Here is a 71463-nt window from a genome sequence, read left to right as displayed (position 1 = left end):
AAAGTGGTAAAAAAGGCCATCTTCAAAGCCTTAAGGGATTTGAAGTCTATTTCCAAAAAGGGAAACATCAAAGCCCAGCAAAGTGTGGCCTTGGTTATCCTTTTAAAAGATGTTGAAGTAGCCACTCTTTCCACATTTGAGTCATTGTTGAATTTTATCTCTGGATCATCAACACAAGCTAAACCAAGAAGCTGGTCTTTGGTTTCCAAGTTAATCCACACCAAAAGAATAGGCTGCGAACAAGTTGCAGATGAAAATGAATTTTCACAAGTGGATGCAGCATTGCAGTCCTCTGTACTTGAAATGACCAACAAATCAGACAGCACCAATAATCTGCAAAACCACTTGGAGAAGCTAGAGTTACGCATTCAAGACCTTGAAGAAGGGCTTGAGTTTCTATTCAGACGTTTGATTAAAATCAGAGTTTCCCTTCTCAACATCCTTACAAACTAGTTGAGTAGATCAATGGCAACAAATTTTTGTAGTGGCATAGATAGTCTTTTATCGAGAAATCATAATGTAAACATCTCGCAATAGTAAATTGAAACATTTTACTCAAATGTCTTATTGCAATATTGCCATTGAGTTTTTATCATTTCCTGGCTTACATGACAATAATTTGAGCACAAATCCATTAGAAAATGGACTTAATTATACCTCAAGTATCAATCCTTATGCATGGCTAAGTTGATGAACTCAAATGATAATATTTGTTTTCAGGTATATCCTTTAAGCAGTCTTGTATTAAGTGTGAGGGCTTACATGATGATATGCCATGGAGACTCACAAAGGTTGAGCACAAGTAGATTAATCAATGGACAACACTTGCACATTTTTAATGATATGAGACCTTCCTTCACGTTTTCAAAGTTCTGGAGCTGATTAATTATTTGTTGGACTCAGACCTCACATGCTTTTAGCAAAGAAAGAGATCTGTTGTTCCTTCTGTAGAAGCAGTCCAACTCAACACACGGTTAACCTCTGTCGCTTTGATCAGGTTCCGTGGCAATTGAACAACTGGGAAGCTTTTAAGCATCTGTTTCTGACCGCTTAGTTTTGATGTCATACCAAAGTGAGGATCTCATGCAACTTAAATGTTAAATTTGTCAATATTTCTTCTATTTGATGTTAATTTAAACTTTTTTCCGGTAAAATCATCATACTTTTCCTGGTTGAATTCAAATGTTAGACATAAAATAATATGCAATGGCCGGAGACACATAGATTGGTGATCATGCAGCTTTGGAAATTGTGTTGGCTATTTTCATATTCCACTCACACGTTTTCAGCTTTATTTTAATGCACAGGACACCAAGTGATGCGGTTCTTGTTTCTTCAAGAGAGGCATTTCCAGCAGTATTGCAGCATTGTTTTATCTAACAGGGCAGTCCACACGTGAAGATCATGAATTAGCTAGTTTTTCATGGTAAATGATTTGCATAGAAAATGCCATTATTATGGAAGAAAGAGAGAAGAATGAAAACTGAGTATTAGTTGGAGAGTCTCCTTATGGGAGACACTGCTCAAACATTTTTGTGACAATGTTTAGATCCAAATCTCGATTAGTTGGCACTTAATGGTGTTTGTTTAAGTTGAGATTGTTAGAATTTTGGGTCACAAATGTAACTTTTAATTGTGTTAGGGCCATTATTTAATTAGCCAAAACTAAAGTGGTCTATTTAATATTGATCTTATGGCTAAGGGCATATGTGTTATGAAAATGTATTGTGCGGATACCATAAGGCAATATTCTAATTTGATGAGGGGCCAAATTAGAAATATTGAAAACAGAATTGTAACTGATGCAGTTACTTATAGGGTTATGGTCCCCAATTGTAGACAACACAGTAACGTGAAAAGTTTCTCCTCATCCCCATCAGAGGAAAACATCAGGAAACCCTAAGGGTGATCTACAATTGGAAGATCACAACCCCAGATCCTTCAGCGATTCCCATGGCTCATTCAGGTACGCTTCCGCTCTAGATCTTCATCATGTTTTTCGGGTATGGGTTAATCAAGTGTGGTTTAGGATTATGCTCCTATTTTCTATATGGGTAGAAAAGCATGTGGTTAGGAATAAATCCTTATTTGTTAGAAACTTACAAGTGGTATCAGAGCCACCCATACCTAATTCATGTATGAATTTGGTAATTCTTGAAATTAGGTTTTCAATTTTGTGTTATTTGAAATTATACTCATTCAGTTTCATGAGAATTGGTGTTTGGGTTATAGTTTCGTGATTGCTGCTTCGGTGAGTTATCTTGGTGAATTATTTATTGGTTATCCATGTGTGTCAAAATTTTGACATTAACGTATCATATATATGTTAAACGAAACTGTTGGATGCATGTTTTTTTTTCTAAAACAGTTCGTTGTTGAATTTAGATATTGATATTCACATATTGATATCAATAACCGTTTTTGATATTCACGTAATATATATATGCTGCAGTGATAACTTTCATTGATGCTTGTTGAATGAATTTTGGAAATGCTTGTTGATTTATATGCTATAGAATGCAACATGAAAATTCATTGCTGTAGAAAGCCAATGATCTAAATTCAGTTTCGGTTCCTGCAATTTGTTCATACTGTTCATGCAGTATATGATTTAAGCTGCAACTTTTGTTTGCAATTCAGAAACCATATTCTAGATTGTCGTTTTGTTTTGTTTTATGGTTTGATTAAAATCAAAATCAACAAGAAAAGGAAAACTGTATGTCTGCTGCTCTCTGATGATATTAAATTGATACTAAATTCTTAGTATTTGTTAGTATAATCTTGGGCAAGAGAAATTTGTTTCCAATATGGTTATATCGAAAGATTCTGGAAAATTATTAGTGTGCGTTCAAATTTTGGCTATGGTTTGTATTTTTTATACAATTGTTTAATATTTTAAATGAGTCAATTAAAATAAGAAAGTCACAAAAGTGACCTCTTTTTATGGAGATTGCTCATAAGAAATATTAAAAGTTTGTGCGTGTGTATGTTTATCCATGCGAGTATTAATGGACCCCAAAGGAAAAGTTAATGCTTGGCCGGATTTCATACACACCTGTGATGATAAACATGTGATAATTTTAAGGGTTTACATGTGAATGATAAATCAATCCAAAGAAGGGTTTGTTATTTGACATGATTTATTATCAATGTTTGATCATTACAACAAGAGTACCACTAGCAATTAGTATTACTGTCAAAAGACATGATATTGATGGTGCACTAGGTATCTTGAGATGGGTTATGCCATTATTTGAACATATTGATGATTCTATATTTTATGATATGAGCATATTTATAGTATCTATTTTGTTCTACATTCAGCTACTATTGGTTCGAAATCTGCTAATCTAAATTTCGGTTCCGATCCTTAATGGAACAAATTTTAAGGACTGGAAAGAGAACATGGAAATTGTTCTTGGCTGCATGGATCTTGACCTTGCACTAAGGGTGGAGAAACCTGCTTCTCCTACGGAATCTAGTACCTCTGAACAGAGGAAAGATTATGAGAAGTGGAATCGCTCCAATTGCATGAGTCTTATGATCATTAGGCGCGGCATTCCTGAGGTCTTTAGCAGTACTATCTCGGAAGAGATAAAAGGTGCAAAAGATTTCCTTGCTGAAATTGAAAAGCGCTTTGCAAAAAGCGATAAGGCGGAAACAAGTACTCTTCTTCAGAACTTGATTTCCATGAAATATCAGGGCAAAGGAAATATAAGGGAATACATTATGGGCATGGCAAATATTGCTTCAAAACTTAAGGCGCTTAAGCTTGAGCTGTCGGATGACTTGCTCATTCATTTAGTATTGTTTTCTCTTCCTGCACAATTCAGTCAGTTTAAGATATCCTATAACTGTCAAAATGAGAAATGATCTCTTAACGAGCTCATTTCATTTTGTGTGCAAGAAGAGGAAATGTTGAAGCAAGATAGGAAAGAAAGTGCTCATTTTGTTAGCACCTCTAAAGACAAGGGCAAAAGAAAGAAAAATGTTGAGCCCAAGAATGAAGCTGCTAATGCTCCAGCACAAAAGAAACAGGAACATGATGATAATTATTTCTTTTCCAATGTGTCTGGACATGTGAAAAAGAAATGTCCTAAATATCACGCTTGGCGTGCAAGGAAAGGGTTGCCTGAACTACCGAAAGCCAAATGATGTTGAAAGATACATTTATGTTGGAGATGGAAAGTCGGTGGAGGTGGCATCTACAGGTCATTTTAGATTATTATTGTGTACTGGATCTTATTTGGATTTGAAAGACACTTTTGTGGTACCGTCATTTAAACGGAATTTGGTTTCAGTTTCTTATATGGACAAATCTAGTTATTTATGTTCATTTGGAAACAATAAATTCAAGTTGTCTTTTAACTCAAATATTGTTGGAACCGGTCCACTTATGGGATATGATAATCTATATTTGCTGACACTGTAGCTACCTATAGTGAATCTCTGAATGTGGAATCGTCCCACAATACACCATGCCAGGGTCACCTAGCATGAATGGTGTGGGTGAAAGACGAAATCGGACTCTTAAGAATATGGTAAGGAGTATGATTTGTCATTCTACTTTGCCAGAGTCACTCTGGGAGAGGCACTAAAGACTGTAGCTTACATTCTAAATAGAGTGCCAACTAAGGCAGCTGCCAAAACACCTTATGAGCTTTGACTGGGCGAAAGCCTAGTTTGAAACATTTTCATGTATGAGGATGTCCAGCTGAGGCAAGGCCTTATAGGCCAAATGAAAAGAAATTGGACTCCCGAACAGTGAGCAGCTACTTTATTGGTTATTCTGAAAGATTCAGGGGCTATAAATTTTATGATCCCAAATTAAAGACAATTTTTTTATAGACGGGAACAGCCATGTTCTTTGAGGAAATTGAGTTTGGAGGGGAGAATGAGATTAGGGACTTTGTTTTAGAGGAAGAGTCGGTAACAATTCCAAAACCGATTCATACAGTTGCTTCTGATGAAGCAAGTACGGAACCTCTACAAGACATTGTTGTTGAACCTCCTCCTACTCAAGATGATATGGTGGTTCATGAAGAACAAACTCAAGATCCTCAAGAACAAGTGTTACAAGAACCAATACCTTTGCGGAGATCCACTAGAGAAAAGAGAAATGCTATTCCAGATGATTACATAGTCTTTCTCCAAGAACATGAGGAAAATAATGGTATGATGGAAGCTGATCCAATCAACTTCCAGCAAGCCATGCAGGATTCCAACTCTGAAAAGTGGATTGAAGCAATGAAGAAAGAGTATAAGTCCATGCAAGACAATAAGGTTTGGGAACTTGTCCCATTACCGGAAGGTGTGAAACCCATTGGTTGCAAATGGATATTTAAGACCAAGCGGGATTCTAATGGTAATGTGGAGAGGTATAAGGCTCGTCATGTGGCTAAGGGTTATACTCAAAAGGAAGGGATTGACTTTAAATAGACTTTCTCTCTGGTTTCATCGAAAGACTCTTTTAGGACAATCATGGCTCTTGTTGCACATTATGATTTGGAACTCCATCAAATGGATGTCAAGACAACGTTTCTCAATGGAAACATTGATGAGACAATCTATATGGTGCAACCAGAAAACTTTGTGTCAGGAGACCCAAAGAATACGGTTTGCAAATTGACAAAATCCATTTATGGACTAAAGCAGGCATCTCGTCAGTGGTACCACAAATTTCATGAAGTAATTCTCTCATTCGGTTTTGAGGTGAATGTTGTTGAAGATTGTGTGTATCACAAATTCAGTGGGAGCAAATATATTTTCCTGGTTCTGTATAATAATGACATACTGCTTGCCACTAATGATATAGGCATGTTGCACGAAACCAAGAGATTTCTATCAAGAAAATTTGAAATGAAAGATCTTGGTGACGCTTCCTTTGTATTAGGAATTCAGATACACCGAGACCGATCTCGGGGTATTCTGGGATTGTCACAAAGGAGCTATATCGAAAAGGTACTTAAAAGGTTTGGCATGCAGAATTGTACATCAGGGGATACTCCAGTTGCTAAGGGAGATAAATTTAGTCTCAGTCAATGCCCAAAAGGAAACTTAGAAATTCAGGAAATGCAAAAGATTCCTTATGCATCAGCTGTAGGGAGTCTTATGTATGCCCAAGTTTGTACGCGTCCAGATATAGCGTTCATAGTTGGGATGTTAGGCAGATATTTGAGCAATCCAGGAATGGATCATTGGAAAGCAGCCAAAAGGGTTATGAGGTATTTACAGAGAACAAAAGATTATATGCTCACATATAGGAGGTCAGACCAATTGGAGATCATTGGATATTCTGACTCTGATTTTGCTGGATGCCAAGATAGTAAGAGATCCACTTCAGGCTATATCTACATGTTGGCTGGTGGTGCAGTTTCTTGGCATAGTGCCAAGAAAACTCTCATAGCTTCATCCACCATGGCAGCAGAATTTGTAGCATGTTTTGAGGCATCTAACCATGGGATTTAGCTGAGGAATCTTGTCACTGGGCTGCGAATTGTGGAAGGAATTGAAAGACCGCTTAAGTTATACTGTGACAATAAATCAGCCGTCTTATTTTCCAACAATAATAGGAGCTCGACCAAGTCAAAACATATTGACATCAAGTTCCTAGTTGTTAAGGAAAGGGTACAAAGTGGACAGATTTCTATAGAACACATAGGGACAAACTCCATGATAGCGGATCCTCTTATAAAAGGTCTTCCGCCTAAGGTCTTTCATGAGCACACTGCTCACATGGGTGTTTTGCAGTGTGAGGAATGCTTAGTTTAGTGGGAGTTACTCATATATAAATTATGTGTTCTATGTTTGGTATTATGCATGCATACTCTAGTATTTGGATATTTTTTTGGTTAATTATAAAGTTTGATATTCTGTTATTTATGCTTTGTACAATAAGGTTATTGAATGATCTCACTAAAGTAAAGTAGGACCAGTTGAAAATTGACAAGTACAGGCCACCTTCTTGTGATTTTCATGCTGCACATTTCATAATGAATCTATGTCATTTAGTTATGTCAGTACTAGTAATCATTGATGGGTTTAGTTATGATTGATATAACGAAAATCACTTTGGTTCTATGTACTGGCATGGCTAATGGACGAGATTATTTGGATATGCTTAAGGTATATAATGGCATTTTTGAGCTCATAAAGTCTAACACATGTGTAGAGTTACATATGTGACCAGTGGGAGATTGTTAGAATTTTGGGTCACAAATGTAACTTTTAATTGTGTTAGGGCCATTATTTAATTAGCCAAAACTAAAGTGGTCTATTTAATATTGATCTTATGGCTAAGGGCATATGTGTTATGAAAATGTATTGTGCGGATACCATAAGGCAATATTCTAATTTGATGAGGGGCCAAATTAGAAATATTGAAAACAGAATTGTAACTGATGCAGTTACTTATAGGGTTATGGTCCCCAATTATAGACAACACAGTAACGTGAAAAGTTTCTCCTCATCCCCATCAGAGGAAAACATCAGGAAACCCTAAGGGTGATCTACAATTGGAAGATCACAACCCCAGATCCTTCAGCGATTCTCATGGCTCATTCAGGTACGCTTCCGCTCTAGATCTTCATCATGTTTTTCGGGTATGGGTTAATCAAGTGTGGTTTAGGATTATGCTCCTATTTTCTATATGGGTAGAAAAGCATGTGGTTAGGAATAAATCCTTATTTGTTAGAAACTTACAGAGATTCCTTGTGTCTCCACCACTCTTAATATAAATTGAGCAAATGGCATTGGAAGGAAGATAAATCCATAGCCTGAATTCTAAGTCAACATCAAGGTTTCTCTTCTCCTTAGGAAAAAAATGGCAAAATCCTCTTTCCATGCTCGCTCAAACAGCTTTCCCTCAAGGCCTCACCCTCTCATTCTACAATGCAATGAACACTTGGATAGGCTAAGAGCTTCCCAAGAAACTTCTTCATCTTCCTTGCTCAGCCATAAATTAGGAGGGTTGCGCGATCTGCATGATTGTGTTGAAAACTTGATCCAACTTCCCCTCACTCAAGAAGCAGTTCTCCATGAGAAGAACTGTGTGAATGAGCTTTTGGATGGATCCTTGAGACTCTTAGACATGTGCACAACCGCGAAAGACTCTCTACTGCATACAAAAGAGTGCACACGCGAGCTTCAATCGATTATGAGAAGAAGAAAGGGTGGTGAAGTGGAGCTTAGGGCAGAGGTTAAAAAATTCTTGGCATCTAGGAAGGTGGTGAGAAAGGCTATCTCAAAAGCCTTGTCAAATTTGAAGGATACTACTACAAAAGACAATCAAAATGTAGCTTTGGTTAGCTTATTACAAGACATGGAAGTGGTGACTCTATCAACATTCCAGGAACTTCTGCAATTTATCTCAGGAACAACACAATCAAAGTCAAGGAACTGGCTTTTGATTTCCAAGCTAATGCAGACCAAGAAAGTAGCATGTTCACAATTGGCAGATGAAAGTGAATTTGCACAACTTGATGAAGCATTGCAGTCCTGCATATTTGGTCAAACAAGCAAATTTGAAGACATGAATAAGCTGCAAAATCACTTGGAGAAAGTGGAGTTGCTTATTCAGGATCTTGAAGAGGGTCTTGAGTTTGTGTTGAGGCGTTTGATTAAGATTAGAGTAGCCCTTCTTAACATCCTTAATCACTAGTTAAGATTATCTTGGGCATCAAAATTTTGTAATGGTGTAGATATATACTTTTACATGGAAATTTTCAATGTAAATATCTAGTTATGGTAAATTAAAAGTTCTTACTCAAATTTTTGTTGCAATATCTTCATTGAGCATTTGATCATTTACTGGTTTCAATTATTTCAGATTAAAAAAATACTTTTTTGGGCTGATATTTCACATGCTATTAGCAATAAAAGAGATCTTGTAACCCAAAAAAGAGATCTTTTGTTCCTCTCGTTGAAGCAGCCCAACTCAGTTGATTCTAATATGAAAACTAGTTTTTTAAAATAATAGTAAACACGTTTGTACAGATCTTGCTGCCCCAATTTATTTCAACATTTAGATATTTTATAAATTGATCAACTTTGATATAAAGAGCATTTCAAAAAAAAAAAAACTTTGATATTAAGAGAAGCTAGCTGTCCATTAACAATGATCTAGATGCACACATGATCATATATGATTACCGCTTAATGAGGGGGGAAAAGAAGCTTTTTGATCATATTTCTATTTATCATGGTTAGTAGGGGTGGAAATAGGTCAGCCGGCTCATCAGGGGTCTATGGCTTGGCTCGTTAGAGGCTCGGCTCGACTCGGCTCGTTTATTAACAAGGTCAGGCTTAGGCTTTTTTAAAAGCTTGATTAATTAAAAAGGCCAGGCCCAAACTATTAAAAAAGCCTATTTGGCCTAACAGGCCGGCCTATTTATACATTATTTTTATTAATAATATAAATAAATATAATATAATAATATATTATTTGATTTTTTTAAACTTATGTATACTTTAGTATAAAAGAAAACCCTAAGTTCCTACCCTAACCTAGATTAGAAAGGTTCAAGACATATTCAGCATAGCACATCTTCAGCCGCACAGGACGCAGGCTGCAGCCAGCCACCACTGCCGGTCTGCCGCTGCCAAGTCCACCTCTCCTCCAAACCGCAAGTCACCACTCACCACCACCGTTTTACAAGAATTGCAGGTGTCTATTTTTACTTAAAACGAAAGTGCAATGATATATAAAAGGTTTATTAGCCCGCTAGCCTAATGACATTCTTTTGATATAATTGTCTGTTAAATAGGCTTTTAAGCAGGCTTGTAGGCCAGGCCAGGCCTTAGAAAAGGCCAGGCCAAGCCGTAAAATTTGGCCTATTGATAGGCCACAGGCCAGGCTTGGGCCACGAAAAGAGAATGCAGGCCAGGCCTAGGCCACGCAAAGCTCGGCTCGGCCCGGCCTATTTCCACCCCTAATGGTTAGCCCACTTTTTTTAACTGGACCCTTCTTTTTAGTTTTTTAAAGATAAACAATAGTGAAGTTGTAAAAATGAATATTATAAAATAAGGGATTAATAGCAAGAAGCCTTAGGGCTGGTAAGTAAATTAGACCACATAACAATGAAAGCATAAATTCAGTAAATTATACTACATAATGATGAAAGGACAAATTCAACTTTCGAGAAAGACGAACATGCAACTATTTTTCGAACGGATAGCGATACTCGCTAACGAAAATAAAATAAAATAAGGGATTAATTGATTCTTTGAATAATCTATTTTATTATCTAAGAATTGACGTATATTAATTTGATGTATATTTAAAAAAATTGTATATTGTAAACTCATACTTATAAGAAGTTTTAATATTCATAATATAAATTAAAATTGATAAAAATTAAGTAATAATGTCTAACAAAATTATAAAAGGATTGTTTCCGAATGATAGCTCAAGTGGTAAAAGTTAGGGGACATATGGGTTGGGTGGGAGAGGTCCAGGGTTCAATCCCTGGAGGGCGTAATTTATCTTTCCGATGTACAAAAAAAAATTATAGAAGGATCGGAAAAATAAATTTTCAAATGATCATATCCTTAAACTTAAATAGAATAAAATAAAAATCTCTTGAAAAACTTTAAATTTAAAAAATGGTTGTCTTATCATTATGGAAGGCTTCATCTCTTGTCATTTGCCATCTGAGGCTGAGTGGGTTGATAAATGGACGTTTTAATTTCAACCAATTCCACTCACCATTGGAGGAAGAAATAATCCTCCAAATGAGTTTGGAAGACAAGGACAATCAAAAAAAGGTACCATTGCTCATCAAATTTGGTGGACACGTGTACGGTGTAGGTAAAGAGGCCAAATAAAATAAGGTAGTGGGTGGGAGGGAAGGAACCATGATTGGCAATATAGGCATATAGCACATTATGAATCAAAGAAGTTAAGAAGCCATTAACATCATGTGCTTGTTTTTTTCTTGCAAAATGCTACTCTCCACTCCCTCACTCATATGAGCACAAGTTGCACCACCTCATCAATATCTCCAAGTACTCAATGTATCTGTAATCCTTATATGCTAATAATGTATATCTCAACGTGCTTATCTGTTCTGTACTAGGGCAAGCTTACGTAAGAGAAAGACAAAAAGTAAACCCTAGCAGAGCACTAAAATAGCAAAACTACCATAAAAGGAATATTCTCATTAATGCTGAAAAGTTGGTTTCGTACAAGTGGATGACCTCCCCTTTTATAGAGGGGGTGGTCATGATATGGATCTTTCCTATATTTGGGCCTGACAATCAGGGCCCAAATCCCTGTACATATAAGACAAATCCAAAAGAATCTTCCAGCTGGCTTGTGGGTCCATCATCTAAGGGAGGGCAATGAAGCTCGTTGTGTCGCACTTCCCGCCATGGCTATCTTCAATGGTTTATTGTTCATTTTGGGCGGGACATAATCTTCTTTATGTCCCGCCCAGTCCACATGCCCCCAAGACATGAGACTCGAGTAATGAGTCGAAATGTCTTCATCATGTTACCTAGTAGTTCGCCTCTATTGTTTATTCGTTCATCGCCATTTTACTTTCGTTGTTGTAAGATCAAGTTTTGATCTAGTAGTACAACTCTATGTTTTGATGATTACAAGTTAACCTTTTGATATGAACAATTGTGGTACTCTAACGTGTTTTTCTGAGTGTGCTATTTACAGGCTCTGACCTCAACTCAATCTCACACAAATCAGAAGCACTGTGTATAAAGGGTAACCCAAGCAACGCTTTCGCATTCACCATGTTCAGTATGAACAGTGGAAAAGCTTCAGAAGTTCTGAAGCTATACAAACTCTGATGAGGACTCAGTCGCTAGAAGCTCTGAAGATCCAGAAGTTCTGATAACCAAGAAACACTGAAGGTTCAGATGTTCTGATGGTGTAGAAGACTCTGAAGATCCAGAAGCTGAATAGTGGAAACTCTGAAGTCCAGAAGCAAGAAACTCTGAAGGCCATGTTCTTCCCTCTGAGTTCAGAATCAGAAGATACAATGGTCAGAGGATCTGTGCTTTCCCTCTGACTCTGATCAACCGGCTTCACAAGTTCCAATATGAAGTATTCCCCTGATCAGAAGTCTCCTAGGTTAAAAGGTCAAGTCGCTATCCAAGTACAAAAGCAAGTGTACCTTCCTGACGACCTACCTAACGTTCTCAGCCACAGCAGAAGCTGGATTTTCCAGAACTGCCCTCCAACGGTAGCATTTCCCATGCAACGCTCAACCCTAATCCTTGGAGTATATATAGAGGCTGAAGATTGAAAGAAGCAGCTAGAAAAACCTAAGAAGAAGCAATACATACGCGCAAGACATATTCAAAATATTCTAAGCTTTCTTTCATCTGAAATTCATTGTGTTTACTATCAGCTTTTTAGAAGCAAATCTCTTGTAAACATTTCTTTGATAAACAGTTTGTTTAGTTCCTTTAGGAGATCAAGGTTGATCGGATCCTAGAGAAGACTAAGAGAGTGAATCTTAGTGTGAGCTAAGTCAGTGTAATTGTTAGTCACTTGTATGTTTCAAGTGCAGTTGTAACTCTTACCTGATTAGTGGATTGCCTTCATTCTAAGAAGGAAGAAATCACCTTAACGGGTGGACTGGAGTAGCTTGAGTGATTTATCAAGTGAACCAGGATAAAATCCTTGTGTGCTTTTCTATCTCTTATCTTTAGCACTTAAGTTCTCGAAAGATTTGTCAAAATCTTTAAGGTGGTAGTTTTGTTCTGAAAACGTTATTCAAACCCCCCCTTTCTACCGTTTTTCATACCTTCAATTGGTATCAGAGCGCAAGTTCTGATTACCACACCTAACAGTGTTCAGTGATCCGGGCCGGTGTGAAAAACAATGGCTGCCACCACCAGTGAAACTCAAAGAGATGGTTACAACGCAAAGCCTCCTATGTTCGATGGTCAAAGGTTCGAATATTGGAAAGATAGACTGGAAAGTTTCTTTCTGGGTTTCGATGCAGATCTCTGGGATATTATTGTGGATGGCTATGAGCGTCCAGTTGATGCAGATGGCAAGAAGATCCCAAGGTCAGAGATGACTGCAGATCAAAAGAAGCTGTACTCACAACATCACAAAGCAAGAGCAATTCTTCTAAGTGCTATTTCCTATGAGGAGTACCAGAAGATTACAGATCGTGAGTTTGCTAAAGGCATTTTTTATTCTCTTAAGATGTCTCATGAAGGAAACAAGAAAGTCAAAGAATCAAAGGCATTGTCTTTGATCCAAAAGTATGAATCCTTCATCATGGAGCCAAATGAGTCCATTGAAGAAATGTTCTCCAGATTTCAACTGCTTGTAGCTGGCATACGACCTCTCAACAAGAGCTACACAACAAAAGATCATGTCATAAGGGTCATCAGGTGTCTTCCTGAAAGTTGGATGCCTTTGGTGACTTCAATAGAGCTCACGAGAGACGTTGAGAATATGAGTTTAGAAGAACTCATCAGCATTTTGAAATGCCATGAGCTGAAACGCTCAGAGATGCAAGATCTGAGGAAAAAGTCCATAGCCTTGAAATCTAAATCTGAAAAGGCTAAGGTTGAGAAGTCAAAGGCTCTTCAAGCTGAAGAAGAAGAATCTGAAGAAGCATCAGAAGATTCTGATGAAGATGAGCTGACTCTGATCTCCAAGAGACTCAACCGCATCTGGAAGCACAGGCAGAGCAAATACAAAGGCTCTGGAAAGGCAAGAGGAAAGTCTGAATCCTCAGGTCAGAAGAAGTCTTCAATCAAGGAAGTCACATGTTTTGAGTGCAAAGAATCTGGGCACTACAAAAGTGATTGTCCAAAGTTGAAGAAGGACAAGAAGCCAAAGAAGCACTTCAAGACCAAGAAGAGTCTGATGGTGACATTTGATGAATTAGAGTCAGAGGATGTTGACTCTGATGGTGAAGTCCAAGGACTCATGGCAATTGTCAAAGACAAGGAAGCAGAGTCAAAGGAAGCTGTTGACTCTGACTCAGAATCAGAAGGAGATCCTAACTCAGACGATGAAAATGAGGTATTTGCTTCTTTCTCTACCTCTGAACTGAAACATGCTTTGTCTGATATCATGGATAAGTATAACTCTTTATTGTCTAAGCATAAAAAGTTGAAAAAGAACTTATCTGCTGTCTCCAAGACTCCTTCTGAACATGAGAAAATTATTTCTGATTTGAAAAATGAAAATCATGCTTTGGTAAATTCTAACTCTGTGCTTAAGAACCAGATTGCTAAGTTAGAAGAAATTGTTGCCTGTGATGCCTCTGATTGTAGAAATGAATCTAAGTATGAAAAGTCTTTTCAAAGATTCCTAGCTAAAAGCGTGGATAGAAGCTTAATGGCTTCAATGATCTATGGCGTAAGCAGAAATGGAATGCATGGCATTGGCTATTCTAAACCAATTAGAAATGAGCCTTCTGTGTCTAAAGCTAAATCTTTATATGAATGCTTTGTTCCCTCTGGTACCATATTGCCTGATCCTGTACCTGCTAAAGTTGCTAAAAACCCTCTTAAAAAGGGATCTTTCTCTATGACCAAATATCATGCAAATATTCCTTTAAAATATTATGTTGAGACACCCAAGGTGATCAGAACCTCTGGGGTAACTAACAAAAGAGGACCCAGAAAGTGGGTACCTAAGGACAAGATTATCTATGTTGCAGATATCCTTGATAGCTCCACTGAAACACCAATCATGGTATCTGGACAGTGGATGCTCGCGTCACATGACGGGAGAAAAGCGTATGTTCCGAGAGCTGAAACTTAAGCCTGGAGGCGAAGTTGGCTTCGGAGGAAATGAAAAGGTCAAAGCTAGTTGAAAAGTTTGCAGATTTAAGCATTAATGTTTCTGACAAAGGCAAAGCTCCAGAGGAAGTTGAGCCAGAGGAAGATGAACCAGAGGAAGAAGCTGGTCCCTCTAACTCACAAACTCTGAAGAAGAGCAGAATCACTGCAGCTCACCCTAAGGAATTGATTCTGGGCAACAAAGATGAACCAGTCAGAACCAGATCTGCCTTCAGACCCTCTGAAGAGACCTTGCTGAGTCTGAAAGGATTGGTGTCCTTAATTGAATCCAAGTCCATAGATGAAGCTCTTCAGGACAAGGAGTGGATTCTGGCCATGGAAGAAGAATTGAATCAATTTTCCAAGAACGATGTTTGGAGCTTAGTGAAGAAGCCTGAGAATGTTCATGTCATTGGAACGAAATGGGTATTCAGAAACAAGCTGAATGAGAAAGGAGATGTAGTCAGAAACAAGGCAAGGCTAGTTGCTCAAGGCTACAGCCAGCAAGAAGGAATAGACTACACTGAAACATTTGCTCCGGTAGCAAGACTGGAGGCAATCAGACTGTTGATCTCCTTCTCAGTAAATCACAACATAGTTCTACATCAGATGGACGTAAAGAGTGTCTTCCTAAATGGTTATATCTCAGAGGAAGTCTATGTTCATCAACCCCCAGGTTTTGAAGATGAAAAGAAACCAGACCATGTGTTCAAATTGAAGAAATCACTCTACGGTCTGAAGCAAGCTCCCAGAGCATGGTATGAGAGACTTAGCTCATTCCTTCTGGAGAATGAGTTTGTAAGGGGTAAAGTAGATACAACTCTCTTTTGCAAGACTTATAAAGATGATATCTTAATTGTGCAAATTTATGTTGATGATATTATATTTGGTTCTGCTAATCAATCTCTATGCAAAGAATTTTCTGAGATGATGCAGGCTGAATTTGAGATGAGTATGATGGGAGAATTAAAGTACTTTCTGGGAATACAAGTTGATCAAACACCAGAAGGAACATATATCCATCAGAGCAAGTACACTAAAGAACTTCTGAAGAAGTTCAATATGCTGGAATCTACAGTGGCCAAGACTCCAATGCATCCAACATGCATTCTGGAGAAAGAAGATAAAAGTGGTAAAGTATGTCAGAAGCTCTATCGTGGAATGATAGGTTCACTTCTATACTTAACTGCATCTAGGCCAGACATACTATTTAGTGTTCATTTATGTGCTCGTTTCCAATCAGATCCAAGGGAAACCCACTTAACTGCTGTTAAGAGGATCCTAAGGTATCTGAAAGGCACCACTAACCTTGGCTTGATGTATAAGAAAACATCAGAGTATAAGCTTTCAGGTTATTGTGATGCTGATTATGCTGGAGATAGAACAGAGAGAAAAAGTACTTCTGGAAATTCTCAATTTCTGGGAAGCAATCTAGTCTCATGGGCAAGCAAGAGGCAATCAACCATTGCACTATCAACTGCAGAGGCAGAATATATCTCAGCAGCAATATGCAGCACTCAGATGCTCTGGATGAAACATCAGCTGGAGGATTATCAGATCCTTGAGAGCAATATCCCAATCTATTGTGATAACACTGCTGCAATCTCATTGAGTAAGAATCCTATCTTGCATTCAAGGGCAAAGCACATTGAGGTAAAGTATCACTTTATTAGAGATTATGTACAGAAGGGCGTACTTCTTCTGAAGTTTGTTGATACTGACCATCAATGGGCAGATATCTTTACAAAGCCCTTAGCTGAAGATAGATTTAATTTTATTCTGAAAAATCTAAACATGGACTTTTGTCCAGAGTGAAGATGGATCAGAACCTCTGACTATGATACTTCTTGATCAGAAGATGTCTAGTCCAGAAGGTAACTCAATCAGAGTGTGTGTGCCCACTGGTACTGACTCTGAAGCTGAGACAACAACACGTGCGTCAGAATTTCTGATGCATAGTTCCTTGTGCCCGTGTGACAGTCTGTTATGATTGCGTGTAGATATGCTTATCTCCTGTGTGTGATTGTGTATTTTACTGTTACTATCTATCTTTAATTTTCAACCGTTGATCTTAAAGTGCTTTTTGAATCAACAACGGTTATTTGATAAAACCCACTATACACACACGTTCTCTCTCACTTCCGGTTTTCACTCTCGCACTCTCTGCTTTTCAAAACCGCCTCTTTCTTGATTTCTCTCTCGATCTCTCTTCATCCTTCAAACTTCATCTTCTACCTCAAACCTTCAACCTCTTCAAAATGGTGAGACAAACCAGAAGATCTACTGCAGACGCACCTCAGTTCCCTCACATGGTAGTCGGTTTGGCAACGGGTCAACGGGGCTCTGAGAACCCGGCACAAGAACAAGTTCAAGCTCAAGAGCAGATTGTTCCTATTGCAGAACGGGGCTGTGCCGTTCACTGTGTATTTCCTCCTGAGGAACTCCAAGTCCTGGCAGAATGGAGATTCAACCTCGATAACTTGGCTGCAAATGGGTTTGATCTTCGTCCTGAAGTCCAAGCTCAAGGTTGGGGAAACTACTTCAATCGACTTCGAGGACCGGTGTATGAGAAGTTGGTCAAGGAATTCTGGAAGCACGCCGACTGCGATGATACTCAAGTGGTATCTCATATTCTTGGAAGGAAGATCATCATCACGGAGAAGTCATTCGTGAATCTGCTAGGTGCAGAAACTGCTTATGGGTATCGGTTCCAACTGACGGAATCAAAGCTGAAACCCAGCACCAAGGACATAGTCAATCAGGCTCTGTATACCACCTTCAAACCGGGCAAGACGAGTTACAAGGTGATGGATCTTCACCCCAAACTCAGGATCTGGCACAAGATCCTGCTCAACTGCATCAATCAGAGACCGAAGGGCAGTTCTCCAGACTACATCAACTTCAACCAGAAGGCGATGTTGTTCTTCATCCAAAATCAGGAGAAGATCTGCCTTCCCTACTTCCTGTTCTCCTACTTGAAGGAATGCATCCGGAAGTCTCGCACCACCGCCTCCATCAAGTCTGCAATCAAATATATCCCTTTTGGGAGGCTGCTCTCAGACTTTCTCATTGAAAGCAACTTAGTGCAAGATTTGATCAATGCTGGTTGCACAGAGGATTTGAGCACAATTGTCAGTGATGTCTTCACTGCAAACTCCTTGAAGAAAATGGGCTCAATCCAGAAGAAGATTGCTCCTGCTCATGAAGACACATCTTCTAGATCAGAGGAAGAAGAATGCCTCTGAATGACTACCCTCTGTGGACTCAAGCAGACCATCCTGACGCCATCAGATGCTATGTTGAAGACCTCAGGGCTCAAGGATTCGAGATTGACCTTGATGATTTTGTCAGCAGACTTCCACCAGCTCCAGAGTTTCCTTCTCCTCCCAAGAAGAAAACCAAGAGGAAGATGATTCTGGAAGAATCCTCAGAGGAATCTGATGTCCCTCTGGTCAAGAAGTCGAAGAGCAAGCCTGATGATGATGATGGTGATGATAGTGAGGATGGTCCTCCTAAGAAGAAGCAGAAGAAGGTCAGAATCGTGGTGAAGCCTACTCGGGTGGAACCAGCTGCTGCAGTGGTCAGAAGGACTGAAGCTCCTGCCAGAGTGACTCGATCATCAGCACATTCAAGTAAGCCTGCACTTGCTTCTGATGATGATTTGAATTTATTTGATGCACTCCCTATTTCTGCTATGCTCAAACACTCCTCAAATCCCCTCACTCCTATTCCTGAATCCCAACCAGCCGCACAAACCACCACTCCACCACATTCCCCAAGATCTTCCTTCTTTCAACCTTCTCCTACTGAAGCACCTCTCTGGAATTTGCTTCAGACCCAAACCTCTAGGTCAGAAGATCCAACCTCTCTCATTACCATTCCATACGACCCATTATCTTCTGAACCCATCATCCATGACCAACCCGAGCCCAACCAAACAGAACCACAACCCAGAACGTCTGATCACTCTGCTCCCAGAGCATCAGCACGTCCTGCTGCCATAACCACGGATACAGACTCTTCAACAGCCTTCACACCTGTATCCTTCCCAATCAATGTCATTGACTCTCCTCCCTCCAATACCTCTGAATCAATTAGAAAATTCATGGAGGTTAGAAAAGAGAAGGTATCTGCCTTGGAAGAGTATTACCTTACCTGTCCAAGCCCTAGGCGATATCCTGGCCCTAGACCTGAACGTCTAGTTGACCCAGATGAACCTATCTTGGCCAATCCTATCCAAGAGGCAGACCCCTTAGTTCAAACAGCTCACCCTGTCCCTGACCAACAAGAGCCCATTCAACCAGACCCTGAACCCGAACAATCAGTGTCTAACCAATCCTCGGTTAGATCACCTCACCCTCTGGTTGAAACTTCAGACCCTCACCGTGGAACCTCTGAACCCAATGCTCCCATGATTAACATTGGTTCTCCACAAGGTGCCTCTGAAGCTCATAGCAGCAATCACCCAGCCTCTCCTGAAACCAACCTCTCCATCATTCCCTATACTCACCTCCAACCCACATCTCTCTCTGAGTGCATCAATATTTTCTATCATGAAGCCTCCTTGAGGCTCCGCAATGTGCACGGTCAGACTGATCTCAGTGAGAATGCTGAACATGTGGCTGATGAGTGGAACAATCTGAGCACTTGGCTAGTGGCTCAGTTTCCAATTATGATGCAGCTCCTGCATGCAGAGGGAAGTCAGAGGATTGAGGCTGCAAAGCAAAGGTTTGCTAGAAGGGTGGCTCTTCATGAACTAGAACAGAGAAATAAGCTTCTTGAAGCTATTGAAGAAGCCAAGAGACAGAAAGAACAAGCAGAAGAAGCTGCACGTCAAGCAGCAGCTCAGGCTGAACAAGCCAGACTTGAGGCAGAGCGTCTTGAAGCTGAGGCTGAGGCAGAGCGACTTGCACCAGTTGTGTTTACTCCTGCTGCTTCTGCTTCCATTCCAGAACCTCAAGCTGCTCAGAATGTTCCTTCCAGCTCTACTCAGACAAGCTCATCCAGACTCGACATCATGGAACAACGTCTTGACACTCATGAATCCATGCTGATTGAGATGAAGCAAATGATGATGGAACTTCTGCGCCGCACTGACAAACCTTAGTTTTTAGGATCTCTTCTTTTTCTTTCTTTTTATCTAACGTTGTTTTATTTAAACTCTGTTTCTTTTTTATTTTTTTTATTCTCTTTTGTTCGTTTGTGATTATATATGCATAACTATATACTTATGTCACATATGTTTGCCAACCTTGTTTTATTCATAATTGTTCTATGTTTACATCATATTTCTTTACATCATATAAATCTAGAATGGAGGATCCCTCCTCATTCTTCTGCACTCCTGGCGCTGCTCTGACCTATTCTTCTCCAGACGCTCCAGTACATGCTGGATGTTGTTGAGTCTGACCTTTAGCTCATCTTTCTCCAGAATCTCTTCTGAAGTCCTGAGCTTCTCTTCCAAGATTTCTTTCTCTTCCAGCAGCTTGAGTTCAAGCCGGCTGAGTTCTTGCACCTCCTCCACGAAGGCAAGAAATTCCTTCAGGTCTCTCTCCAACTCTGGACGCAGGTCCTCTTCCAGCAGTGTCCGTGTCAGCTCCGCGATGGTAGTTTCACCCTCTGGATGCCTGATGTTCAGGAACAAGTCCTCTTCAAAGGCCTTCTTCCTCAGCTCTTCTAGTGCTACGTTGTATGATGCCATTTTTTTTACTGAAAATTATTCGAGGTGTGAAGCTTACCTTTCTCTCCAACGCTTTTTATAGGCTTCACTTTCTCTCTGACAGTTAATGCTCTTACAGTTTCTCGAGGTTAAGTTCTTGGTAACTGACCCTTCTATTTACTCACTTGACCGGTGGTAAACGTTCATCCCTTGCATTAACTCTTCTATTTATTTTCGCCTAACTCTGATTCTTCCATCGTTTTCATTTTCTTTTAAACTTAGACCTTCTCTAAGGGGGAGTACCTTGTACTTCAAGCTAAGTTTTTCACACCCCAAGCTTTTTGCTTATGACAAAAAGGGGGAGTAAACCCAGTTTTTGATGTGTAAGATGTGTTAGTGTGACTTATTTTTCTTTTGGAGATTTTAAGAGTTCCACCTTCATGACCATAGATGTGTCACTGGGCAAATACAAGGAATACATTTCACTTCTTCTGAAGTGATTCTAAGTTGACTCTGATACCCAAGACTCTGATACCTTGTCCATGACTCTGATCACTTATGCGCTCTGATTATTCGTTTTTCATCTATGTCATAAGCTTTTCACTCTGAACTCTTATATTTTTTAGCTCAGAATCTAGACTTTACTAACGTTTTCATCAAGTATTAGATTCAGGGGGAGCTAAGCTCAGAATCAAGCAGTGACTTGAATTCAGAATGAGCAAGATAAACTATTCACATCAGGATAAGTCTTATTCTATATCTCTAAACTCTGAGTGAATTCAGTTTAATATTTAAGAATTGTTCATCAAAAATCTTAGTTTTGTCATCATCAAAAAGGGGGAGATTATAAGATCAAGTTTTGATCTAGTAGTACAACTCTATGTTTTGATGATTACAAGTTAACCTTTTGATATGAACAATTGTGGTACTCTAACGTGTTTTTCTGAGTGTGCTATTTACAGGCTCTGACCTCAACTCAATCTCACACAAATCAGAAGCACTGTGTATAAAGGGTAACCCAAGCAACGCTTTCGCATTCACCATGTTCAGTATGAACAGTGGAAAAGCTTCAGAAGTTCTGAAGCTATACAAACTCTGATGAGGACTAAGTCGCTAGAAGCTCTGAAGATCCAGAAGTTCTGATAACCAAGAAACACTGAAGGTTCAGATGTTCTGATGGTGTAGAAGACTCTGAAGATCCAGAAGCTGAATAGTGGAAACTCTGAAGTCCAGAAGCAAGAAACTCTGAAGGTCATGTTCTTCCCTCTGAGTTCAGAATCAGAAGATACAATGGTCAGAGGATCTGTGCTTTCCCTCTGACTCTGATCAACCGGCTTCACAAGTTCCAATATGAAGTATTCCCCTGATCAGAAGTCTCCTAGGTTAAAAGGTCAAGTCGCTATCCAAGTACAAAAGCAAGTGTACCTTCCTGACGACCTACCTAACGTTCTCAGCCACAGCAGAAGCTGGATTTTCCAGAACTGCCCTCCAACGGTAGCATTTCCCATGCAACGCTCAACCCTAATCCTTGGAGTATATATAGAGGCTGAAGATTGAAAGAAGCAGCTAGAAAAAACTAAGAAGAAGCAATACATACGCGCAAGACATATTCAAAATATTCTAAGCTTTCTTTCATCTGAAATTCATTGTGTTTACTATCAGCTTTTTAGAAGCAAATCTCTTGTAAACATTTCTTTGATAAACAGTTTGTTTAGTTCCTTTAGGAGATCAAGGTTGATCGGATCCTAGAGAAGACTAAGAGAGTGAATCTTAGTGTGAGCTAAGTCAGTGTAATTGTTAGTCACTTGTAGGTTTCAAGTGCAGTTGTAACTCTTACCTGATTAGTGGATTGCCTTCATTCTAAGAAGGAAGAAATCACCTTAACGGGTGGACTGGAGTAGCTTGAGTGATTTATCAAGTGAACCAGGATAAAATCCTTGTGTGCTTTTCTATCTCTTATCTTTAGCACTTAAGTTCTCGAAAGATTTGTCAAAATCTTTAAGGTGGTAGTTTTGTTCTGAAAACGTTATTCAAACCCCCCCTTTCTACCGTTTTTCATACCTTCAGTTGTTACATCGCCATTTTCACGCTTCGCCACCTTTGTTGCCGTTTCAAAGATATGTCGCCATTAATCATAACCGTCAATCACGTCTTTTTAACTGACGCACGTATCCTTGTTTTCCGGGATTTCGTCATCATTTGTTATAAATGTAATTTTCAGTTGTGCGTCTCGAGGAGTAATGTCTTTTCGCTTCCTACCTTTTCGAATTTCAAATCCCACAATCCCACGATCTTCCCCCACTCATTCTCTCTCCTCCTTTCTCTCTATAAAAACCCCTTTTCACTTTTCATTTTTCACTTTCTTAAAACTTTTGTTCTGAAAACCTTTTCACCGCAGCTTTCATTCTCTTCTTTGAACTCCGGTGAACCTTTTCTTCCTCCGGCCGTCGTCATTGCGCGGTGCTCCCCTATCGCCGACATTCTCCTTTCTCAAATCCACAGTTCTTCCCCTGGTTAGTTTTTCTCTTTCTTGAGATTCTTCGTTTACTTCTTTTTTCTCTGACTCTGTTCATCTTCTTTCTTCTTTTGACTCTGTTCATCTTCTTTTTACTTTTAGTTTGTTCATCTTCTTTCTTCTTTTTATGAAACTGCCTCGCATGTCTTTACCAAACGCTAGCCTTTCTTCCCTAGAACTTTCTTCACCCTCCACGGAGGAGGAAGTTGTCGCCCCCTCTATAATTGAAATTCACTCCTCGCCTTCTACCCATGATGATTCCGGTCCCGCCGGCTCTGTAGACTCAATTCTCTCCTCTAATGGAGATTTGTCTTCACCTGAATGGCGCTCTGACGCGCATTTAGTTGAAGATAAATGTCTGTTGCGTTCTATCTGGAGCAGCGTTGGGAGCATTAATTCGCTTCGAATATCTGCTCAAGGGTTCACGAAGATAAATCCCGCCACCTCAAATAATGAAGATCATCTGTTGAATGTCCTCCCATGTGGCGAAGATGACTGTGTTCTGTTGCGTAAAGAACCAGCCGATGAATCGCCCGATTTCTTCTTTGTTTATGGCTATTTCTTCTTAGACTTGAACATCAAACTTCCTTTCTCGCCGTTTATATGTCACGTTCTTTCTTTTCTGAATGTGGCGCCTTGCCAACTCCAGCCCAACGCCTGGGGTTTTCTCCGCTGCTTTGAAATTCTTTGTGAACACTTGAGTTTCACTCCAACCTATCCTTTGTTCTTCCTTTTCTATAAATCAGTCACCACTAAACCTACTTCTGTGAAATGGGTTCCACTTTTAGCCCGTAAGAACATGAGTCGGTTCACCGCCCTTAAAAGCCATTACAAAGTATGGCAGAAAAAATACTTTAAAGTTATGGAGTCGCCCGAAATAAAGAACTTGTTCCGAGATTCCGACAATAACCCTCTCTTCCCTTTTTACTGGACAAAGAACCCTCGCCGAAAAATATCCGTTTCATACGACGCCTTGGATGAATCTGAACAAGGCGTCGCCGATTACCTCCGCACACTACCAGTAATTTCCGGTCACGACTTGATTGAGGCGTCGAAATCCGGCACTTTAAATCAATTTTTTAGTAAGTTTATAATCTTTGCACGTAACTTGTTTTTCTTTTTGTTCATGTATCTCGTCTAATTGGTGTTTTCCATACAGCTACGATGGGAAAAAGCAAGGTTGACGCGAACCCAATCAAGATGAAGGAGTACCTCGCCCAGTCTGCTGCGGCGGCGAAGAAGAGGGCCGCCGAAACTGAGCAAAAGAAGAAGAATGAAGGTACTTCGGGTTCTGACAACGTCAGGGACCCTAAACGTCAAAAAACTTCAAGTGCTGCTGGTGGTAAGCCTCTCCACCAATCGACTCTCGATCCAAGAAGTCATCCGGCTGAGAAAAAGAAGGGACATGACAATGTCCCGCCCCCTTAACAAGATTCAAGCGCGCTAATCAACCGCCCACCAACTCCATTTAACCAAGCTGGCCCTAGCTCAGCCATTGGTGGCGAGGCTCCTCCCTCTTTGCTGAACTTGTCGGATCCTCACTTCAATGGGCTGGAATTCATGACCCGTACTTTTGACAACCGGATTCACAAGGACATTTCCGGTCAAGGCCCCCCCAACATTGCTTCCGTGGCGATCCATCACGCGCTTTCTGCTGCCAGTACTGTGGCGGGAATGGCTCAGTGCGTGAAGGAGTTGATATCGGCCAAGAACCGTTATGAAAAGAAGGCGGCTGATTATAAGACTGCATATGAGCGAGCGAAGGCCGATGCTGAAACCGCCAACAAGAAGCTGAAGGCCGCCGAGGAGAAGTGTGCTAAGTTAGCTGATGACTTGGCTGCTTCTGACTTGCTCCTTCAGAAGACCAAGTCCCTAAAGGAAACCATCAACGACAAACACACTGCTGTTCAGGCCAAGTGTCAAAAACTGGAAAAGAAGTACGAACGCATAAGTGCTTCCATCTTGGGGCGTGCTTCTCTCCAGTTTGCACAAGGCTTTCTGGCGGCCAAAGAGCAAATTAGTGTGGTTGAGCCGGGCTTTGATCTTTCCCGTATTGGGTGGCTGAAGGAGATCAAGGATGGTCAAGTAGTTGGTGATGATGACATTAGCCTCGACCTCCTTCCCCAATTCGATGATGAAAGTGAGCCTGAAGAAGATGGCGAGGATGGGAATGAGCAGCACAAGAACGAGGATCACGAGAAGGAAGACCCTCAAGCTGGGACAAGTCAGGGCAACAACGCCAACAATGAGAATCTGGCTTGAATTTGTAATTTGTTTTTATTTTGTTGAGTCATCTTTTATCTTTGGGGCCTTGCCCCTTTTGTCTTTTTTCATTCCAAATTATGTACGGGCGTCGCCCCTTTTTCTTGCTTTTAATGAAGACCGTTTTAAATTTTGTTGTTACCTTGAGTTGTTATCAATTATTGTTGTTACTTAGGTCTATATACCTTAGTCGATTTTTCGACGAGGCTTGGTTTCTAGTGGCCACTAGAATTGCCAAGGCTTGCAATATTGGATGGCGATACTTTCTTATTCCGAAAGGTTTATTCGCGGTATTATATACCTTGATACGATTTACTTTGCATAAACTCGTAATATAAATTAAAAAGTAACTTCTGTTGAAATAATCTTCATTTCTTTTTCATACTCATACATGGGAACAATTGTCTCCATTCTTTATACATGCCGCCTCATTAAAAACCTCTACAAAGAAAGGGAAAAAGAGTGTGGCTTCATTCACCTTTGTTGTTTCTTTTAACTAAAATACTGCTTTAGATGAGAGGCGTTCCATGTTCGTGGAACCTTTTGACCGCTTAGTTGTTCCAACTTATAAGCTCCTCCTCCAACGTCGCCTATAATCCTGTAAGGCCCACCCCAATTGGGCGAAAGCTTGTTGTGCTTATCAGGTATTGTGTTTTTTCGGAGCACCAAATCTCCCACCCTCATTTTTCTTGGCACGACTTTTGTTGAGAATTTTCTTGCGACCTTCACTTTCCCCGCCTCGTTTCTTATGTGTGCCTCCCGTTGTTCTTCTGGCAACATAATCAGATTTGCTATCAGATTTTCCCCGTTGTCATTCTCATTAAACCGAGCCACTCGCCAACTTTGGTTTTCTATTTCCACTGGGAGCATGGCGTCAGTTCCATAAGTTAAACGATACGGGGTTTCCTTTGTGCTTGACTGTTCCGTGGTGTTGTATGCCCAAAGAACGCCTGGTAGTTCCTCCGCCCAAAGCCCTTTTGCTTCATCCAGTTTCTTTTTTAAACCTTTCAGGATAACCTTGTTAGCCGACTCAGCCTGCCCATTGGTTTGTGGATGTTCTACAGAGGCAAATCGCATCTCGATTCCCATTTCTGCACAAAATTCCCAGGTAACACTACTTGTGAATTGGGTTTCATTATCCATTACTAACACCATGGGGACCCCAAATCTACAAACAATCCTTCGCCACAGGAAGTTCCTGACCTTGGCGGCTGTGATAGTCGCCACCGCCTCGGCTTCTATCCACTTAGTGAAGTAATCAACCGCCACGATGATGTACTTCATTTGTGCCTTCGCTACAGGGAATGGTCCTAAGATATCAGTCCCCCACATGGCGAACGGCCAAGGCGCCATCATAGTTGTTAATTCTTCTGGTGGAGCCTTGTGCAAGTCAGAAAAGACTTGACATTTTTCACATTTCTTAATATACTCCAAACAATCCTTCTTCATGGTTGGCCAATAGAATCCTGCTCTTATCACTTTTATTGCCAAGGATCGCCCGCCGATATGACTAGAACACACACCTTCGTGGACTTCCGCCATTATTCCGAGGGCGTCCTTGGTATCGACACATTTGAGCATAGGAGACATGATTCCCCGCCGATACAACTCACCATCCACCAGTGTGTAGAAACTGGCTTCTCTGCGTTTTGTTCTCGTGTTCAAATCATTCTCCTTTGGTGGGTTCTCTAAGAAGGTCTTAATCGATTCCATCCAAGGTAGCTCGCCATCACTGACTGACTTTACAGCTTTCAACTTTATTTCTACCAAATCAATGCTCGGGCGAGGCAGGGTTTCTTGAATGACTGTTTGGTAGTTGCCCAATCTCCCTGTGCTTGCCAACTTCGCCAACACATCAGCCCTCTCATTTTGTCCCCTCGGGACATGTTCTATTTTGATTTCTTTGACCTCCATCATCAATCTGCGCACCACTTCCAAATATTTGGACAGTTGCGGATCCTTCACCTGGTACTCGCCTTTCACTTGTTTAACCACTAACTGCGAATCTCCTTTGATAAATAAATTATGGACTCCCAACTCAATGGCCAACCTTAAGCCGGCAATCAGAGCCTCGTACTCAGATTGATTATTGCTCGCCTTGAACTCGAACTTGAGAGACTGTTCAATGATCATTTTATCTGGACTTTCAATTGTTATTCCCGCCCCACTTCCAGTGTTATTAGAGGACCCATCCACAGACAGGACCCATTCTCCTTGAGTCTTCTCACCTTCAGTGGGTGTTAATTCCGCCACGAAGTCAATTAAACTTTGGACAGTGACTTGGCCCCTTGGCTCATATTGTATGTCATATTCTGATAACTCAACTGACCAGCTAACCAATCGCCCTGATAAATCAGGCTTCTGAAGTACTTGCCTTAAGGGAACATCAGTTTTGACTTTGACTTGGAAACTTTGGAAGTAAGGCCTGAGGCGCCTTGCAGTTTTCAAAATCGCCAAAGCCGCCTTTTCAATTTTTTGGTACCGCAACTCTGCCCCCTGTAAAGTATGGCTCACGAAATATATAACTTTCTGCTTTTTTCCTTCTTCCTGGAGCAACACCGTACTTACTGCCTTGTCAGTAACCGCTAAATAGAGCACTAATGGAACGCCTGGTGTTGGCTTGGAGAGTACCGGTAATGTGGCCAATGTTTCTTTCAATTTGGTAAAAGCTTGTTCGCATTCCTCTGTCCACTGAAACTTTGAATTCTTTTTTAAACATGTGAAGAACAGGGCCGCTTTGTCACCCGCCATTGGCAAGAAACGTGACAAGGCGGCCATTCGCCCTGTCAAACGCTGAACCTCCTTTACACTTGTTGGGCTTTTCATCTCCAAGATCGCCCTTCCCTTATCAGGGTTCACTTCTATTCCTCTTGATGTTAACATAAATCCCAAGAACTTTCCTCCCTGGATCCCAAAAGAACACTTCTCAGGATTCAACTTCATTTGATATGTTCTTAACTGATCAAACGCTTCTTTGAGGTCGCCACCATGATCACTAGCCCTGGCGGACTTTACAATCATGTCGTCCACATACACCTCCATATTCCTGCCTACTTGTTTTGAAAAAATTTTGTCCATGAGCCGTTGGTACGTAGCTCCTGCATTTTTCAAACCAAAAGGCATTGTCTTGTAACAATAGTTCGCCTGATTGGTCATAAATGCTGTACTTTCCTCATCCGAGGGATGCATCATAATCTGATTATAGCCCGAATAAGCGTCCATGAGACTTAAAAGTTCATTCCCTGAAGCTCCATCCACAAGCTTATCAACATTGGGAAGTGGGTACGAATCTTTGGGACACACTTTGTTCAAGCTTGTGTAGTCCGTGCACATTCGCCATTTCCCATTGGCCTTCTTGACCATCACAACATTGGCGAGCCACGTTGGGTACTGTACCTCACGGATGAAGCGGGCCTTGATTAATTTTTCAGTCTCTAATTGTACAGCCTTGTGCTTTTCTTCACTCATTCTTCGCCTTGGTTGGATGACTGGGGTCGCCCCTGGTCGTATGGCTAGTTTATGAGTGATCACCTTGGGGTCAATCCCTGGTACATCATTGATGGTCCATGCGAAGAGATCTAGATTATCACCCAGAAGGGTGATTAGTCTGTCCTCTTGTTCTGTTGTCAAACCACTGCCAAACTTTAGAAACTTGTCCTTGACTTGCACCTGCTTGGTTTCTTCCAGAGGTTGTGGGCGAAAATCATCAGCCTCGTCCCTTGGGTCCAAGCTAAATCCTTCTTGTGGGAAGATTTCTGTAATTCGATGGCTCTCCTTGGCGGCCTTTCGCCCATAGAGCGCCACGCTTCTTAAATAGCATTCCCTTGCTGTATTCTGGTCTACACGCAATATCCCGACCTTCCCGTTGCAGGCGGGATATTTAACAGTTAAATGAGCAGTTGAGATGACCGCGCAGACCTTGTTGAGGGTGTCTCGCCCCAAGAGTACATTGTAATTGGCTCTACACGCCAATACTAAGTACTTTACTTGAAATTTCTTGACAAACTCTCCTTCTCCAAAGGCAGTCGGAATTTCCACGTATCCCCGCACACTGACACGGTCCCCTGTGAATCCCACCAAGGTTCCCTTGTATGGTTTCAAATCTGATTCCTTTAGTCCCAGGCGATCAAAGGCGTCTCCATAGATGATATCCGCCGAAGATCCCTGGTCTAAGAATACTTTCTTTGTCACATAATTGTTAACCCTAATTGTTACCACAATTGGATCGTTGTCATGGGGAATTACATGCGCGAAATCCTGAGGGGTAAATATAATAGGGGAATGATTCACCCAACACTCGCCTTCGTTCGACTCCTGTACAGAATGTACTGTCGCCACGTAGCGTTTTCTAGCCCTACTTGAAATTGCACCCCCGCCAAATCCTCCTGCAATAGATGAGCATTCCCCAACAGGATCGCCCAACTCTTCAACTATCTCTTTACCTTTACCTTTGTCCTCCTGAGTGATCTTAGCTACCTCCGGCGTTGCTGTGTCTTTAACAAAGTTTGCCAAATGGCCAGCTTTAATCAAACGATCAATTTCCCGCCTTAAATTCCAACAATTATCTGTCGTATGCCCCAACGCCCTGTGGTACTCGCACCACCTATTGGTGTCCACGTTAGCTGGCGGCCGCCGTGGGGGTGGTGGGTACTGCACAACGCTGGTCTGCCCAACTGCCCTTAAAATGGTACTTAAGGGTGCATTCAACTTAGTAAGTGGGACTGGCGTTGGCGAAGCACCAGGCTGACCAGCTGTGGCAGCAGTGGGACCTTGTGAATTTCTGTGCCATGTATTTTGAAAGCCAGGTTTAGAGTTTTGGTATGGTCCCGGTCTTGGTACACGGGGGGTTTGCGCTACCCTGGTTTCCTTCCCCGCCTTGGATTTGTCCTGTGAAACACCGCCAGATTGAGACTGCTTGCGTCCTTCCTCTCTTTCTTGTTTCTTCTGATCATCTTGCTCGATCAATATGAACTCTTGAACACGAGCGCGAAGATCCATCATATCCTTCGCCGGTCGCCTTGTTAAGTCTCTATTCAAATCTCCCGCCCGAAGGCCATTTTTGAATGACGCCAAACAGACATCTGGATTTTCCTCCTCCAACTGCACCGCCATCTTGCTGAAGCGTGCCATGTAGGTTTTTAATTTCTCGCCTGGTTGCTGATGTATGCTGATAAGATCAAACATTGTTGCTTTTGTGGTTTTATTGGCGGAAAATTGAGTCAGAAACTTAGTGGACAGATCAGTGAAATTATCAATGGAGAAGGGCGGTTGTCGAATGAACCACTGCATCGCCATGCCTTTGAACGTGGAAGGCAATAATCGACATTTTACCGCATCTGTCGCCCCGCCGATCACCATTTTGGTATTGAAATATCTAAGGTGCTCCATAGGATCAGATTCGCCCGAAAAGGCGTCTAATGCCATGGTTTGCAGGTGCTTTGGAATGTCCACCCTAGTGATGGCTGGAACAAAAGGTTGAAATTCAACTACGTCCTCCGCCTCCAGGCGTTGTTCTTGCTTAAAATCCTGCCGCTGAGTGAGATACTCAACTTGGGCTTGCAACTACTCGTTTTGGGACTGCACCTTCTGTAAGGTATCTAACATTTGTTGCAAAGCCGCAGGCGTGATACCTGTCACTGCCTCTTGTGCTCTCCGTGGAGCAGTGGTTTTAAGATCTTCCAAGTTCACATATTCAGGCGGCGTTGAACGCCGCCGAACACCTAGATCTGATTTAGCGATCAGATCTGAAGGTCTTCCCGGAGCTGCATTCACCAATGACGCTGGCGACGGCGCCACTGAGTGGACCCCCTCCGAGGAAGCTTCCTGCTCTTGCTCGTCCAGTACGGGACGGTTGTTGTTTCGTCCGCCGCCGCGACCGCCGTGTCGACCACCACCGCGCCGGCGATGATCGCGTCGACCCACGCCGCATGAACGAGTCTCCATGGCTCGCAATTCCTCCTTCTGTCACCGGAAGAGCTAAGTCAGAGCCACAGACGGCGCCAATGTTCTGTACTAGGGCAAGCTTACGTAAGAGAAAGACAAAAAGTAAACCCTAGCAGAGCACTAAAATAGCAAAACTACCATAAAAGGAATATTCTCATTAATGTTGAAAAGTTGGTTTCGTACAAGTGGATGACCTCCCCTTTTATAGAGGGGGTGGTCATGATATGGACCTTTCCTATATTTGGGCCTGACAATCAGGGCCCAAATCCCTGTACATATAAGACAAATCCAAATGAATCTTCCAGCTGGCTTGTGGGTCCATCATCTAAGGGAGGGCAATGAAGCTCGTTGTGTCGCACTTCCCGCCATGGCTATCTTCAATGGTTTATTGTTCATTTTGGGCGGGACATAATCTTCTTTATGTCCCGCCCAGTCCATTATCCATGCTGTGAGAAGCCAAACCTGATGTTGATACTCATGGATCATGATCCTAAATTCCTGGCTGATCTAAATGTTGTCTCAGCTCATTAGCTAGGCCATAGCTAAATGTATTTGCTTTGATCGGCAAGCCACATGATAGTTAACATGGAGAACAGTGAAAAGCGTCGTTGGACTTTTGTTTTTTTGTCAAAATGAGAAGGGCCAGCACCTTGCTATTACTAATGGATGATTAGTTTAATTGATAAATGTTTGTTTTCCTTAGAGTAATGTATCTGATTCAAATTTTGAGAATGAAAAAAAAACCTATGCTAAGAAGGCTAACTTCTCTAAAATGTGAATATTTTTCGATTCGAGTATGATTGTTTTTTTTTTTAAACTAGTATGATTGTCTCTCATAAAATATATTAGTGATATAAAAAAAGGGAAATCCTCAGCCACAAAAAAAGAAATTAATGGTGGGCCATTAATGGCCCATTGGTAAGGTATGAGAAATTCATAAACGTGTTTGCGGGTTGTTGGGCTCTATGCGCAAAATCTGGAGCAGAACTCTTTGGCCCACCTTTGAACAACTAAGATGACTTTTGACCCCCAAAAAAGGTGATCTTTTGTGAAAAAAACATGAAACGAAATAAAAGAAAATACGAGTAAAGGCTATTAGTCAGTCGGGGAGTGAGCTCCAGCTGCTCCTGCTGAAGGACTCTCTTGTTGTGCCATAGTTTTCCTTTATTCTTTTGTTAATTTTCCGATTTATCAAAGAAAAAATATGAATTTAGACATGACATGTTAATTTTTTTTTATAAGCCTAGCTCGTTACCCGTCATAAGTTTTTTTTTTTCTGGTCTAACTTGATCTTCATAAAAGTCTGGTCTAACTTGACAATCTATTTAAACGTCTGTGTCATGATAAGATTTTATATTTTTCAATAAATTTATTTGTAAAGAGACTAGCATACTTTTTTTTACGGGAAAGAGGCTAGCAGACTTTTACGCTAACGAGTTAAATTATATTAAAAAAATCTTTAGTTCAATTTTATTGGTGGTTCTCAATGAAGAAAAAAAAAACAAAAACTCAATCAAGCTGAACATTAATCATTGAGGTGAAGATTAGCTAAGTTATAGAGCCTACTTTGTTACTGGAAAATAACACATTTGAAACATTTTTCCTTCATATAAAAATTAACTTGAACACATTTAATAAAAAATAAAACTGATAACCAAATTGGGTCATAATCAACAAATGCTGCAACATGTCAAGTGGCTTGCCATGTTCAACCCCCATTGCTCGATGACAGCCGTAGAAATTTGCGTTAATTTTTGTTGCTTATTTCTATATCTCCCTTTTTCCAAACTTATTATTTGACATTTTTTCTTTATTTCATGCCGGCTAGCTAGTGCCTGAAATTGACAGGTGTTTGTTCCTCAATTCCCATCTAAAAGAGGAACCTAGATGGAGCTAACTCTTTAGTTTTTTTACATTCACAACACTCAAATTCAAGGCTTTATTTTATTAAGAAAAATCAGACATATACAACTAAATCAACCACTTGTTGCTTATGGTCGTGTGGAGTATAAGTAGCAAATTAACATTATTAACTTATATTTTATGTTCTTAGCTATAGTTAATATTTTGGAAATTTTTATATATACTAAGGCCATAAGACTTTTCCCATATTTCTCGTGACTTCGTGAGAAGGCTCTGGCTCACTAGCCAATAAAGGCAACCACACTAGTAGATCACATTTCAGTCTTAGTAATCGGCCTTTAGTTCCCAATTCCAACAATCTAAATCTCATGATCACCTCTCTGGATTCCCATTTTCATCAATCTTCATAGCTTAAAATATTAGTATTGTTCTATAAGAGCATAGAATTTGATTCTCTTCATCTTCCTTGGTGTCATTGCTTTCATATTCTTACACCATTTTAAAGTAAGATTTTATTTCCCTTCATTAATATTTTATTGTCACTTTGAATTTGATGACAACTATATGTCTCTTGCTTTGTAATATTTTTTTTAAGTAGTGCATGCTTTACTTGATTTCTTTGCAGTTTGAACTTTGAAGTTCAAAATCAAAACTTGTGAGTTTGCTCTTTGCAAGGACTTGAACTGTTGATCCATTACCATCACAAATTCACAATGGTGTCTGCTGCTTGTGTGGCCTGGACAACCAGTTCACAGTTAGCAAAATCTAAAAAAGACAGTACTTTTCTGCAAGATGATGGTTTTCTAGGTGAGAGAATCATCAAAGGGAGTCTGAGTTACAGTCCCTGGATCAATAATCAATTAGCCACAAGTTGGAGAGGCAAGGAGAGTGTGAAGAAGGCCAAACCTGGTGTTGTGTCTGCTGTTCTTACATCAAATGATACCAAGGAATCCTTGGTAAGCTGAATTTTATTCCTTCATTCGTTTTCTGCTTCCCCAACTTCCAGTTATTATGGTATTGATCAATATGATTGTAAGAATAGCATGTTTTGTTTGGATCAACCTCTCTTTTCCCATAATCAATTCTGGCACTCACATCATGTGCATGTTTGGTTTCCCATAATCAATTCTGGCACTCACATCATGTGCATGTTTGGTTTACCGTCAATTCCGGTGGAGTAAAATCAATTCTGGGTGGAATTATTGATGATGTTTGGGAGTTATTTTTGATAATTGATTTCATACCGAAAATCAATTCTGGTAGAAGCTAGAAAAACTAGCACTAATCATAATCGATTGTGAGATTTTACAATTGAATTTCACAAAATTACCTAACAAAAATCACTTTTTCGTAAATGTATTCAAATATGAAATTTTACTTTCAACTCACTTTTATTACTATAATCAATTTTATCAGAATCAATTGCGACAAACGTTGATCCATACGGGCAAGCTTCCCCCATAATAGAATATGAAATTTTACTTTCAAGTTTCAACTCACTTTTACTATAATCAATTTTATCATAATCAATTGTGACAAACGTTGATCGATACACGCAAGCTTCTCACAAGAATAGACTTTTGCTTTAGAATCAATTGTAGAAGAATTTTGAAACATAGTCTTATGTCAATGTGGGTGCATTCTTTTGTATCTTATTTGGAAAGTGAATGTATTCTCAATTTCTCATTGAGGGTTTCAATTTCAGAGCATTCAAGTGCCAACCTTTCTCAGAAGAAAGGCAGACCCTAAAAATGTTGTTTCCATCATATTGGGAGAACGTCCTGGGATTCAACTCCTTCCTCTTACCAAACGAGCTGCAACACCTGCTGTGAGTAAATCATTGTCTTGACTGAAAAAGCATCACTTTTGTTGGAGTTCCATGCTGTGATGAAACTGTATGCATTTTCAGGTCCCTGTTGGTGGATGCTACAGGCTTATAGACATCCCAACGAGCAACTGCATTAACAGTGGCATCAACAAAGTATTTGTGTTGACCCAGTTCAACTCTGCATCTCTCAACCGTCACATCTCCCGCACCTATTTCGGAAATGGCATCAATTTTGGGGATGGATGTGTGGAGGTATGTCTCATGGAGTTGGATGGTAATTGTTAGAGGGCCGTTCACCATAATCTAGTTGATTTATTTTGTAAGATATTATGCACTTTGGTTTCACAATTTGCACATAATCAAAGACACATTTGCGCAGAAGGCGAGACTTGTAGCTTCTAATCAGAAGTGATTCTAGTTCTATAACATTTCACCATGGAATCAAACATGCTAGCTATATCTGACTTCAAGTTGCCAATACACATTTTTGTTCATTCATGATGATAAAAGAAACCTAAATACTCTACAGGTTCTAGCGGCCACCCAAACACCAGGAGAAGCTGGCAAGAATTGGTTCCAAGGCACTGCAGATGCTGTGAGGCAATTCACTTGGGTATTTGAGGTGGGAACATAATTTTTGCATATATCAGATTTCAGAATGTACTGCATATCCTCAAGTTGAACTGGACAGTAATAGATTGAGTGTTGTAGGATGCCAAGCACACAAACATTGAGAATGTGTTGATCTTGGCAGGAGATCATCTATACCGTATGGATTACATGGACCTTGTGCAGGTAAAAGGTTACTTGTTTCATGTGTTGGATTAGTTATTCATTTCATTGTCACAGCTTTTAACTTAAAAAATTAAACAGAGTCATGTAGACAGAAATGCAGATATTACAGTATCATGTGCTGCAGTGGATGACAGGTGTGTTCAGTGCTCTTTTAGATGTGTTCCTTTATTTCCATGTTTGTTTGTTTGTTTGATATCACTTTATTTGAACTTCTAGCTATTTTACTTTTGTTTCACTACTGCGTATTTGATTGAGAAGGAAAGAGCCATGAGAAAAGAGGCATAGACACACTAACTTCCTCAAAAAAATTATTTCAAACTTAGTTTAATCTAAGTTTCATTTCTAATTGCATACTTTTTAGTCGAGCATCAGATTATGGATTGGTCAAGGTAGATGGCAGAGGCCGCATCATCCAATTTTCAGAAAAACCGAAGGGTTCTGATCTGAAAGAAATGGTAAGTTCCAACTCTATAGCCTATTTGGCATTCAACTGAAGAAGGTTCTTGGTCACTATCTGAAAGCAAAAATTACGGCATGTTTGCATACACAGTAGATTTTCACGTTGGAAGAAGGATTGATTATGAGAGAAGTTACTCCCAGTAGCTTGTGGTTGCAGAAATGATTTTTGAAGTTCTGAACTTGAATACAAACATGCTATACCACCCTCTATTTCAGTAGTCCTTTAAAACTGATCATCTTAGCACTACAGCATCTCCAGAGAAGTTCATACTTTATATTTGATATACATCATAGGATAACATCAAAATCTCTTGTACTAAACATGTTAATAACATGAAGATCTACATCTAAAACATACAGATATATATAGGCTTGATTATCAAACTTCTAATACAGTTGAATCCCATATTTGTTATTCTACCTTTCCATAATTATGAACTTTTTCTACAAACTTGCAGCCCCAAATTTTATTTCCATCTGCCCTCATTCTTTTAATGTGTTCCTTTTGCTTCTATGCAGCAAGTAGATACCTCTCTTTTTGGCTTGTCACCTCAAGAAGCATTAAAGTCACCATATATTGCATCTATGGGGGTTTATGTATTCAAGACGGATGTTTTACTTAACCTTCTAAAATGGAGATATCCTACTTCGAATGACTTTGGATCTGAAATCATTCCTGCAGCTGTGAAGGAATACAATGTCCAAGTAAGAAATTCCAGTTCGATATATCGCTTTTCATATTTAGATCTATTCTAGAAGGAGTCTTGTCTTCCATTTACAAGGGACTGATAACTCCTACGATGAGGCAACAACACAACTTGAATGTTTTGTGCCTTTTTTCAGGGTTACTTTTTTGGTGACTATTGGGAAGACATTGGAACAATAAAATCGTTTTACGATGCTAACATGGCTCTTACTGAAGAGGTGGGTTAAAGATATTTACAGTTGGAAAATTTCTAATATAATGTTTTTCCTCTGATACCATGCATTAGTCACAAGCCAAAATATCAAAGATGCACTAATGACACTATGACATAGTTACAATGACACTATGAACTCAAATAGCTACTAGAATGTAGTAGCAATTTGTAGGAGAAGCTAATCTGTTTTATGTTACCCTCTAGCAGAATCCAATGTTCAAATTTTATGATCCCAAGACGCCCATTTACACATCTCCAAGATTCTTGCCACCAACAAAGATTGATAAATGCCGGGTATGGCTATGATCACTCATTTCAGAAGCTCTCTCTTAATTTAATAACATGTCTTGCTTATCATATTTGAGTTCCTCTTGCAGATTGTGGATGCAATAATTTCCCATGGATGTTTCCTGAGAGAAAGTAGTGTCCAACACTCCATTGTGGGTGAACGTTCACGTTTGGATTATGGCGTTGAGCTCCGGGTAAACTACCATAATTTCTAGACCAAGGACACTAGAATTCTCTAATTAAAATTCCTACCATCTAAGATCTCATTTTACAGGACACTATAATGATGGGAGCAGACTATTACCAAACTGAATCCGAAATCGCTTCCCTGCTAGCAGAGGGGAAGGTTCCCATTGGGATCGGAAAGAACACCAAAATTAGGTAATCATACTAGCAGTTACTACATCCTAACATGGATAGCTAGACCACCTAATTCAATATGTTGGTTTTTGCATGAACCAACTATCTCAAAAGCTTAAGTTATTAGGTAAAGACGTATACTGATTTTATATTATATTTCTAACACGTTCTCTCACGCTAAAACACATTAGGCTTGAACTCTAATGCCATGTTATGGACCAATTATTCTAAAAGTCTAAGTTAGTTGAGTAGGGTGAAGATGTATCATATATGAATGATTTTGTGTTATATTTCTATCAGTTTTGAAACTTAAAACTTAAAAGTAAATACAAATAGTGCCTTTACCATGATGATAAAGAATTAGATTAGCATTTAGAATCTTCATGTTATAATTGTTATTTGTGTCTTTGTTGAAGGAAATGTATAATTGACAAGAATGCAAAGATTGGGAAAGATGTCATCATCATGAACAAAGATGTGAGCATGGCTGCCCCCTATCTTCTTTTTTTACACAACTCATTACCCTTCATTAGTTCTTAGTTATAAGTATCAAGTTATCTATGAATAGTTTATCACCATTCAAATGCTTTGAGTTGAGTGTAGGGTGTGCAAGAAGCAGATAGAGCAGAGGATGGATTCTACATTAGATCAGGAATCCCTATCATAATGGAGAAGGCAACAATAGAAGATGGAAGAGTGATATAAGTCGGGTGTGTTTTACTTATTTCATGTGGCTGGTTGTCAAAGTAGCTGCAAGAAGCATTCCAAGGAACACTTATCTTTGGGAACTGAAGAGTAGCAGAGAAGTTGCAATACCACGTTCAGCTGAAAAACCAGCAGTCATTTTTGCTGTATGTGCAAAATAGAAGGCTACTTGTACAAATAGAATGTATAAATAAAATATGAAATCGGAATGTACAAAAGCAAAAAAATAAAGGTTATGTTTGGCACGCTTAGCTGATAAGCTAGCTGAAAGTTGATAGCTGAAAAGCTAGCTCATAGCTGAAAGTTGATAAGCTAGCTGAAAGCTGAAAAGTTACGTAATTGTAACAAATGTGTTTGGTAAAATTAGCTGTTGAACAAGCTGAAATTGTAAAATGACATAAAAGGACATACTTGTATAATTATTTTTATATTTAACATTACTTTATTTTCACATTAATATCTATAAGATATTAATATTAAAATTATTATACATTTATACCTTTAAATATTTTAATTTGACTCAATTTATTTATCATCTTAAAAATAGGTTTTTTGAAGGAACAAAAAAATCATCTTAAAAATATAATATTAATTTTTACTTATTTTATTTTAACATTAATACTTATAGGTGGAATTTTAATAAAATAATAAGGATAAAAATGACAATAAATTCAATAAGCTATAAGCTACCTCAGATAGCTTATAGCTTATAGCTTAAAGCTTTAAGCTACTGAAATAAGATCCTTCACCAAACACTTTTATAGAGCTTTTAAGCTAGTCAAATAAGCTTTAAGCTAGTCAAATAAGCTATAAGCTAGCTAAAATGACATGCCAAACATAGCCAAAATGAAAGGGTTAGTGTGAAAGAGTTTATAATATTAGTAAAAAAAACAGGACATCTCATAATAATCTATCATTTTTTTTAATTTTGCAATATTGTCAAGCTCAATAAAACATAAAATAAAAATTTTACCATCCTTTTTCTCCTCCAAAATATTTCAATGTACTTGCACTCTCAATCACAAGAACGTTAATACAAGGTACTTTCACCCTAATGAAATGCATATTAGTTTAACAGTCAACATTTTTTTTTTTTGGTCAATAGAGCTTAGATTCATATTCAAAGATTGCCGAATGGCACTTAAGTCACTTCATTCTGAACAGTTCTTAGAAATGGTTGTTTAACATCCTTTTATAGTTTTGTTTCGAAATAGACATGTGGGGACAATGCAAGCATTATGCAATTCATATGTTGTACGAAAAGGACAGTAATGTAGATGCTATTCTCAATAATCTGGTTATATTTTCTAGGAATAAGGAACTTTATTAGGATGAATTCCATGGTATATTTTATTGGAATATGAAAATATTAGCTAGGAAGAATCCCATGGAAATTATCATAAAAGAATACATAGAAGAATGGCTTTTCTATCCTGGACCAGATTCCTCAGGTTGGCAAATTTTATTTCTTTCTAGTTTGGGGTTAGCTGCACATGGTGCTTGAGACATTTCCTTGGTCCTTCGTTGCAATTGCAAACCCTGTTTTTTAGCATTTGACGACACTTTTAACGAGTGCATATTATCCTAAAACCTTAATTTTTCAAAAAAATTTAGGGTCTGATGATAAAGATGTTCAGTTAACGCAAGGTCAACGGAGTCTTTGAATCTCTTTCACGTACATGCCATGAAACTTGAGAGCATAACCCAAACACACTTAGTCGAGATACAAATCTTAGCTTCTGTTCTGGACATAATCATTTAAGATTTCACAACTCGATTTTACAACATTAACCTACAAAAAATTAAGTTTCTCACAAATGTAACCAACCATACATCATTCATTTCAACTCACTGTTACCATAATGAGTCTTACCAAAATCAACTCTATCCACAATTCATTCCAACAACACTAGTCCAAACACACACTAATTAAGCCAACACTAAAGCTCAAAAGTTCTCAACTTGCAGCACCAAAACAAAAGCCACCTATCGATGAAATGACATAAAGGATTGTCTAACCTACACCACATGCTATGCAACCACATCGTAGATGGAGAAGTGTAATGAAAAAAAAAAAACGCATCAGAAATTACATTCACTTCTGTACTACAATTTCCATAGATAAAATTATTGGTCCAAAGATGAGACTGATTAACTCATTTGAGGCAAGTTAGACAAACCCCATGAAATGAAAAAAACTATTGCACATAGCCTCCAAATTAAGGCTGCTTTGAAGAAACATAAAAATGGTAGACCAAATGGAAAAACAATGATATTTTGAAATATTAAAAACACATTTGAACATTATTCTTAAATAAATTTTACCTCACATTGCAGATCATCACCACATTGAGGAAGCTATTATTCACGAATGAAAATTCACTGGTACATGAAACCCAACATGATATGCTATCAAACCTTATGATTTACTCCGTTAATACATGATTCGCTTGGCAATAAGACTTGGGTGATAATGCAGAACTCAAGCCCTCTAGATAAATTTCTCCCACACTGGATGGAAACAAGGTCTTGCAAAAAACATTTAGGTTACATGCGAAAACAATGCACGTTCCCATACATAACATCCTTAGATGCATGCACTGCTTATATTTTGTTTAGCTTAGTCCAAATCTGAGGAGACAAGGAAGTAACATAAACAATATGTTCAACCCCATTTCTCCATACTAATGCAGCCATAAGTATTCATCTGATATTAATCCCGTGAATCTCCCACCATAAGCATAAGAATCAATATATAGCACCAGTGGCCAACAACTTCAAAATCCCTTTGTATTCCAAACTATTATGGGTCCTTTTTTTGTAAGCTCAGAGGGATTCAAACCGTTCATTGCCTTTCCCATCAGGGCCATAGCAGCAATGCTTGGAAACTGCTTCTTTTGAAACTCTTCTATAGTAGTGTTTGAAGACTTTGGTTCCCGAAACTCCACTAATTCATGACTCTTTTGGGAACACGCAGCTCGACTGTGACTCCATCTCTGAATCCAGGGATGTGAAAGTGTAATATCTACAGTTTTCTTCGCTTCAGTAAAAGATGGATTGCCATTTGTTAATGCTGTTGCAGGTAGATCTGGTACCGTCTGTCCTTCAGCAGGACATACCACTTTGGTTTCCAAACTAGTTTTGCTGAATGTATTTTTGACTTTTTCATTTGAAGAAGTTTCTCCAATTTGTTCGCTCTTGGTACCATGAGCAGACCCCAATGTGCATAACTTGAGTCGTTTAACCCATCTGCTACTTGGATCTGGCCCCAAAGAACTACTGCCAGATTTTGTCTTCGCATTTTCATCCGCATGAGAAAGAAGTTGTTCCACATCAAGGCTGTGGGTTCTTGATGTGCTAGTCTCCCTGTCAACCACTGGACTTGCATGAGTGAGAAGCTCATGAGGCTCTTTGTTCATATCCAGCATTGCTGTATTCGCTGATTTTGCTATGGTTTTCACTCTGGCTGAAGTTTCTGCAACTTGAGACGTGAGCAAGTTTTGACTATCCTTGAAGCACTACAAAATTGAAAAGTTGATAACTCATACTTGATTAGCCTCTCAAAGTTTGAATAATATCATATTTTTAACGGGGCACAATATGGTTGCTTGCTACGAGATAACTCTCTAGATAATCAAGTTATTAAATTTAAGAACTAATTACAAAGCACGAAGCATTGTATGTCTGGGTATGTAGAAACAGACAAACAGTGACATTCAAACAGCTGCATCTCTGTATGATGCCGTACAACATTCACCATAATCGACATGAATGTAAAAGTTAATGAAGTTCTTATTTATCCTAAAAGGCAGATTATGATATATTAAGTGTCAAAGACCATGTTACGATGAAAATCATTTAAATGCTGATGGAAAATCAATTGGCAAGGTATCGGGAAGATCAAACAATACCTTATTTATTTGCAATGGAACATCACCTGCAATAGACAGGAAGAAGCATCATCAGTTCCAAACTAAAACTTCGATTAAATTAAACTGAAAATATGGAAAGTTGAATATTATTCAAGTATTAATCAAACTCAGAATAACATATGAAAAGCTTTTAATAACATTAAGTACAGCATTATCTGGTATGCCCTTTAAAAGTGTGCATACTTACCAGGAAGAGTCTCATGTAAAGCACTGATGTCCATAGTGTCTGTCTCAGCAGATGATTCATTCTTCAAGTTTGTCGGACATTTGAAATCTTGGACATTTTCCTTTCCTTCAGTCTTTCTGGAGCTCCCTTGAGTTTCCAGCTTAAGACCTTCCCGAGCATGGTTGCTCATGGGTGAAGAGAGATCAATGATCCTATTGAAAGTGTTTCCTCTGAATTTGGTAGGAGCTGCTGAATCTCTAAAGAACTGACCTCTGTCAGGTAGATTAACATCAGTTTTTTTGGACATCAGAAGATGGTGAGTTGTCTGGGAAAGTTTGGGATGACCTCTTGACGATTCTTCTACTGAATCAATACCAGTGTATATCTTCATAGTCTCCACGTCATGAACAGCACACGGAACTTGCGGTACCAAAGAGGTGGTTACATCACAAAATTTCTGTGGTTTAGTTGACTCAAAGAATGCAGTCTGGTCTGCAATGTTTGGATTTGCAGTATAATTTTGAGTCTTACGGCGCTGACCACGAACAAAATATAACCCATCATCACTACCAGCTATGGGATCATGGGGGAAATGAGCAATACCATCATGCATCAATCTCGTAAACGAAGATCGATGGGGTTCTACCAGGCTACTTATTTTCTTCTCATGAATAAAAAGAGAAGAATAGCTGTGATATTTCGTGCTAGTGAAATGCTCTTCAGATGCTAAGTTGTAGCTCGATTGATATACTTCATATGGTCCACGCGTAAATTGGGGCATCAACATTTTTCCTTTGTCACGTCTATTTGGTACCAATTCAGAAGCTGATTTTACAAAGCCATCCCATAATAATGTTGAGGCAGCTAGGTCCTTTGGTTCAACAGCATATGGAGATTTCTTCAGCAGAGGCAGAGCAGGCGGTAAGACTTCCTGAGACAATACTTGACACTCTCTCACTAAAGTTTCTGTATTAGGAGAAGCGTGTGCAGATGTTGATGGCAAGTGACTCCGAGCTCCATTGAGAGAAACATTTGCATCTTCAGAGCAGGCTTCAGCTTCACATTTTCCATCATCTGCGTGACGAACACCATTCTGTTCCCCCTGCGTGGACAATCCTCGATCTATCTTCCTGGGAAAGTTAAAAATAGGATATGATTTGGAATCAAAGTTTGTTTTCTTTGACTTTCCGGTATTCGCCCCATTGTTTAAGCTAACCCTTGTGGCCCCAGATGCTTCTCCAACGTCTCCAGCATGCATAGAACTATCAACCGCAACTTCTGACCCGAGGATTTCACCATGCTTCTCAGCATCACTGTGTTCTTTGACTTCTTTAAGCTTACAACCAACCCTCAAAGTCAAATGACTGCGAGCAGGGGTTGCTGATTTACAACTCGTGTTCGCCCAGTGAGACATCCATGCCGATTTGGACCCATGCATTGCTGGAGCATCCACCCTCTCACCATCATGACATGCAGCAACATCATCAGGCATCATGGTCAATGATCTACTTTCTCCAGCACAAGAACACACCACTATTTTGACCACACACACTCACAGCAGTCAACTCAAAAACCGGTCAAAACCTGGATTTTCAAGACTATGATTAGAAAAAAAAAAAACTCGCATGCAGATACAGAAAATTGAACAGAAGTAGATCGGAATCACCAAACACTATCTATGACATGAAGAAAGCAAAAATCGTATGAGCCTAACTGATGCACAAATCACTATTCATTATGGAATACAGTTCAACGATTGTATCTTTTGGTGTTAATTTCAAATCGAAATTAATGATTTCATTGAGATTGAATTAGCAGTAAATGGAATTTCCATGGAATTCAGTCCAAACAAGAAACTCAACGAACAAGAAAATCAGTGGAAAATTCAAAAACAATTCAAAGGTACCTTCAAAATACAGTGATGCAGAGGAGCGAAGATGGTGAAGCTGGGAACCATTGATGAGGGAAATGAAAGAAATGCGATGGAAAATACAGTTAGAAGAAGAAGAAAATGAGATACTGAAGAAGGGGAAGGTGGAAGGAAATGTATTTTCATGCTTAGAATCAACGGTCAGATGTTCGTCGTACGTGGGGGCCCCACACGTATGGAAACGATCCTGCCGTTCATTTTTGTAGTGTGGTTGTTAGCCATGAAAGATTAGTTTTTAATCGTGGCTGACAGCAATGACTAATCTTCTCGTTGCACATGCTCACTCCGACCATAATATGCGTTTCATATTAAACCCTCAACCTCATACCTCATGGTCAAATGACGAAGTGAGCTAAACAAATCAGGAGGATTAGTTTGAGTTGTCACTTCTTCACTCAGTTGTTGGTGTGGTTCCATTCATTCATTCCTCAACCACACGAATAAGGCTCGAACCAATAGGACCCACCCACCTGCACTTTTGGCTTTTTATCCTTCGCATTTCTCGTATGTCTCGAAATGCGTTTACGCGTAATTATTGTGGCCACCTAAAAATTAATTAAATAATCAGCTTCTTTTTTGTTTTTGTGCTGAAAGGCTCGGGATCTACCTTTTGGAGTTTTGGTCAATCAAGGAAAAAATATTCATTTGTTTTTTTCTTGCAAAATATCTGAATAGGAAGTTGGCTTTTATATCATTTTTTTTTCATTAATTCATAGTTATTCTTTGTAAACAGTGTGTCTGAGAAAACATTTGTGGTGGGAAGTTTATAAACTTAATATAATCTTCTCTTATAATTTCATAAAATTAGTGTCATAATTACAGACTATAAAAAAATCTTAGAAAAAAGATTAATCATATATATAAGTACTAGTGTTTTTTACCCGCGCGTTGCACGGGAAATATGTCTATTGTATTTGATACATTAATTAATATTTTGATTATTAAAAATATATTAAACAACGAATGAAATAGAAAAGTCAGAATTGATGAGTAAAGTGGACATAAAGACTTCTCTTCTAAGTCCGATTGAGACCAAGAGGAACTCGTTTCACATTCTTTGTAAATATGAAGACGATAACACAAATCATAGATATAAGGAATTATCAACATATTAATCTTAAAAAAAATTAATGTGATAGTAGCACAAATCAGGATTGTGTAAGATATATCATAAAGTATAACATTGTTGTGTTTATTCCAACTAAGTAGGGATGACAATGGGTAGGTACTATAGTACCATCTCCATACCCGCGTTTTTAAAAATTACATGTACCCGTCTTCATACTCACGTGGGTAGCAACTCGAAGCTCTCCACCTTTAGACAATTCAATGTCATTATAGGAAGCTATCCATCTTTGTCAAAATCTAAATCTATGGATGACAATGAGTCTCAAAATCATAGGGTACCCGCAAAAAATATCCACTATGGGTAGGTAAAAAACCGCTAAATGGGTATGAGGTTGAGTATAGATAATTACCCGCAAAAAATAGAAGGTATGGGTGCGGGTATGGGTACTATAGTACCCAACCTGCCCATATCCGCACACACATGTTGTTATTGTTATTATTATTATTATTATTATTATTATTATTTGGGAATATATTAACAAATTAACTTAAGGTATAGCTTTCAAACTCACTCTTTTAAAAAAAATTGGGATATATTAATTAATACTCTAAAAATAAATAATAAATAAATTAAGATAAAATCAAGAAATAAACCACCTAAATCCTAATCAAATCTAAAATTTAAAAATGTATTTTTTTTACTCTAAAAATAAATCAAAAATAAATTAAGATAAAATCAAGAAATAAACAACATAAATCCTAATCAAATCTAAAATTTTAAAATGTATTTTTTTATGAGAATTAATCTGAGAATGACACGTGTTATTTTTTTTCCAATTAGTGAATATTTTGCACCCTAGAAGATTTTCTTTTCCTCAATCCTTTTGCTTTTGATTAAGAAGATAAAAGCAGGAATCCTTAAAGCATATGACATCTTACAATTAGTTGAAGAACAAAATATATTCATGAAGAAGATTGAAACAGAAACCCAAAATGAAGTCTTGAAGAACAAAATACCCTCTTTCACCAATTTAAAAGGACTGTGGTGAAATAATTGTATTTAGTGTATTTGTGAATCTTGGGCTGGAGCCCTTATGAAATAAAAAATCAAAGGAAAATTTCAGTCAAGAGAAACAAAAAATGATGTATTGCCTCATATGTGCGCACCCCAGCAAATTATCTATATATATACGAAAAAAACAAAATAATTCTCTCACCCAAAATAATTGTGGTTACTTCACCAATAAACTTATACTAACAATCAATTTAAATTGAACTTAAGGAAATATATAGAGTAAAGTAAGATAAGTCACCCAATTGGCATACTAAAACATGAGTATATGCAAAACTAATGAGTTTGAGGAAAACATGAACCAACCTTAAGAATGAGCTAACCATACTCATGAAGATTAAATGTGAGCTCTTCATATGCTTTCATCAATTTGACTGACTTGTGCATCATTAAAAAAAAATTAGTAAGTTGTGCATCATTCACATACAGTGCAAATAGTATGCTTATACACACAGCTCAAATATGATGAATAAAAACGTGCAAAATTTGAGAAATGAATATAAATTCAGGCTATCCTAAGTTTCGTAAATTTCTATAAATTATACCAAAATCTGGTTTAGAATGGCTTCAAACGGATGGATTTCTACAAACTATACTAAAATATGGTTTAAAAAAATACAAAAGCGGAAGTAGAACAATAGAAAAAACATTACGTCTTCAACAATGATTCGTTAAAGGTCTATGCAAAAATTTGTAAACTTTTGGATCAAAACACACAAAATATGTGAAATTTAAGAATCCAGGATTGAATTACGAACAAAGGATAAACTGAAATAACACAAATCATCAATCACAACATGATAAACTCTTCTTCACGTAACATCATCTTACGGCATACATCTGTCGTGATCGCGACATGTGGCAGAGGTAGAAATAGCAGCTATCAAATCTCTGCGTGTCCATGGTAGCTTTGTGGACCCTCAGCACCAAATCAACTCTCTTTTCTTAGAATTAGCATTAAATAAATAATAAGATAAATTAAGATAAAATCAAGAAATAAACAACCTAAATCCTAATCAAATCTAAACTTTAAAAAGGTACTAAATAAAGATAGATAAAAACTACCAAAATCTAGCAAATCACAATAAAAAACTCATAAAATCCTGAATTAAATAAAAATATGAAAATTCAATAAAAATACCATAAAAATTCATTTATACTCTAAATGTGACTCAAAAATAAAATAAAATATTTCATGAAATTAAAATTAAATAAATAATAAATAAGGATAGATAAAAATTATCAAAATCTAGCAAACCACAATAAAAACTCATTAAATCCTACATTAATTAAAAATTTGAAAGTTCAATAAAAATTAATTATTATACTCTATAAATAAATGTAAAATAAAATAAAATATTTCCTGGAGATAAAATTAAATAAATAATAAGATAAAATTAAGAAATAAACAACCTAAATTCTAATCAAATTTAAAATTTAAAAAGGTACTAAATAAAGATATATAAAAACTACCAAGTCTAGCAAATCATAATAAAAACTCATAAAATCCTGAATTAATTAAAAATCTGAAAATTTAAGAAAATTTAATTAATATACTCTAAAAGTGAATCTAAAATAAAATAAAGTATTTTCTGGATTTAAAATAAATGATAAGATAAATTAAAATAAAATTAAGAAATAAACAACCTAAATCCCAATCAAATCTAATATTAAAAATGGTATTAAATAAAGATAGATAAAAACTAACAAAATCTAGCAAATCACAATAAAAACTCATAAAATCCCAAATTAATAAAAAATTCGAAAATTCAATTAAAATTAATCAATTTATTCTAAAAATAAATTTAAAATAAATTAAAAGACCAAATCTTATCTTTTAAAATAATATCAATCAATTATTTTAGAATATATAAAATTAAAACATATATCAATTGAAAATTATATCTTCTAAAATGATATCAAGTAATTAGGTTAGAATATATAAAATTAAAATATATATCAATTGAAAATTATATCCTCTAACAAATTGACACGTGGAATAATTTTTATGAGAATTAATCTAGGAGCGACACGTAACTAACTTGGCCTGTGGGAGCGACACGTCATGCTAGAAGTTGTTCTTTTCTAATATATATAGATATAGATATAGATTTTTTTTAAGCAATAATATATAAGTATAAAAAGAGAACGAAAAACAAAAAATAGCTCCACACTTGAACAATCAGCAAATAGAAGAGCCAACTACTCAAATGAGCCTCCTCATAAATATCTAGACTCATTTGATAAATATCTAGAACATGAAAAAAAATATCTTATAATATATTAATCATATTTTATAATATTTTAGTCTTATTTTGATCTGTGTTTAAAAAAATTAAGTTTGATTTGTTTTCTTATTTAATTAGGACTGTGACTATTAATTAATTCCCTTATTTAACAAAAATTACATGTGTACTTATTATTATAGGTAAGTACTAGTGTTCTTTACCCGTGCGTTGCACGGCGATTAAATTTATTGTAAAAATGAATCAGTAGTAATATGTTTTAACTTAATTTAGGCTCTTTTCAGTAAGTATAAATGATATGGAACCGAACATATGTTACAAACATGTAGATGAATGGACCACAATACATATATTAATTTGATGAGGTTGTAGATACCTCACAATGTCTTTTTTTTAGAGATACCTCACAATGTCAACACTTGAATAGTAATAAAAACCAAATTTTTAAGTAATGCATTACATTGAAATTGAAATAAGATAAACATAACAATGACAGCAACATGAACTCTTATTAGAAGTTTTAGTCCATGATTAATGATAAAAACTTCATAACCGATCTTGTTGTCAATTAAGCATATTTGAGCTATAGAACCTACAAAGGAAAAAAAAAAGTATAAGTGTAATAATCAGTAACCAATACAAATATAAACTGTGTATAATTAGAAAATGTTAAACTAACCTTATAGAGACGTCAATAAACCTTCAAATTAGATGATCAATAAACTGCTTGACATCTTTTTATGTTATCAACAATAAAAATATCTGGAATGATGGAGGATAGGGGCGGCTTAAGGGAGTATATATAGTTGAGTTGGAATTAGCGTTTTTTTTATACATAAGTTGGAATTAGGGTTAATGATGAGAAAAGGTGAAAAGAATATTTCATTGACTTTTTATTCGAATATTTTTTTTATTCCAATTTCAATACCGAAATTATTTGAATTTGAATAAGATGACTAAATTTAATTTTTTTTTCCATTCGAACATGCTCAAATTCGACGGCATAAAATAGAATCAATGCTAATTTGACTTTTTCATTCAAATTTAAATTTTTATTTTAGAGTATTCAATCATATTTAATCAATCATAGAAAAAATTCATTGGTCAGCCCCCTACCGCTTAGTGTGCTGACCGTGGGGCGAGGGATTAGTCTCACGACTGTCGGCTGTAGGAATACCTTGGTCAAAACAAAAAAAATCAAAATCAAAATCATAATTAATATCGGTATAAATAAAAGTCAAGCATTAAATGGAATCAATTATAATTTGTTGTTTTCATTCAAATTTGAATTTTTATTTTGGATCATTCAAACAGAATTAATCAAATAAATAAAATCAATAACTCATAATTACTATCGGTATTAAATTTTGTCTGAATTTGAATCTTGAAATCAAGCAAAATGGGCTGCAAGCATTAAAAACAAAAAATCAAGCAAAATGAAAATAATTATATTTCGACTATTTTTGAAAAATAGTAATTCTATTTAAACACAAGGATCTAGTTTTAAAAACATCAGTTATTTGTAATTAAATAGTTAAAATGGTCAAAATGATAATCAACCATTAATGTGCAAATTCTATGTTAGCAATTAATGAGGGGCTAAAAAAATTTTAAAATCATCATTCTAAAGACAAGTGGAAGTCACGCAACGCATAAAATCCGTCTGTCAATTTAGGATCCGAAGGATTCATGTTGTATACAACAACATGAGTATTCCCAACAGGGTCAATCAACGTCCATTGATCTTTGAGCTCATCCTCGAAATAACTCCGTGAAGCTGCATAAGCAAAATAAAATAGAAGGTTAATTATTAAGATACGATAAGAGAAGGGAAATTCAGAGGAGTTGTGATTTTAAACATCCCTGCCACTTGTAACTTAGGATAAGAACTCAATGCTTGTAGTTCAGCCATGACCATTCTTCATTCATGGTGGATGAATTTTTTAGCAGACCAAAGAAGGTTAGAAATAGGTTAGGGAAAAAGCAATATATAAGGGAAAGAATGATAAATAAATAAGGTAATGTTGGAAAGAATGCAATTTATTATCTTCGATATTATTTTCTTATGAAACAATACATTTTGAATATATTGATTATATTTTAGTTGAAAATTAATTCCATCATTTGTTTGTATTAAACGTTAATTAGGAGAAAAAAATTCATCATCTTAAAGATTTACATTAGTTTTAAAACGTGGGGCCTATTTTTCCCATATATTTATGATTGTTTAATTGTTTGATGATAAATTTAGGGGGGGAAACGGCGATTGCACCCCAAAACAAGGATTAAAAAAAATGAGAAACTTATATCAAGTTCCTTAAATTCATTTCATCAAGTTTATCAATCATGTGATGACACATGTGCAACTATTTCTAAAAATAAATGCAATTTATTAAGAATTTATTGTCAAAATTCGAAAACTTACACATGAACTTGATGAAATGGAGGTAAGGAACTTGACCTAAATTTTATCCTTAAAAAAATCAACGCACTTATCTTCCAAAGCAGCCAATAAAAACTGATTACTTTTCCTAATATGTCCCACATGAAATTGAAGGCATATTATGTAAATGCATTGACCAAAAGTGTATCAGTTATTGCATAATTTCCACTTAAATAAGGGACAACTATTAATAACATGTGCATTTAAGGTTGATTGATTTAGGGTTAAAAATATAAGCAACATTTTAAATAATTATATGTGGAAAATATTTTTTGCCAACTTATTAAATATTCATTCACAACGTGCAGGGCCCTGCATAAGGAGCATAATGTAATCCCTTATGAGAAAATTAAGCATATTATACCTAATCTGGTAAAGTCCATGGCCATGCATAAGGAGTAATTATAGGAAATGAGTAAGTATTTCGAATTTTTTTGAAAAATGATAATCAATGGTATATGTATTCAAATTTTATGTTAACAATTATTGAGGGATTAAAAAACAATAAAAATAAAATAAGCATTTAAAAGGCTTTCAATAATGGGGCTCCATAAAAAAATGAAATCAAAATGGGCTTCTACTATTTTTGTCCAAATCAATAATAAGGTGACACTTGAGGGTTGGGTGAGAGTGTTTCTTGGAATGTCAAATCATCTAGGTGAGTCTCACAACCTTCCTCTTTGTGTATAGGTTGGGTGAGAGTGTTTCTTGCCCCCACTACATTTCTCAAATAGTGTATAATTTTTTAATGGTATAAATATGACTATGACATTTTAATAGTAGCTTAGTACAAGTATTGCTCCCACCAAAGTTTTATCTTACTAGTTTTTAAAAGTAATGTGCTACTTTTAATCCCACAAACTTATATGTATATTTTGCCCCCATAACTTATAATTTTTGGATCTGTTACTGTCAAACTAAGAGATTTTCCTTTAGGTGTCTAAGAGTTTCATCATCCAAGCCACTCATTAGAGTTTTTAATTTAAATTTTACATCATTCTTTACAATTTATCATAATACTATATCATCTACACCACTTTGACAAACTGTATTAACTTCTTACTCCAACCCAACAAATATAAAAAAATTCTTAAATGGATCCCACGGTCTACCATATTAAAATAACATTATTTTTGCGGGTTCATTTACTGTACACAAAGAAATGTTTGTGTAAAGTTACACAAACCTAGGTTGTCCTGTTATCACAAGTTACAACAAGTTAAATCATTTTTTTAAAATGAAATTAATTATTGTAAAAAAAATAATCACATCGTCTTTAATCTCTAATTTTTATTAGTATCACCTACATCCTCTAACAATAAAATCCAGAAAAGAAGAGAAATTAAGAACAAAACATATAGCATAATTTCTCGTGAAATATTACACAACCCAGACACTACTCTTGAAATGTACCCTTTAACTACATGAGTTCTGCAACTAAAAAAACTACCACAAATGAAAAACTCTTTTAGAAAACCCTCATCATTACTTGTAAAATTCAAAGTCAGTATCATCAATGGAAAATTAACAGTTGAATTTGTGCTAAAATAATAAATTACACAACATCTATAACAGTTGAAAAAGAAACTAAGAAGTCGAATAAGCAAGGTAGAAACTTGTTGAGTGTAAGCTGGGTTTTTCTTCTGAGCTCTGCGTTTCTTGCCTCAACTCACGTCTCTTCCTCTCGCTCTAACAATGGACATTGACATTCCTGCTTCTTGACAAATGGCAGATATCACCGCAACACTAATTTTGACAGGTCGAGAAACATAATCCTCCAGGTCCACCTCATCACCCAAGTTCATTTTGGCGGTGCAAACCTGAAATCACCCAAGTTCATTTTGGCGGTGCAAACCTGAAATTTCTGGGTTTTGTCAAGTTCATTGCTCCCACAACCAAAATAACTGCAGCGTAGGAAAGGGCATGAGCTTTCGATTTACCGATTATGCCATGGAAGAGGACCTGGAGCTGCGGCTGGGCTTGAGCAAGGAGGAATGATAGCGTGCCACTGACTCAGATGTTGAGGCCAGATTTGAAGCTTTCTTTTCCGATCTGGGTGAAAAGCTTGAAGCTTTCACATTTTTTTCTCATCTTTGAGTTTCAATGTTGAACAAGGGCCAGATCCAAAGAAAAATACATAAACTTGGTGGTGGTTGGGGGTGGTGGTGCGGTGTGGGCTGGGGTTGGTGGTGGTGGCGCGGTGTTGGTTCAACGGTGGTGGTGTGGTCTGGGTTTTTGGGGGTTCTAATCTGAAAAATGTTTTAGTTGATGCATAATGAAGAAGATGAAGAGTGAGATGAATATCTAGAGTTTAGAGTTTAGATGAAAGAAGTTTAAGGATGGTGATGGCAGATTTAGTCTTTTTTGTATTTTTTATTTTAACCCAATTTAAATTAAGAAAGGGTGACTTGCTAGTAAACTTGTGATAACAGGTCAACCTAGGTTTGTGCAACTTTACACAAACATTTCTTTGTGTATAGTAAATCAATCATATTTTTGCATCAAATTTTATCTTTTAAGTTGCTCTATGCAGCAACTTTGCATTGTTTAGATGGAGGAACGTACTATGTCGCTACAACGGTAGAGAAACTCCTTCTTCATGAATTATAAGTGAGCAATCCAGAAAAAAATGATGTTGATGCTCAAAGAGCGACCTTGCATTTTTTTTATCTTAGCATTTTGAAACCTAATTGTCAAAGACATAATTATCACCATCATGTGCAACAAAACTGAGTTCTTAATGTTTACAGTCCACAATAAGCTTGGTCGTAACTTGATTCTACATAAGCTAGCACACATGAGTCTTGAGTGGTGCTAAAGTCCAAATGATGTTTTAAGTATATAATGTGACCTATGAAATCAATTAATGCATGAGATATCATAGAGAAAAAAAAAATTGATCAAAAGGTTATGGATGTCCCAAGTGTATAACTTACCCTGCTTCCATTATGTTTGCATTTCAACTAGTGTTCTTTTTACCCGTGCGTTGCACGGGGAATATGTTTATTGTATTTGATACATCGATCATATTTTAAATTATAAAAAAATTTAAGATACTAAAAATGTAAGAAAAATCTTAATGAAACAGATGATAAACACATATTAATCATGAAAAAAAAAAAGAATGTGTCTATAGTATTTGATACATCGATCATATTTTAAATTATAAAAAATTTAACATACTAAGAATGTAAGAACAATTATAATAAAGCAGATGATAAACACATATTAATCATGGGAAAAAAAGAATGTGATAGTAGCACAAATTAGGGTTGTGAAAGATAAATCATAAAATATGACATCATTTTGTTTATTTGAAGCCATAAAATAGCAGTATATCAGATTTTGTACAAAATTTACGAACCTTAAACCGACAAAAATAATTTTGCATAGATTTCAAATTAGCCAACATAGATTTGTTTTGGCAATAAATTTTAGGTGCAGAAATTTCTCCTCTCCATTTATAACCGAATGCATTCAGTTGGTATCTCATTTGATTTTATTTGAAATTTAACATAATATCAATTAATTAGTTTAGAATATAATGATTGTTTAAAAAAATATAGTGATACTTTTTATATAAAATAAAATCTCACGTTACATATACATAAAGAAATCTCTAAAATGAAAAAGTTTCTCATATTTAAAATTTTTAAATGAGCCAACATAGATTTGTTTTGGTAATAAATTTTTGGTGCAGAAATTTCTCCTCTCCATTTATAACTGAATGCATTCGGTTGGTATCTCATTTGATTTTATTTGTAATTTAACACAATATTAGAGTATAATGATTGTTTAAAAAAAATATAATGATACTTTTTATATAAAACAATATGTCACGTTACATATGCATAAAAAAATCTTTAAAGTTAAAAAGAAGATTTTAAAATTTTCAGTGTAACACATGTCAAAATAGGAGAAGGATTTACTTATACATAAGTGGCAACACCTTGAAACATCATTACAACAAACATTGATCTTTGCATGCTCTTTTTTGCCATCATTTATCAAGAAGTGTGGTCCTTTAGAGCTGTATAGTAGCCACCAACTGTATTTAGAATAACACATTTTATACTATTCTTGGTGTAGAACTCATGCTCCATTTCTTGCAAATCCATCACATATCATCAATTATCGTCATGCTTCTTTAGTAGTTGGGAGCATCAATGTATTTCTTTTACTCTACAACATTGGGAATGATATTAAATTGTGCAAGATGATGCATCTGTTATAGAAAAAAAATGCAAAACCAAATTGCAAACCAAGCAAGAGCTTACATTGCACACGTGAGATGGACAAAATAGATTGAGAGGAACAATGAAATAATGTTTAGGTAGTGGAAAACAATTGAATTACCAAAAAAAACGGTGAGCAGCAGACATGCAAGTCCATAAAACCCGGATAAGAGTTAATAATCTTTTTATACTAAGCAATCAGAATGTGTGAAGGCTATAATAAATTTCTTCCCTTACCTAAAATTGGGATGAGAAGTGATGTCCATAGAGCTCAGCAAAGTCCCTATCCTCATTATATGAACCAAACACTATTCATTCTGCCACCAATCTTATATCCTAACCCATTTCACATCAGATCAAGAATTGCAGTAAAAAAATGGAGACGAAAAGTATAATGAACCACATGCTGGAAAAGTTACTTATTTGATCAGATTAATAATTCTAAGATCCAAAATCAACACAAATCAGTAGTTATAAATTTATCAGCAAGAAATGAGATAGCAAGAGCAAAGGCCATAAATTGGTGAATGAAAATAAGGAAATTTTATATGATTCATTCTCCTTATCCACATTCCCTTTCCATTCAGCTCATTAACTGTGTTAAGGCTTGCTTCCCACTAAGCAAAAGTTCAAGTATCAGTTATGAAAACAAACTAAATGTAACTTGTGAGTTATAAAGATGCAGCTATGAGTACAACTAATACCCATGGATGTGACAGGTATAAAGATGCAGTTCTCGGACCATAACCCCAAACATTCTTGAGCCAAATAGGAAACTGCCTGAAAATCAAATAGAATTAGACCTTTAGTTAAGCAAATTTATAATTTTAACACATGTACTAATTGAAAAAAAGCTTCCACTATTGAGATAGTAAAGCAAAATAAAAGAGACTATAGCTATGTCTAAAAGCGATTTACAATTGACAACAAAAAAAAGCTATTAATTAATAAGAAAAATAGCAAAATCTGGAATTGAAAGCAATCATGTGAATAAGTATCTTACCTAAATCTCATTTCTTTATCTAGGATCCTGGGTCAAATTTGTTGGACGTCCCTTCTTCTGAAAGAGTTTCTCTGCCTTCATGATGCTGACATTGTAGATGAAGTTTTGACAACCAAAACAGGAAGATAATGATGCAATTAAATAAACTTGCAATGGGAAGGATAAAAGCATGTAAGTCTTCTATCAATTGGCCGATTAAGAACATTCAGAATAAGGGTTGCATAAGAGAAAACATCACAACATTAGTTTATTTAAGAGATATGGAAGCATCACAGAGACCACCAACAAATACTAAAGCATATATGAAATTAAACAAAACAATCACAAAATAGGGAACAATGAACAAATTAAGAGAAAATTAAAGGACATGACTTTTAGGAATTGAATCAACACTACTAAATATAGTGCCCACTAATTAGGTCAATCAAATTCAGCAACAAAAAAACCTTTAGGAAGCGAAGCATAAACATTTATGTCAAACACTTACACAATTATCAACTTACTCAATTATCAACACCACATTAAGCAAGTTGCATACTCGAGTAATCTTCCTCATTTTTCCTCCATGTCAACCGGTTCACAGTAGAGACATGTAGGGGAGGAGATGACTGATGCAGTATTAGTAAGGAGCAATTTAGGTAAATCTTAGATAATTAAGGCAAATCTTTTAAGATTTTAAGATTTTATGACAAAGTTTCTTAAATTTAAAATTAAATTTAAAAAATTGGTTTCAAGATTTGTTATGAAAATAAATTTTAGGTAAAAAAAGTTTATTTTTAGAGTATTAATTAAATTTAATTTAATTTTTATTGAATTTTCGGATTTTTATTTAATTAAGGATTTTATGAGTTTTTATTGTGATTTGTTAGTTTTTATTAATTAATTTTTAAGGTATTTTTATTGAATTTTTAGTTTTTTAATCTTTTAAAATTTTATGAAATTTTTTTCCAGATATTAATAATCTATTTAAATCATGATGAAATAAATTTAGTAAGGAGTAATCTAGGTAAATCTTAGATAATTAGGAAAAATCTTTTAAATCAAATCTAAAATTTAAAAAGGTACTAAATAAATATAGATAAAAATTATCAAAATCTAGCAAATCACAATAAAAACTCATAAAATCTTGAATTAATTAAAAATCCGAAAATTCAATAAAAATACCATAAAAATTAACTAATAATCTAAAAATAAATAATAAGATAAATTAAGATGAAATCCTGAAATAAACAACCTAAATCCTAATCAAATCTAAAATTTAAAAAGGTACTAAATAAATATAGATAAAAATTATCAAAATCTAGCAAATCACAATAAAAACTCATAAAATCTTGAATTAATTAAAAATCCGAAAATTCAATAAAAATACCATAAAAATTAATTAATACTCTAAAAATAAATCAAAAATAAATTAAGATAAAATCAAGAAATAAACAACCTAAATTCTAATCAAATCTAAAATTTATAAATGTATTTTTTTATGCAAATTAACCTGAAAATGACACGTGGAATTTTTTTTCTGAGAATTAACGTGAAAATGACACGTCACTAAATCTGCCTAATAGAAGTTCTTTTTTTCTAATATATATTGATATAAAATTTAAAAATGTACTAAATAAATATAGATAAAAACTATCAAAATCTAACAAATCACAATAAAAACTCATAAAATCCGGAATTAATTAAAAATCCGAAAATTAAATAAAAATAACATAAAAAATAATTAATACTCTAAAAATAAATAATAATATAAATTAAGATAAAATACATAAATAAACAACATAAATCCTAATCAAATCTAAAATTTAAAAATGTACTAAATAAAAATAGATAAAAACTATCAAAATCTAGCAAATCACAATAAAAACTCATAAAATCCGAAATTAATTAAAAATCCGAAAATTCAATAAAAATTAATTAATACTCTAAAAATAAATCAAAAATAAATTAAGATAAAATCAAGAAATAAAAAACATAAATCCTAATCAAATCTAAAATTTAAAAATGTATTTTTTTATTAAGGAGAAATAAGGTAATGAAAAATCAGGGCACATGTGGCAAGTGGGGCCAAGGAGAAAGAGCTTACATGTAAAATATTAGGTGAAAATTAATCCGGGAGCGACACGTCACTAACTTGGCCTGTGAGAACGACACATCATGCTAGAAGTTCTTCTTTTCTAATATATATAGATATAGATTATATTCATTTAACACTAACTAAACTCCAGTGCCTTGAAAAATTACATTTCCCTTTCCAAAGTTATTGAACGTACCTGAAACTCAAATATAACTTTCGTCTACCCACATGCGTGCAGCCCTAAACATAAGCAAATATTTTTTTCTTTCTTTTTGACACTTAACTTTTTGCTGGCCTTTGGTTGGTGTAAACCCAACTGTTAATTTTGGGCAACAATTTTATATTAGTAACTAATTAGAATTTGTTATTGGACATTTTAAAATCTTACATGATATTTTTTATACATGAGAAAATGACAAAACAAATGAAACGACTAAGTCTAAGTTGTTATTGGACATTTTTATACATCTTACATGATGAGAGCCTTGCTTAACCAGCCGATCCGCCACCGAGTTCCCCTCACGCAACACCCAAACCAGCTCCACTCGGCAACTCTTACGCAACAACTCCACGATCTCTTGCAGCACCTAGCACCTGCGTATGAATGTGCACGTCAATGTTGTCTGACCACCTAAATGCATAAAGAAAATCTAAACAGTCTGATTTTCAGACGAGCTTACAAGTCCCACGCTCCCAAGCCAAACGAAGATTGTCGCGCATAGCTAGCTCTTCTGCAAAGAAGGGGCTCCCCTCGTCGTATTCGACATAAAACCAATCACCCAACTACTTGCACTATTGTGAAGGAGCCCGCCGCCTCCCATGGAGCTTGCATCCTCGCGATGGTTACCATCCACGTTCAGCTTGAGGAACTCTATTGGAGGATTACATGAATTATGAATGATCTTAAATTTATCTAAGAAGTATTGAATCTAAATATAAATTTGATATTAAAATACTAGTTTTTTCACTCAAAGTAACTATGACCGAAATAACGAGTGATTAAGACTACTAACCTCCTATATATGCACCTCCACTATGCTCCAATCACAGACGAGCTTCCTTCGTTGATCCGTGCCAAGGTCATTCATCACACGGTGTCGTTCAAGGTTACCCACACGCAAGTCACCAATCACAGAATTAAAAACTCTATAAACGACACCACACACAAGATAAAAAAAAAAAAAAAAACGTAAACAAATCCAAGCCATATTCGCATAATCGCATCTCCTTGTAGATCTGCAAACTCTCCTCCGGTTCCTCCATCAATCTCAATCCTCTCCATTCCCGAGCTTGATAACCGTCGTCGCAGGTCAGCTTCTCTTCCTCTCTCTCCGCGATTCCATTCTCCATTACTGTTAGGGTTTCCCGATTCCGCAAATTACACAGATCTTGATCCAAACGACACCGTGTTCCCTTGATTTTCTTGTTATAATCGTCAGATTTGGAATGAATTGCTTGTTTTGTTTTGTGTTGTGTTGCAGATTGTGAATTGAATGGAAGGAACTGGAGGCAGCAGTGCCTCTGCTGCTGCACCCGTGAACCAATGGTGGCTGGAATTTTCAAAGATGTTCCAGTATTATCTCGATAAATCTACCCCGCACACTACGTATAGATGGATTGGGACCGTGGTTATCGCCTCGATCTATGTTTTGAGGGTTTTTTATGTCCAGGGATTTTACATTGTGTCTTATGGATTGGGAATCTACCTGCTCAACCTCTTGATTGGGTTTCTTTCACCTTTGGTTGATCCTGAGGTCGAGCATTCTGATGGCCCTTTGCTGCCTACTAAAGGCTCCGACGAGTTCAAACCCTTCATTCGCCGCCTTCCTGAGTTTAAGTTCTGGTAATTTAGGAATTTTGTTATAGTTGTAGGTGTATTAGTTTAGTTAACATATTAATGCTGCATTGTCACTGATTGAATCTGGGGTTTCGTGTTCATATTGGCTTGCTGCTTATTCGTACTCGGTCTTTTTATATGTGAGATTCAACATTCTGTGATTTCTTTTATGTTAATTTATCATCCTGTTGTAACTGATATGACTCCATCATTTCTGAACTCCATTTGAGTATTTGGAAGGTAATAGCTGTCTAGAAAATGTCTCCCCAATTTAGCTAATCAGTTGCTCCCCACTTCCACTGCATGTCAGCATTCGTAATCAGTTCACCATCTGCATTTGGCTGCTAGTTTTTGGTCTTTGCACGTGGCAGTAGATGCATACACGGAAGTGATCTTTTCTTTCTTGAAGGGGAAAATCTATTACTGTCTTCCCTACGCTATTCATGCCACCACCTTTCCCAAAAATGTATACCGCACTTAAAAGTACAGACTTAAAAATGTGGTATGAAAAAAATGTAAAAATGCATATGGCAATATAAAGTGTGGTGTGCATTTTTTTCCTTACCGCAACTTAAAAGTGCGGTCTACATTTTTTTATATGGCATCTTAACACGTGGTATGCATAGGGATGGCATGAATAGGTGTGGGGATGACATCAATGGATTTTCCCTTCTTGAAGATGTATCTTTAAACAAACTTCCTTAATCACATTATTTTCTATGGAACGAACTGCCACTTAAATATCATATTGACGTGTCAATTGAAAACTTAGGTACGTATCTGCTTCATATTGATATGCATCATTCAATTTGTTTGTGTTGGTCGTCAGATGTTTGTGTTGGTTGTCAGATGATTGTGTTGGTTTGTCATTTTTATTTTATTTTTTTCTTTTGCAATTTGATTTCTTAACTTAGTCCAACTGTCACTTCTAAAGCTCATTTTGTCTCATCAATCAGGTATTTTTAAAGTTTTGAGACAAAGAACTATATGGCCTTAACTATGAGGGCAGTTTTTCCTTGTCAAAGAATTTCACACTTCCTCAACAGCTTGATTTTAATAATCCAAATGACTAAAAGGATTTTAGAACATTAAAAGATATCTTATAATATCTTGATCGTATTTTAGAGTAATTTAAATTATTTATCAGGATTTTTTTATCTCCTAATTTATATGTCTATGTTACCTTATTTAATTAGGATTAGGAGTCTACCATTAGTATAAATAAAGGCAACTGCTTTGCCTTTTGTAAGATCACACTCAATATAGTTTATTGATACAACTTTATTTTCCGTATTCCCTTAAACTCTTTCTTTACATTGAAGACTAAACCTTATAATTTCACCCTCTTTCTATACCTTAAAAGACTAAGCCCTGTAATTTCTTAATTTATATAGGGGGCTGTACGTACATGATATATGTGCAGGTACGAACTAGGTGCTCATAAAATGGGGCACACATCCTTTGAAGAGTACAAATTTCCATAATAATTTAGTATTCAAGTGTTATATCCCCCTCCCCGGCCCTAAATTTTTATACTGCATCTTTCAAATAGGCATCGTTAATTTTGCTCATTGTATTCCCCCTTTCCCAAATTTTATGGCCGTCTTTGCATGTGAATATCCCATTACCCTTGATGATATCTGATGTCATGTTACGGAACAAATCTTGTTTGAATGGATATTACATTGTGGTATGACTGTAATGTCCTCACAAATAAGGATTTTTATATTCAGCAACTTTGATGCTGTGACCGAGTTTATTTGTACAGGTCAGCTTCCCTGAATAGGATAGTTCTAATTATGCGCTAAAACTTTATATTTATTTGACACATAATGTAATTTACAATGTTGACTTGCTAAAGCCGTCCTGTTTCTGTTGGGAAACAGTTTAAAGGAATCTTCGTTGATGTAAGAGAATAGTGATATTTTATTATTGTTATGGCTGCAGGTATTCTTTCACAAAGGCTTTCTGCATAGCTTTTGTGATGACTTTCTTTTCTGTATTTGATGTTCCTGTCTTCTGGCCAATATTGCTCTGTTACTGGATCGTTCTGTTTGTCCTAACAATGAGGCGCCAAATTGCACACATGATCAAATACAAATATATTCCATTGAACCTTGGAAAGCAGGTATTCTTATGCTTAATTTTCCTTTCATCATATTTGTTTGTACACCAAGTCCTGAAGAAGCAAAGTTTGATTTATTTTGTGTTATTCGCATGGAAGATAACAGTATTAATGTATTATTGTTTTAATATGTTACAGAAGTACGGTGGCAAGAAATCTTCTGCAAGTAGCAGCGGCTCTCGTGCAGACTAAAGCTTGGCTGTGTCGTGATTTAAAGAATACTGATCTCAAAGTTAGGTTTTGTGGGCATTATTCAGGGGTAGTTGATTTTTCTCCTTTAGAAGGAATTTGTAGTCATATTATGGATGCCAATATGGTAATTACAGAAAATCTTTGGTGTGTCCAATCGTTTTATGATACCAGAAGATGTGGTAATGCTGGCAGTGAACTTCATTGTTGATATACATCAGTATTCGGTTCCCTTTAGATTTTATCACTAGTCTAGTATTGTATTGCGATGCTGCAATCTTTCCCTGTACTACCATAATTTCAAGACAAACTTCATACGGAAACTATTTGATTTTTCTCCAGTTCAGGATCTTTGAATATTCTGTCTCTGATTGCGATTGTTAATTGGACTATTGACATTCGCAAATCAACATATAAATTTACTCAATATGTTTTAACAAATAATTTGCAAAATTGTTGTCTTTAATAACATTGTTCATCCCTTAGGCATGAGCGGGCACTTATGCTCCACTTCAATGCTCATGTTTAGATTGCATTTAGATTTCTTTTTTTATAAATATTTTAATCAAATTGTCAAAAGTATAAAAAATGGATGTGAACAGGGAGGGAATTGCCTAAGGGCTGGTGGAAAACTCAAAGGCTCGAAGAGCCAGAGTACTAATAATGCTCTGATTTGGATTGCATGTGAACAATTATACAATTTTTATAAAGGCATCAAATCGTGAGAACATTGATCTCTTGAGCGTTCACATGCTTTCAGTAACACAAATCGCAGGCAGGGACGGCAATTTGAAATCGAGAGAAAGAAAGGGTGAGTACCTTGAGGTAATAAGCTGCAAAGGGTAAATAACTTGAGGTGGAAAATGGCAATTCACCCCATTTATCTTTTATTCCCTTGATAATTAATGCCTGAGGTAGGGTGTCAAACCCCTCAAAGGACAGTTCTTGAATATTTCCAAGCAAGAACCTATACATAGTTTTGATATCAGCAGATGTAAAGTGCCAAAAATCACAGGTTACATACATGGCATATAGCCTCAAAACAAAACATGATTCAGACCAAAGGCTGTCATCAGACTACAACCGTAGCAAAAATAAGAAGATTTTGAAGCCGAGAGTAACTGAATCACTAGTAAGAATCGGCAAATATGAATAAGAACACACGAAATCTGAAATAACTAAACAAGAACAGATCATCTGACAAAAAACCTTATCATGCAGAGAATTTAATGAGAAAGATTGACAGTCAGTTCACAAAGTCCACTTACACCCCCAACATCATTCCCTATTTGCCTCCCATCATATCTGTTGAAGATGTACCTAGTTAGTTTAGGTTGCCTTCTTTTGGTATTATAAGTTTCTATTAGTAAGTTAGCTAGACTGAGATGTTAGTGGTTATTTCTGATTCAGTTACATAGCAGAAACTTGTATATAAAGTCATGGAGAATCCTAATGAAGAACTCAATACATTTCTTTTCTACTTTCTCTCAGCAGAATTTGTTCGGAACAAGAATGAAATTCACAGCAATGGATCAAAACCAGAATTTGAGAATGATCCAGAATTTGAGAATAGGGAAAAGAGAGAGCGTGAGAGAAGAATCAGAATGGGGAGAAAAGTATTTCTATTATTCAATAGTGAGAGAAAGATACAATAAGGTCCTTATATAGACCCACTCACCTAACTAGCTTACTAATCTGGTAAGCCATAACTAATCACACAATTAACCCCTTGAACATTGGGATTAAGTACTTAACAGAATTAACATATTGTCATTTGTGTTTCAACAAATAAAAGGAACATAAGCATGGTGGGAGTCATTGCAATGAAGTCCGGGAACAACCTGCATCCTGGTTTTTTCCATAGCCTTCCGCGCGAGCTCCACATTCGTAACTTGTCCCTGAGTCTCTTCAATTATATCAAGAATGGCACTGGTAAAACCTCCATAAAATCCGCATTGATTAGGAGGAGGAGTAGCTACCTCCGGTGGGGGGAAGAATAACTCTGGTCTATCGAAGGCTCCCTCGGGTTCCTGGCTTCGGAAAGCATTGAAGAGAACTACAGGTGTATTAGGAAGGTTGCTCTTCCGAAAAATGGATGACACTATCTTCCGGAAAATTGGTTTTGGTTTGAGGATATCAACCAGAGACAAATAAGTGGGTCTCGCACTTAAATACCCCATACTGGCCAGGAGTTTATCATGTGCGTTTGGTTTGTTCTGAGTACTACAACAAACAGAATTTTGATGGTATTGGCTTCTGTGTGTCAGTGAAAAACTGAACCACGGTGGTTCATTCAGGGAAAACTCAATTGTGACCATTAGATATATAATTAAATAATGAAGGGTTGTGATTAAAGATTTCCAATTACAAAAATACCCTCTCTTTTCTCCTCTCCTTCTCGTACAGCACATCTCGCCGCCGATCATCTTTGCGAAGCCTCTTAACACCACGCGTCGCCGTCACTTTAGAGGTGGGTTGGATTCAGGTACTAACTACTGTCTTTCACCGTTTTACTACCCTGCAAATTGGCTTCGGCGGCTCAAAGGCCAACGCCGCTGCCATAGTCCATCGTCAAGTCCTCTTCACCCCTTTCAAAAACGATATAACGAGTGTGTTTCTGAAAGTAAGAAATCGACAACTGAACTAACCAATCATAAAATCAACCTAGCCATATACGAATTCATATTACTGGTAGAAGAAATTGAAGGTCAAAGGGGGTTAGGGATTTCTGGCGGAAGAAATTGAAGGTGAAAAGAGGTTAGGGATTTCTGGTGGAAGAAATTGAAGGTCAGGGGGGTTAGGGATTATTGTTAGTAGAAGGTGAAGGAGGGTTGGTGATTACTGCCATAATAAATTGAAGGATTCTTCAACGACATCGTCGAAGGTTGTCTGGTAGAGACAGTTACGGTGGCCGGAGACAGATAACAGATCTGGTGGTCCATGGGGAGAGAGAGGGGAGGTAGCATGTGAAGCTGGAGAGGAGCCATAAATGGTGGTTGAACCGAAGAAAACGGAGGAAACGGTGGTGGTGAAATCGTAGGAGAAGAAATGAGATATTTGAGGATGAGGGCATTATGGTCTATACACACAATTTTTTTAGTGTATCACCGTGAGTCATTTTTCTAAATGACTCACGGAAGACGCCGTCATTTTGATGTTGAATTAGGCAATCGGATACAATTGTGAGTGCACAACCCTTTCTAACATTCCTTAGAAGACCCTTGAAATGACAATCTGGGATGGGTACTTTATCAGAAGTAGTGATATAGCCATCAGAGCAGCCATGGGCGATGAGGTGGATGAAAAGGACGTCACCTGGTTTAGCAAGATCAACCAAATGGAATGTCTCCATTCGTATGTTGTAATGAGTGGGTTGTGTTTCATCTTCTTCTCCATCTTCAATCAAGAGAGTGATGTTGTTCTCTGAAAACCCTCGAAGATCCATCAGGAATTTCTTCATCCTCAATATCTTCCCTTTCACATCATCAACATTATCCATCCGTGTGTGCTTCAATCCAATCAACACAGCTTTCTTATTCATCTTCACTGTTGAAACTGCAATCAGTTGCAGTTGCATAAAGGCTTTGCTTGGTGGGAGGATCTATCTATAAACCATAATCGTTGAGGCCAGCATGCTTCTCAATTTATTATTTTTTAAAAATTGACATGAGTGAGTTGAGTCATGCATCAAAATTTAATTCTAACTCTGGTCAGCTTTTCGTCTTCGAGATAGCATTATCTAATGAGAGGAGTGGTTTTTAATGAGAGATCCATGAAATAATTAATAACTGTTCAATCAAAATAAACTTGTAGTTACTGCCTAAATCAAGCATTTCCAGTGCTAACCATTTTTTTCCTTTGATCATTCTTTTTTTCCGGTGCTAAGTCTAGCTACAATTCTATCATGTATTTGACATTAAGGTGCATTTCACACACTTAAAAAAATTAGCTCAGATGGTGCACACCACATCCAAACACAATATGTTTAAGAACAAAAAACATAAAATAAATGCAAATACATATATTAAGCGCTTGGCTTCATTCTCTTTTACACAGGACATGCATATCAATTTTTATTTTTATTTGAATAAAGATTTGTATATCATTATAGAGAAGAATCAGCCAGGATTACATCAATGTGAGGGACATATCCTCTCCAAACAGTATCAGAAGAAGAAAAAGCTAACTTGGCCAGCACACGTGCAGCATTATTTTGCTGCCTATAAACATGAGACACAGAATGAATAACTAAATCCTCAGCCAGCATGAGACAGTCATCAATAATGAGTTGGATATCTGGGTAAAGCATCCCTCAATAATAGCCACGAGACACAATTAGGGAGTCAGATTCCACAAGAAGCCCAGAAAACCCAGCTTGACCAACCACTTTAAAGGCCCACCTTAGTGTCAAAGCTTCTGCAGTGGAGGCATCTGCCCTTTGCTTAATACTGCTAGAGGGGGCCAACAAGACAGACCCCTCATGATGCTTTCCAACTTGAAGAACCACAAAAAGATTAAAAATGTTATTTCACATTGGATGATGAGAACCATATTCAATTTGAATCATGCATCCTCTTATCTATCTTTTCTGTCATCTAAATCCTTTCTACACAACAAAACACTCTAATTTAAGAAAATGTGATTGGTTTCATTCCTCTCCTCAATTTTTTTCTTTCTACTTTCACAATCCTCATAAGTCATAACCATCTTCAGTCTTGGAAACACTATCAGGGCATTACCAACATGCCTCCAAATGCTGCAGCCATGGGATGGGAATGTATGGATTTAGCTCTTTCTGCATCATATGCCTCCAATATTTTTCCATCCTAAGAAAGGAACTCATATGTAAAACTAGGTATAAGACTCAAGTCAGTAAAAGCAGCATAAGTCTCTATTGTGCCCTTTTTAAACATGGGTCTCCCTATTTGAGAGTAGCCCCAGCCAAAGCATTTCACATCCTGAATTGAATTTCCCGCAAGGTGCAATATCTAATCATGTCTTCAGGGGATGAAATTTTGCTAATTTTTCAAGAAGACAAGAATTTTGACCTAATACTACTTTCTCATACAAACTGCATAAATAAAATAAAATACTATGAAAAATTACTTTGTTCATCCCTTAGGCATGAGCGGACACTTATGCCCTACTTCAATGCTCATGTTCAGATTGCATTTAGATTTTTTTGGCTTAATTGCACTTTTGGTCCCCCAACTTTGACCTTCCTGCGAAAATCGTCCCCAAACTTCAAAATTAGCATAAAACATCCTAACGTTTACACTCGGTTGCAAAAATGATCTTCAGTCCAATTCCATCCAATATTTAACGAATTCTGAGGTAAAAATTAATAAGAAATAAGAAAATAAAACAAAAAACTTGAAATTGATGAATGTTCATCTTCTTCAAAGGACCTTCATCATCATCTTCATATTCTTCTCTAGAAAACCCAGAAGCAAACCAAAAACATCACCAACCCCACCCCATACATCAATTTCAGATCTCAAATCAACCATCAATTGAAGATGATCACAAACACTAGAACCAACAGATTTGGAAGAAAAAAAAACACAACCCTTTACAGAACAGCTTAAACCTTTATGAATCAACATTATTCAGAAAAAAAAAAAGCAATCCTTCAACAATGAGATCAACACTGTAGGTATGTAACAATGTATTTCTCATCAACACAAAAAGCAATCTTTCAGTAAAAAATCAAAACCATGTCTAGAAACAGTGAGTCAATTACGAATAATCTGCTTCATTACTAATTTTTCCCCTACCCAACATGCTTTCCTCCAACACCAACATATCTGGGCAAACACCGCCAGATTTGTGCTTGAAATTGTTGCAGAATCGAATCAAATCCCTTCACCGTTCGTTCATTTTCTTTCGGTTTCCCGTTTTCCCCAAATCAATCCTTCACAATCCCAGTTCGCAAACATAGAATCGCAGCCATAGAATCCTTCACCACCCTTCCTCTATCTGGCCATCAACGGTGCCGATGAGATTGAGCCTCACTTCAACCCCCACATACCCAGACATAGAATCGCAGCCAACCCAATACCAACAACAACCGAAAATCAGATCTGAAACCACAAACCCACACATAGAGGAAGAGAGATCGAGAAGCTTGATACCAAAAAGGGAACTTAAGGGGTCTGAATCGACCAAAAACGACACAAACCCAAAATCGAAAGTGGATCTGGTCTGGTTATGCGTGAAGAAGATGAAGATGATGAATAATTCAGAGACTAAATTATTTAATTGTTTTTTTAGGAATATTCCGTTAGTTTTTGGATGGAAAACCAATTTTGGAACCGGGTGTAAACGTTAGGGACGTTTTTTGCTAAATTTAAAGTTTGAGGACGATTTTGGCATAAAGGCCAAAGTTGGGGAACCAAAAGTGCAATTAAGCCGATTTTTTTTAATATTTTAATCAAATTGGCAAACGTATAAAAAAATGGATGTGATCAGGGAGGGATTGCCTAGGGCTGGTGGAAATCTCAAAGGCTCCAAGAGCCAGAGTACTCATAATGCTGATTTAGATTGCATGTGAACAATTACACAATTTTCATAAGAGAAAAAGTTTGATGCACTGACCAATCAGATTTTTTGAACGTGGGAGAGATAGATTTTTTATTTAATTAAATTGGGTAACATGACAAATCTTTGAAATTTGATTGGTTGACGATGTAAAAAAAACTTTACACCGTCGGTATATCAAAATTAAACTTTTTTCATAAAGGCATTGCCACTTCAACGTTTTCACAATATTTTTTCGCCACGTCAATGTTTCAGGTGTTGTGTCAACCTCAACACTCTTCACATTCTTCATACACATGTGTTCTTCCTATAACTCCCATCATAATTTTAATTTTAATTTCTTATATTTTTATCAATAAAAATATTCATAAATTTAATTTTTTTAATAGAAGGTGTAATTTTAAAATCAATAGTTATGAAGAAATAAAAAAACTTATCCATATAAGTGTTTTGTAAATATATGATATATACTAAATCATATAAGTAATGTAACCATATGATATTCAAACATCAATAATTATTTATATTAAATGTATAAATAAGTTTTTACAAAACTTTTATATTTTTTATTTATGTAATTAAACATCTATAGTTATCACGAAATAACTCATATTTATTTGCACAAATATTTATAAATTCATTTTTAATATAATATTAAAATAAATACTTATGAAGTAATTAAAAGTATATACATATCATTTTTAATACTATGTATTTTCTACTTCATACTATAATTAATATTTATTTCATTTTTCATTAAACGTTAAAACATTTGAATTTTATTATGATATTTCGTTTACTATAACTAGCATGATAATCAATGCTTTAAAATACATGCTTTTGTCATGATGGAAATAACAATTGTATTTGATTTAACAACTAACATGTCATGAGTGTACACAATAGCATGACGATAAAATATAAATAAGTATAAATATGAGCAATTATATTCACCATGTTAAAATTTGGTCACTATCATGAACTATATATTTTTTTTAAAGAATCATGAACTATATTTTTTTAAGTACGAGTGAATTTTCATGGTACTCTTAATTGTCAGAGTCCATTTTACACTAGTGCTTCAAAATCCCCTAAAAGTAAAAAAAAACAATACTTTGAATGTGGCTTAATTTTTCATATACAATAGATGTCCTCTATTGCAGCTGACTCCAAACCTTTTAGGAAACATTAACTTGATTTTGGATCATCTCATTCATTCTTACCACTTTAACACTGCGCATATACTTATTTCAGCTAACGGGGAGCCCAGTAACCGTAACATATGCTCAATAGCCAACGCCAAAAAACATAAGAGAGGTATTAACTTCTCTGGCCGAGTCCATAGAAGAATGAGAAACTTTGTTTACATATTTTGTTGGTCATTCTAGACTTATTAATGTTGATGTGACCTTTGTTAGAAGTGATAACAAGTTGGTTTCAGGTTTTCTTTGAAAACCCTTCTACTGCTTCTAATTTTGTTTTATTCATACAAATCATAACTTGTTTTTTTTTTATGATAGGTGCTTTTGTGAGAAAAATTGCAAAATGGGCAGAATTATTGTCTCACAATTGTGATGGATATGTGTTACACAAGTCGTTATTTCTTAAAAGACTGTAAGAAAAACACTAGCATTGTTGATTGTATTTTGAGTTCAGTATCTAAATTTTTCCACTACAGCTCAGATGACACAAGTGGAGTAGACCCGAATGACTCAAGTATCCCAAGTGGAGTAGGCTCCGATCAGTCAAGTGACATAAGTCGAGTATGCAGTTTGAAGCTTATGGGTCCAATGAGCCTTGTGCCTCATAATTGTGATGGGTATGTGTTTTGTTTGTGGTTATTTGTGATGGTGACACCGATTTTTTAGATGTTGAATTCGTGCAATCTGCGTGCATAAGTTGAACCTGTACAAATTTTGTGCATAGGATGAATTTGTAAGATGCATTCAGCTATAGAGCATATCTTACGCAAAAAATCATGGACACTCTATGTGACGAAATATACGCCAACAGATTAGAATTGAATTTGTTATATCTTGAGTTCAAGAACCGCATATATGAGAGCAAAGAAAAGTTTTTTGAGGTGTGCATGGATAGTAACATTCTAATCCCAACTAAACCTCGCTGAGTGACCATCCATTGTAGCATGTCTTAATATGCTTTTTCAAGCAGCAATGACCATTCATGTGTTCATTCTTTGTTATGCTTTGACTCACACTACTATGATGATCACA

The 71463-nt window shown here is 36.8% G+C and overlaps 8 protein-coding genes across 8 annotated transcripts in view; 5 read left to right on the top strand and 3 right to left on the bottom strand.

The window, feature by feature from the left end:
• Positions 1 to 560, top strand: part of LOC130747491 (uncharacterized) — a 1438-nt gene extending 878 nt beyond the window's left edge. The window contains exon 1 of the mRNA XM_057600441.1: positions 1 to 560. This exon is cut by the window's left edge and continues 878 nt beyond it. Within this exon, the coding sequence (XP_057456424.1) occupies positions 1 to 453 (453 nt within the window). The 3' untranslated portion in view covers positions 454 to 560.
• A 2845-nt stretch (positions 561 to 3405) lies between these two features.
• LOC130745029 (uncharacterized) lies at positions 3406 to 3873 on the top strand. Its single transcript, XM_057597181.1, has one exon. It carries the CDS (start codon positions 3406 to 3408, stop codon positions 3871 to 3873), a length of 468 nt encoding a protein of 155 aa, XP_057453164.1.
• Positions 3874 to 6455: 2582 nt separating this feature from the next.
• On the top strand, positions 6456 to 8769 carry LOC130747490 (uncharacterized). The gene has a single exon (XM_057600440.1). It carries the CDS (start codon positions 7823 to 7825, stop codon positions 8657 to 8659), a length of 837 nt encoding a protein of 278 aa, XP_057456423.1. The 5' UTR covers positions 6456 to 7822; the 3' UTR covers positions 8660 to 8769.
• Positions 8770 to 33255: 24486 nt separating this feature from the next.
• Positions 33256 to 38817, top strand: LOC130747489 (glucose-1-phosphate adenylyltransferase large subunit 1-like). The gene is made up of 15 exons (XM_057600439.1): positions 33256 to 33515; positions 33637 to 33967; positions 34717 to 34839; positions 34921 to 35091; positions 35369 to 35461; positions 35551 to 35634; positions 35713 to 35768; positions 35996 to 36089; positions 36613 to 36798; positions 36937 to 37017; positions 37221 to 37307; positions 37391 to 37495; positions 37576 to 37682; positions 38078 to 38138; positions 38265 to 38817. The coding sequence occupies exons 2-15, from the start codon at positions 33725 to 33727 to the stop codon at positions 38364 to 38366; spliced, it is 1593 nt and encodes a 530-aa protein (XP_057456422.1). The 5' UTR covers positions 33256 to 33515; positions 33637 to 33724; the 3' UTR covers positions 38367 to 38817.
• A 1810-nt stretch (positions 38818 to 40627) lies between these two features.
• On the bottom strand, positions 40628 to 44669 carry LOC130747488 (uncharacterized). Its single transcript, XM_057600438.1, has 4 exons — positions 44371 to 44669; positions 42486 to 44048; positions 42278 to 42303; positions 40628 to 41884 (listed from the first exon to the last, which is right to left on the bottom strand). The coding sequence occupies exons 2-4, from the start codon at positions 43957 to 43959 to the stop codon at positions 41144 to 41146; spliced, it is 2241 nt and encodes a 746-aa protein (XP_057456421.1). The 5' UTR covers positions 43960 to 44048; positions 44371 to 44669; the 3' UTR covers positions 40628 to 41143.
• A 15017-nt stretch (positions 44670 to 59686) lies between these two features.
• LOC130747485 (protein RER1A-like) lies at positions 59687 to 63030 on the top strand. Its single transcript, XM_057600437.1, has 4 exons — positions 59687 to 59847; positions 60020 to 60381; positions 62323 to 62503; positions 62639 to 63030. Exons 2-4 carry the CDS (start codon positions 60032 to 60034, stop codon positions 62690 to 62692), a joined length of 585 nt encoding a protein of 194 aa, XP_057456420.1. The 5' UTR covers positions 59687 to 59847; positions 60020 to 60031; the 3' UTR covers positions 62693 to 63030.
• Positions 63031 to 64302: 1272 nt separating this feature from the next.
• LOC130743034 (uncharacterized) lies at positions 64303 to 64937 on the bottom strand. The gene has a single exon (XM_057595139.1). It carries the CDS (start codon positions 64867 to 64869, stop codon positions 64471 to 64473), a length of 399 nt encoding a protein of 132 aa, XP_057451122.1. The 5' UTR covers positions 64870 to 64937; the 3' UTR covers positions 64303 to 64470.
• An 831-nt stretch (positions 64938 to 65768) lies between these two features.
• Positions 65769 to 66266, bottom strand: LOC130745028 (metacaspase-5-like). Its single transcript, XM_057597180.1, has one exon. The coding sequence runs from the start codon at positions 66264 to 66266 to the stop codon at positions 65769 to 65771; it is 498 nt and encodes a 165-aa protein (XP_057453163.1).
• Between the last annotated feature and the right edge of the window lie 5197 nt (positions 66267 to 71463).

This window comes from Lotus japonicus, chromosome 3 (assembly GCF_012489685.1).
Source record: "Lotus japonicus ecotype B-129 chromosome 3, LjGifu_v1.2".
NCBI lineage: Eukaryota > Viridiplantae > Streptophyta > Magnoliopsida > Fabales > Fabaceae > Lotus > Lotus japonicus.
Note: the sequence above shows the minus strand (reverse complement) of the source record. Positions and strands in the feature narration are given on the sequence as shown.

What these genes read in the sequence shown, in the direction of transcription:
- LOC130745029 (XM_057597181.1), top strand. Translation starts at nt 3,406, where the DNA reads ATGGAAATTGTTCTTGGCTGCATGGATCTTGACCTTGCACTAAGGGTG.
- LOC130747490 (XM_057600440.1), top strand. Translation starts at nt 7,823, where the DNA reads ATGGCAAAATCCTCTTTCCATGCTCGCTCAAACAGCTTTCCCTCAAGG.
- LOC130747489 (XM_057600439.1), top strand. Translation starts at nt 33,725, where the DNA reads ATGGTGTCTGCTGCTTGTGTGGCCTGGACAACCAGTTCACAGTTAGCA. An exon ending in AATTCACTTGGGTATTTGAG is followed by an intron (nt 35,462 to 35,550) that starts GTGGGAACATAA and finishes TGAGTGTTGTAG; the next exon opens with GATGCCAAGCACACAAACAT. An exon ending in GTTCTGATCTGAAAGAAATG is followed by an intron (nt 36,090 to 36,612) that starts GTAAGTTCCAAC and finishes GCTTCTATGCAG; the next exon opens with CAAGTAGATACCTCTCTTTT.
- LOC130747488 (XM_057600438.1), bottom strand. Translation starts at nt 43,959, where the DNA reads ATGATGCCTGATGATGTTGCTGCATGTCATGATGGTGAGAGGGTGGAT. An exon ending in TTTACATGAGACTCTTCCTG is followed by an intron (nt 42,304 to 42,485) that starts GTAAGTATGCAC and finishes TGTCTATTGCAG; the next exon opens with GTGATGTTCCATTGCAAATA. An exon ending in TTCCATTGCAAATAAATAAG is followed by an intron (nt 41,885 to 42,277) that starts GTATTGTTTGAT and finishes TCAATTTTGTAG; the next exon opens with TGCTTCAAGGATAGTCAAAA.
- LOC130747485 (XM_057600437.1), top strand. Translation starts at nt 60,032, where the DNA reads ATGGAAGGAACTGGAGGCAGCAGTGCCTCTGCTGCTGCACCCGTGAAC. An exon ending in CTTCCTGAGTTTAAGTTCTG is followed by an intron (nt 60,382 to 62,322) that starts GTAATTTAGGAA and finishes TTATGGCTGCAG; the next exon opens with GTATTCTTTCACAAAGGCTT. An exon ending in CATTGAACCTTGGAAAGCAG is followed by an intron (nt 62,504 to 62,638) that starts GTATTCTTATGC and finishes AATATGTTACAG; the next exon opens with AAGTACGGTGGCAAGAAATC.
- LOC130743034 (XM_057595139.1), bottom strand. Translation starts at nt 64,869, where the DNA reads ATGGGGTATTTAAGTGCGAGACCCACTTATTTGTCTCTGGTTGATATC.
- LOC130745028 (XM_057597180.1), bottom strand. Translation starts at nt 66,266, where the DNA reads ATGCAACTGCAACTGATTGCAGTTTCAACAGTGAAGATGAATAAGAAA.